Genomic DNA, 72,089 nt, shown 5'->3' on the forward strand with positions numbered 1-72,089 from the left:
GTATTTCTTTCTAAGTATAGTGATATCTAGCTGTTCACAACAGATTGGAAGCTGCAAGCCTGTTCCAGGACTTTATCAATAATGGTTTAGGTTTACCAGATTCATGTAATTGCCACTAGAAGGTTGGAATGACAAAGATGCGTTTTTAAATTCATTTGGGTATCACACAAAGGCAGTCATGTCATATTAAAATAACAGAACAGAGGGAAAAATGGGAATGGGCATTTTTCGGGTGCTATCCTTTTTCTCAGTAGCCAGGACAATATCCAGTTGAACTAACTACCGGTAGGAGATGTGGGCTAACCTCACATCTATCCTTGCCTTTCTATAATTTTGTGGTTATTGGAAATGGTAGCACATTATAGGGTTATTTGGTTCAAGAGGTTAACTGGGATGTTATTTCCACTGAATTTCTGGGAAAAGGTAAAATATCAGGGATGAAAGTTCAGAATCTTTATCCTGAATTATTTTCTGTTTATTTGGCAGCTTTGACATGGATTTCACTCTTATGTTTAAGCCCTACCATAACCTTTTCAGCATAATCAATTTCTATCCTCAAATGGTCTCTTAACTGGCACTACTGTAAAGTATTGAAATAAGCAGATTCCTTCCATATCTATTTATTTCAAAGTTATTTTCTTGTTAAGTTTAGATGTGATTTTTGCATATGATATTTATGATATAGTTCATTATCTTCAAGAATTGGTTGTAAACTATTCATAATCTTAATGCTAATTTTTGATAGTTTTTTGGAAGGTATGTTTGATTAAAGGGAAGTGTAAATAACAATATTTACAATGCAGTATTTATTATTTGCATGAATTAGACTTTAGTAAAATTGTGTTAATAATTATATTGTTTCATAATAGTTTTAAGATTGGTTAACATTTCACTCTTTTCCAGAAAAAAAACCAATTGTATTTTCATACTGCTATGAATTCTGGAACTTTTTTCCTCATTAAAAATTAGGTCCTTTATAGCAGTGCAAAGATGGCCCCATCTTGGTTTGGTTGCTTGATTACAACACAGCAATCAATTTAAACATTAACACCTCTTGCAATGGATGTTACAAAATTATACTGCTGAGGGTTTTTCATTCTCTAAGATGTCTAAATCTTTGTCTTTTTTTTCCTCCTAATGTCTGCACATGAGGCAGAGAATTGAGGTAAATTCTGTATACTATTATAGGAATTCTATGTATTATAGTAGTAAACTTGTGTAGAAAAGAGCAACCTGTTTTAATTTCTACAACTGAACATTTCATATGACTAGGGTCACCTTCGATTTTCTCTTGGGCTCTGCAGATATAATCAAATTACTGTATTGTGTGGATAGATGCCAGCTCTTGCCAACATTACCAATTTTCTCTGGGTACAATCTGCCTGCTGTAATTATTTGAAATTGCTGCTTCAACATTCGTGAAGTCTTCAGTTTTAAAAATCGAAATAAACTTGAGAAGTTACGGTTTTATTGGATGGTTAATATTTTTCTAGCATCTGACAGTTCTATAATTTATTTTACAAAAGGTGTCTTAAGAGTTGCCTGTTTTTCAGAGTACCAAATTTGCTGAAAAAACTGAAATCCCCCACACCTTAAATAACTGGTAATGAATTGGCAGACCAGTCGGAGTGCCTGATAAAAATAAAAAGAAGCTGCCCTCTGGGAGTGCCCGACCTGTTTTTGTAGCATCTAAACAGGGGTTACCACTGCCCTCATATAACTTCCCTTTCCTCTTCTTCCTTCCTCTCCCCTTCCCTCATTGTTTCTGCTAGAAGGAAGAAAGGGGAAGAAGGAAATGTATACATGCTTCCATGCTTTTGTGTGTGAGAAAAGAAAAATTGGTAGATCCTTATGGAGGAACAACTAATGTTATGACTAGAGATCATTAATTTGCAGGCAGTTAATGTCCATTCTGGTCTATCCTTTGGATCGATTGATATAGATTTTTGACTACTCTTCCTTTGGCAGGGAAATGCTTTTATATTCAGAGTCATCTTCTATTCAGGTAAATATGGAACAAATTCATAAAGAATGCCTTCTAAGTAATCTTTTTAAGAGAAATCCTTCTGTTCTTCAATGATGAGCATGTGTTCAAGAATATGTTAGTTTCATAGCAATAAACCTTAGACTTATATACTGCTCCACAATGCTTTACACCACACCCTGAGTGGTTTACAGTGTCAGCATATTATCCCCAAAATTTGAGTTCTCATTTTACCAACCTTGGAAAGAGAGAAGGCTGAATCAACCTTGAGTCGATCAGGATCGAACTCCTGGCTGTTGGGAGAGGTAGCCTGCAATACTGCATTTTAATCACTGTGCCACTATGGCTCCTAGTTCTATGCATTCCTTTTTCAGTAATTGAAGACAGAAATCAATCAGCCAAGGAAATTTCAGATTCCAAAACTTTATGAAACATTCACCAAGTGTATTTCTTACTGGTTCCAATCTATAGTCCTGCTAGGCTTCTACAACAATATTAATGCAATTAATGAGACAATATAAAGTTGAACATCTCTTCCATTTTGTGCCTCTTCACTAATAATGTGCTAATAATTCAGGTTAAGATTCTTGGATATTTTTGTCCCAAAGTAACTTTTCCAACAGTGGGCACCTGAATGATTTGTGCAAGATCAGAAGTTCAAACACTTTAGGATATAAATAAAGTAATTACTAAAAGCTTAATTCTGAATAGAATAGCACATTCCTGATCCCTTCCCTGAAATCTGGTACCTAATGGAACCTCAGAAGTGTGTTTTCCATGGCTGCCCCTACTTTATGGAACCGCCTCCCCTGGGAGGCTAATTGCAGAGGTATACTGTAACAAAATGTAAAATTCTCCCCAAGAATGTGATCTGTTCCTGTTCGATAAGGAAGTGGCAAAGATGAATTATATATGAATTCTTAAGAAAGGGCCATTGAAAACCACTTCTTTTTCAAATGAACTTGATTCTGACAGCACCATATTTAGCAAGAAATTTCTATTTAGCTTCCTGACATAATTTTCTTTCTGAATTCTTTTATGTTGAAATATGGCAATTTACAGGTCTCTTACAACATTCTGGGAGATAAAATTAATATCTCAAATTTCAAATTTGAGTATTTAACTACCTATAATTACTGGAATTGGAAATTCTGGATGAATCTAATCAGTGGTGAAGTTCAAATTTTTTTACTACAGGTTCTGTGGGTGTGGCTTGGTGGGCATGGTGTGGCTTGGTGGACGTGGCAGGGGAAGGATACTGCAAAATCCCCATTCCCACCCCACTCTGGGGCCAGTCGGAGGTGGTATTTGCCAGTTCTCCAAACTACTCAAAATTTCCGCTACCAGTTCTCCAGAACCTGTCAGAACCTGCTGAATTTCACCCCTGAATCTAATTCATCTCCAAAAATGATAATGCCTTTATGTTATATTTTAGTTTTACCATACTTCCTTTTCTTTTCCATGGTGCCTGTTGCAAATAAGGTGCCTATTTGAAAGACAGATTTTATTTGTTATTTATTTGATATATCTAGCCTTTATTTTGAACATCCCAAAGTGACACATACTTGTCATGCACATAACATACATGTACAGACGCAATACAGAGGAAGATCCTATCAACAGTAGTTTCATATGTCAGCACAATGTCAAGTGCATTTCCTTTCTTGAATACAGCATGAGACAAGAGTCTTACTGAAGATACAGATTCTGTATCACAGAATGACCCCTGAAAAGATTGGTTGGTAGGTTCCCAATTTTTTTACAGTTCTATTATGGAAAAATTATTAACTTGGAGGTCTTCATAGCTTATCTTTTTATTGTATCCACAAGATAATGTTTCCTTTATCTTTGTAGCTGAGACATTAGGTTGTTGGACATCCGTAATGAAGAAAGGCAAGATGCACAGAGTACTGAATAAGTGAAATTTTTCTTCAAACAAGGATAGAGAACTAAAGATTGGAAAAAAACTAGATGAAAGAATAAAATCCAAAACTAATAGAAGCTGTGGAAAGTAGAAGTTGTGGAAAACTCTCAGAAAGTAATTTTTCATGAAGCTCATGATTGAAAGAAATGTTTGTATGAATGTGAACTTTAGACTGGGGATCATGATAAAGCAGATGGGTTATATTTACAGTATTGTTATGTGTGCCCAGTTTGTTATTTTGGTGGTTTTTGTCTAAGGTTTCCTAGTTCTCTGTTATAGTAATGAAATGAATGTTCTGCATCACATAAAACATGTACCAGGAGGATTTCTCATGTGACTCACTATGAGAGAATGAATTTGGAGCTGCTGTCTGCACTTCGGAAAACCAGCAGCAGAGCCACACTGTAAGCCCTCCCAAGTAAACCAGTTAGGAAACAAGACTTGATGAGCTAACACTACTTTATGGTAAGGCTACGTTAACAGAATCTTGCAAATCTTGCACATCCACTTACATCTTCTGTCTGCAATTACTGCAAGTTCAAATCTCCCCAGGCTCAAGGTTGACTCAGTTTTCCATCCTTTCTAAAGTAGGTAAAATGAGAACCCAGATTATGGGGGCAATAAGATGACTTTGTATAAATATACAAAAGTATGAAAGCTATTGCTTAACACATTGTAAGCTGCCCTGAGTCTCCGGAGAAGGGCGGCATATAAATCAAATAAATAAAAAAAAAATCTGAAGGTATTCACTTCCTGCCACTGCTTTTAACCGCTTGATCAATTAGGGTGGGTCTTTCCTAAGTTTCTTTCTCTGATGGTTAAAACACTGGGGTTCCTGCCTCTCTTGTCTGATTGTTTCCTAGGCAGCATCTCTTCTCCTTTTGTCCCCCAAGGTCATCCACACATCATACAGGCTGAATCGCATCCCGTCCTCACTTCCTTCATGCATTCATACATTTATTTACAATATTCAGAAGCATCCAAGCTGGTGTTGCAGCTGGCTGTGATAATTGAGCCACACCTTGGCATTTGCAAGGATATGTCCAGAGGCAGCCTAACGCCACCCAGGTCCTTAGCTTGCAAAAGCAAGCACTAAGACGGAGGAGTAGGAGGAAAGGTGACAAACTGGCATATGGACAGGGAAGAGGAGAAGACATCCGGAGATAGGTAGCTATTACAAGCTATTACAAGCAAGCGTAAGGGCTATCAATTACCAGCATCAAGCTATGGTGAGCAGCACATCCTTGTGGAAGTCCTGCTTGGAGCTTTGCTGAGAGTTCGGTAGCAACTAGAAGTGAAACAACCACACTGAAACAGTATCTCATTCCAACTAAGACAAGAATGTTTGCAAAAAAGGCAAAGGGTGTGTGCTACTTTATAGACTTGGAGACTTTTGTTTGAACTAAGTATTAAAAGCCTGAGTATAAAGGCCTGCATATTAAAGACATTTATGTGACAAAGTGATCTTGCAAAACCTATAAGGTGGAGTAGACCAAAAGCAATAGCTTTTTTGGGTGAAAGGTGTGTGCTGCAATAAAGCATTGTGCACAGATTTGCTACACTGTGGTGTGTCCAGTCCTTGGGAAAACAGAATCCTCACACTTGCCTCCCATTTATGTTCCTGCAATATTCTTTACATGGGGCTGCCTCTGAAAAGCATTTAGAACTGGTTTTTGGCAGATTTTGGCATTCCTCATTACACCCATGTAATACCACTGCTCCGCAAGCTGTGCTGGCTCCCAGTAGGCTTGTCAAGGTGCTGGTTGTTACATATAAAGCTCTTCATGGCATAGAGTCAGAATACCTCCTGGGGCCCTCTGTCCCATTGTTTTTGCCTGTCCCATAAGATCTAGTAGAAAGCATGCTTTGGGTCAGTTCTATTAAACCATGTCTTGTTGCAACGTGAAGTCATGCCTTGTCAGTGGCAGCACCTGTGCTATGGAACAACATAACCCCTGGAATTCAGGTGACCCCAGTAAGGCACTGAAGACTTGGTCCCTCCCCCAGGCATTTGGGTCAGTGGATAGAAAAGCTCTGCTGTTGTTGATAGTGAGTTAAGTTCATGATTTTCTTAAGTGCTCGTCTGAGTGGGTTGTTTGTTTTAATCTTGTAAAACACCCAAAATCACTTGTGTGAGATGGATGGCTATGTAAGTTAAATAAATAAACAAGGAAAGCAGTGCCTTGCTAGATCATATCCCTGGGCCATTTAGTCCAGAGGTGGGTTTCAGCAGGTTCTGACCAGTTCTGGAGAACCGGTAGCAGAAATTTTTAGTTCGGAGAACCGGTAGTAAAAATTCAGACTGGCCCCACCCCCATCTATTCTCTGCCTCCCAAGTCCCAGCTGATTGGGAGGAAATGGGGATTTTACAGTATCCTCCTGGAGTGGGGTGGGAATGGAGATTTTACAGTATCCTTCCCCTGCCCTGCCCACCAAGCCATGCCACGCCCACCAAGTCACACCCACAGAACTGGTAGTAAAAAAATTTGAAACCCACAACTGATTTAGTCCATCAGCCTTTTCTCAAATTCCAACGTTCAGTTACACATTGTGTTGATCCTTCTGGCTTTTTTATAAATACTTTATTGTACTGTATTGGTCTTTTTTCAACAATAGAGGCATACTGTGTCACTACCATTATTCCAAGATTCCTTTCCTTATCAGTCAAATGCTAGCTCGGATCCCTAGTTCGTATGAATATTTAGGATTTTTGGTATCAATGCGTATCATTTTACACTTGCTCATATTGAATGACATGTACCATTTTCACACCCACTCCCCTAATGTGCAGAGGTCACTGTAAGAGATTCTTGCAGACTTATTCCTTTAAATATAGTTCATTATATGTATAAGCTAGATGGGTTTTGTTTTTTGTTTTTTTTTGGGGGGGGGAGAGGTTGGGAGAGCAATTGGAGACAGAAGGCTGAACTGATAAATGTAACGTACTTGAGATCAGCGATGGGTACTGGTGGTAGCAGCAGTTTTATTGAATTACTGAAATATATTTAGTACTAACTTTTTTGTAATGTAGAATCCCCTTTATTATGATATGGTATTTGCTTCTAGAAGTGATGTAGATTCAATTGACTAAAGCAACACAGAAACATGACAAAGAAATAAAAAGCAAGGAAAAAAAGAAAAAAAGTAACAGGAATCATTTATTAGAGCTCTTGAATGACTGGTGTTGTAAGTGAATTGGAGAAAATAAAATTCACTAAAAACCTCTTAGACTGCAAGGCAGAGGCATGGAAAATTCAAAATTCTGCATCTGTTATTCTTTAATGCTATTGCATTGCCATCTGCCATGTGCAATTTGAGTACAATGTATCTTACCATGTCAAATACACCCACACACACCCCCACACACAAAAATCAACTATAAAATAAGTAACTAACATTTTATATTCACAACTGAAATGAAATGAATGTAACTGAATGAAAAACCTTAAATATTTATAGAGCAGAATTTTAAGGTTGAATTTGAGGGGCAAATATTTTATAGATGTACTACCTGTACCCGGCCAAGCGTTGCTGTGGCCCAGTCTTGTGGGTATACAAGTGCCAATAATGTCCCTCTGTAGCTCAGGTCACGCCTACTTTGCCTCCGTCCCACCAGTCTTTTCACTCGGTCGATTGGATTCAGATCTGAATTGTCTTTCTCTACATTTCTTTTTGGACTTAACGTCACTTAATCAATTGCTTTCTTGGACTTTTACCTATTTGGTGCTTATATTGGGAGAGCTGCGCGTCGTGGGATTGGCGGAGGCCTCTGCCCGGGCTGCCGTCAGTGAGTTTGCATTCTTGGGGATCCGGAGGTTTGTCTTCGGATGCCTCTGAGGATACTTTGCCGCGGGTGTAAGAGCTGGGTTCCCGGCTTGCTGATATAACCGCCGTCACCTTTGCAGCTCTCCGCACCACAGGCGGCATCAGGGTCCCGGCAAAAGGTACGGCATACTCCATTAGTCGGGAGGACGCTTCACGGCAGTTGACATTTCCCACCATTTTGCTTGTGGATTGGGTGGCAGCAGCTCTGAGGGGAAAAGACCCGGGTCGCGCCTGCCATTGTGGTGCTGCGATGTTAAAGTCCAAAAAGAAACGTAGAGAAAGGCAACTGAAGTCTGAATCCAATCGACTGAGTGAAAAGACTGGTGGGACTGACGCAAAATAGGCGTGACCTGAGCTACAGAGGGATACAGCACAGCTCAATTCCAATGCAATGTCATACGAAATAATTACATCAAAATGAAATTAAAACAAAATCTATGAAAATTCAATTTAACAATGCAATCAGAAGCATTGAAATGGAATCGTAAAATTGGAAATTTGTAAATCGTGAATGGATCGTAAATCAGAAACATTGAAATGGAAGCGTAAAATATTTAGTATAGCATGTGTTGCTTTTATGTCCAGCAGATGCCGTTTTTCAATGTTTTTCATGTTTTTACCTGTCACAGGTGTGACATCTATATAATATAGGTATATAAAAACACGTGCGTATTCGAATGCAATGTTGTGTCAAAATTTCAAAGCAATCGGTGAAGAACTTTCGGAAATTTACGATTTTGAACAAACGAACATTTACATTTTTATTTATATAGATTTATGCAATAGTGTCGAATATTTGCAGCTCAGGTGTTAGAATGAGGGTGAAGATTCGTTCTCTGAGCTTGTGAGTTGATTTCTGAACATTTTGTTACCAGTCTAGGTAGCATCTTCAGTGGAGTTTAGGGGATGTCAGTGTCAGTGTTCTTCTGTTTATAATTTTTAGATGTATTTATATTTTTACTGAGAAAAAAATAGCTGGGCAACATTTTCTTTTGAGTAGAAAATTAGTACAGATAGAACATGACTTCTATAATACTCCAAATGTTAACAAGTTACAACTCCCAGCAAGTGACATCAATAGAATAGAATAGAATATAGAATAGAATAGAATAGAATAGAATAGAATAGAATAGAATAGAATAGAATAGAATAGAATAGAATAGAATAGAATAGAATAGAATAGAATAGAATAGAATTTTTTATTGGCCAAGTGTGATTGGACACACAAGGAATTTGTCTTGGTGCATACGCTCTGGGTGTACATAAAATAAGATACATTCGTCAAGAATCATAAAGTACAACACTTAATGATAGTCATAGGGAAACAGTCAATATAAATCTTAAGGATACCAGCAACAAGGTTACAGTCATATAGTTATAAGTGGGAGGAGATGGGTGATAGGAATGATGAGAAGATTAATAGTAATTCCAAGGGAAACTGTAATTCATCAATATCTGGAACATAATAAGAAATCATCTTTCATTAGTCTGAAATAAGACAACTAATTTAACTGTAAAGTGAGAAGCTTAAAGTCTCGAGAATTTAAAAAAACTTGTTTTCTGGGATGATTGTGTAGCATTAGTTTCAATCTGGTTAAAATAAAATCCTTAATAAATAAATAAATTCCCATTTGTTTTTTATTTTGACTTGGATTTGTTATACTCCTAGATATAGGCCAATGCTGATTACTGGTAATTCTTGCCCTAATATACACATCATGCCTACTGTTTATTTAATATATCTAGTCTGGATGCGCTTTTCGTGAATAAAATTGTAAAGCTTAACATTTTTGACTGTAGATTACAAATTCAATAGTTGTCACACAAAACAGCCAGTTTTCTATGAATATTTTATTATTATAATAATTAATTTAACTGTTGATGACTCTTTCAATTGTAACAACTCCAAGAAAGGTAGCCATGCTAATTGGTTCTAACAATTCCTACTTCCAACAATTTACTTTTATGCAAAGCTTAAATATATGCAATGATACATTTAACAACAATATCATTTAATTAATGATATTAATTAAAATAAATGTAAGCAACAAGAAAAATAAATTATAAAAAAGAAAAATTTAGTGATTTAGTATCAATTTAGAATTTGAATTCTTAACTTAATCACTAAATTTAGATCCAACGGCAGGGGTGTCAAACTCAATTTCATTGAGGGCCACATCAGGGTTGTGTTTGACCTCGGGAGGCTGGGGTGGTGTGGCCAGGATGGGCATGGCCAGCTTGATGTCAATTGTTTTGGGGGTGCCTGGGTGATCCGAGGGCTTTGCCAGCGAAAACACTCTCTCCCAATCTCTGTTTTCAGTTGTGACGGCTTGCTGAGCTCCATTTTTGCTGGCAGAGGTACTGCGGGCTGGTCCTTCGCTGTTTTCAGGACAGCCCCATGGGCCAGATCTAAGCGCCCTGTGAGCCCTGAGTTTGACATCCGTGTCCTATGGGAACATATTGCTTCATCTCATTTTTAGAACATAAAACTTCTTCAAAAATAGGCAAAACATGAATCCATTTTTTAATATCAGGATGGTTAAATTTCTTTATATAAAATTAAAATCCTTTTGATGTGTCCCAGGCTCAGTAGAATCAAAGTGTTTCATGAAGTGATAAATTCCATATTTTAGAAATATGGTTGAGCATCATCTTTATGTCTTTACCCATTATACTTCTTTGCAAACTCCCATTAATATACACTATGATTTGAAAGCAAAACAAAGATAGAGCTAGGCAAGATCAAATCATATTAAATAGAATTCTCAAATTTCTTGCAATTCCCCCCAATAGAAATCTAATACCCAACTTTTTAAATTCCTTTTGGAGAGATTCTATAGATAGGGGAATTTTTAAATTCCTTTTGGAGAGAATACTATAGATAGGGGGTTCAAATTATTAGTCTCTCACAGTTGCTCTAATGAGATTGGGGGATATACATCAAATAAATATATTTTCAAATGAATTTATTTCATTCTTAAAGTTTTAATTCTTAAAATGATAAAACAAATTTACATCTCTAAAAACTTTAATCCATTGATTTTATAAGATTGCATATTCCAATTCTTCATTCCATAATTAGATATCTAAAGTTATGTCAACTTCCATTCTGCTTTTTAGTGCCATATAAAATTGGGAGTCTTGATTCAATTCAAGCACTGCATCATTTAAAGTTCCTAATATTGCAGGTTAGCTTCCAGGCTGTTAAACCATCTCGGGCATACAGCTTATTCAGTGCATATTTCAGTTGCGTGTATTATGAAGTGGAGGTTATAAATAAACCATATTCATAATGCAAGACTTTTACACAACCATTATAAATCAATTGATTTAAGATATTTATCCCTTATTTGGACCAAGCACTCTAGTATAATATAACTCCTGTTACTTTCAAATTAGGGTTACTCCACAATGTCAATTTATCCTGTGATTTGGGATCAAAATGTGGCCACGTATCTATTTATACGCAAATATGTCTACAAGCTTTCAAGACTAAAAATAAATATTCCTATTTAATATACTTGGAGCATAAAACTTCCAAGATTTCAGAGGGATTACACACCTGCTGCCAATAGGCCCAGAGAGAGGAATATTCAGGATGGATGGATGATGGATGGATGGATGGATGGATAGATAGATAGGGAGAGATCTTAAAATGCAGGCTCTATAATAAAGGTGAAAATAGGAATTAACCTTGGAATCCTTAAAATATACAAGAATCTCAATGTAAAGTGCATTTCAATTATATTAATCTCGCCCTAAGATATAACAGAAATTTTAGGCATTGTGTTACATCTACTGAAATTGCATTCTATGCGTTTAAGATGTATTTAATTAAACATATTGTGCTATCGTTTGAGAAAAACCATGAACCCAAGACTTTTAGAATCAGTACACATTGTAATCCTTGCTTCTTGCACAAACTATTGACAATTCAAATCCCAAAATTATAGACTTTTGCCAATTAATAATGTAACTAAAGTCAGGGCTATATTGTTGTATATTCTCAGCAAACTGTGGTGGTGACTATTATTTAGAGAGGTTGCCATCTAAATCTCACTTGCTTTAGAGCTGCTGAACAAACCCACCAACTAAAACGAACACTTTTATTTTATGTTGTTACCCCTTTGTGAAAAGTCCGGCACCATTCAACCTGCACTGTTCCTTTAATAATTAACGAGGGGAAGAAGAAAAAAAAGACAAAGCCACATTTACCTATAAATAGAAGTGACGTCACATCGGGTCATTGATTTCGTTTTCTACACGTCACTGCCGTTCCGCTGCCTGTTCTTTTTCGGAGCGAGCCGCTCGAGCCAATCCAAATGTTCCCATGGTAACCAGGGTAGGTGCCAGGTGCCCCCTTACCAGCAATGTTCAATGGCGAAATGCGGTTTCCTCCGCTCAGAGGCCGGGTGCGTCGAGAAAAACCAATCAGAGGGCAGAGTCGAAGCGAAAGGGGGAGGGATTTGCGAGCGGCAGCCGGTGCCGAAGTATAAAATGGGGAAGGCGAGCGTCGTGTGTGATTCTGCGGTGAGTGCCTGATGTTCCCGAGGGTCGTCTGAGAAGAAAGACCTGAAGGTGAGCAACCTAGGGCTGTACTGCCTTTCTCTATCTTAAAAAGTCGTCGCCTGCTGTTTAGTGCCTCGTTATTTCATCTATACGTGTATTTCTTCATTTTCTCAATCAGAAGATGGTGATGGCTTGAAGTGCCCTTGGCTGTTAAAACCAGTTACTCCAGTAACGTGACATATGTGGAAAGTCGGTTATGGGAGAAGATTAGTTGGAATATTTTCAGAAAGGTCTTTGGCTGACTTTCAAGTTTTTTTTTAAAGCTCTTCCGTCAATTTTGCTGCTCCGCCAATTTTTAATCGATATTTTAATAAATAATCCGAGGTGGCTAATAATCAAAATTGCTGCAAAACTGGTCATAGTCATATTATGAAAAGGATTGATGGGGGTACCTTTTCTTCAATGAAATGCCCATTCTTAAAGCTGTCTTAACCAATAACGGGCAGAGTTGGGGGGCATTTGGAGCACATTTGAGGGGTACCATGTTGTACAAAATTGGCTTAGGGATTTCTTACTTTTGTTTCTTCTCCCGATGTTTCCGGTTTATTATTCCACACACTGTAGATTTTCCATGATTTTTGAAAGATACTTCCATGCAAGTAACTTAAGAGTGAGGTTCCACCCTACAGTAATTTTATTTCTCTTCAGAATGAATGAAACTCATCCAGTGCTTTCTTTTGAAGTATATGCACCTAGCTGTTCTGGAGAGAAAGACAGAGAGAAACCCAAAGGGCTATATGTGCCTTATTTTAGTAGGATTTAGTGAGTGTGCATAATTTGGATTTTTTTTCTGGTGTTTGCTTTCCTACGTGTGGTTGGCAGTTTGCCCACAATTAAGTTCATTCACAAAATTTCAGATTTACATCCCAATCCAAGATTTCATAATTTACTGTCATCTTTTTAAAAATATTTCATTTACTTGACCATTACATTAATTTTTTAAACTCATTTTACTTCTATTTTTGAAGTTTTAGCTTTTGTTTTTTACTTTGTCCTATCTTGCCTTTGGTTCATTACCTGTGAAATTCACTACTAAACAGTGTTAAAATATTGAGTCTAGGGTGTTCAGTATGAGGAGCATGGTCCCTTCTTTGCAGATAGGGTGGGGTTTGAAGAAAGCAAGAGGTATTATTATGAGCTTTTGTTAGAAGTATTAAAAAATCCTTTAAATGCCTACAACTATTTAAAATGTATGTCCTCTTTCATTGCCTTCCCTAATAATACTGCTCGCTTCATGTTCTCCTCTTATGCTTGCTTTATCATATAATTTAAATCCTTTCCTTTTTGCATGCTGTGTGTAAAAGAATATGTCTCTGAAAATAGATCTCTGTGTCTTTGCATTTTATGGATCACATACATACATCTTTAACGGATGTAGGAATATAAAAAGCCTTGTGCCAACTGAAATCATTTGTCAGGTTTATGCAAGCTGACTGACAGAAGCTCTATTGAGCTTTGGAAAAAATCCTTTCCAGTCTAACTTGATGTCTTCTCACGCACCTGTTTTGTCACAATTCTCCATTTAATATTCTTAACCAAACTCTAATATTTTTATTTGTTACTCACTTTTCTTTACCAGCTTTACCAGCTCATTCTAAACTCCTTGACTATACGTTTTCCTTGCCTTGATTTCTTCTGCTTCTGTGTTGCAACATCACCTTCTTTTTCCTTCCTCAAAAAAAAAAAAGCTGATTCTTATCAGTGCATTCCTGAATCAGCTGCTTATTTTCTTCAACATTACTTTGGTTTGGTTAAGCCATAAAAATAAACTCTTCAGCATTCTTCTCTAAGAGTGTTTCTCTGCTAATCTGGACTGGGATGCTTTCCTTATTCTTTCTAATTACTGCATTGACGTTCACCAGCATGACCTGAAGCACCTTATAATATCTCTTGTAAAGTATCTATATACCCTAAAAACAAATGATCCTTACTCTCCACAGTGCTGTTTGGCTCAATTACAAAGGATAGATTTTATTTATAGCTATCAAGTAGTTTGTCACAGGTGTTTTCAGAATATGCTCTGCTTTATATTGAATTTATACTTTTATAAATTAAGTAACAATAGCACTTAGACTTATATACTGCTTCACAGTGCTTTACAGCCCTCTCTAAGCAGTTTACAGAGTCAGCATATTGCCCCCAACAATTTGGACCCTCATTTTACCCACCTTGAAAGGATGGAAGGCTGAGTCAACCTTGAGCTGGTGAGATTTGAACTGCCAAATTGCAGGCAGTTTGCACCCCACTGAGGTTCTTCTTAAGAATGTATACTTAAAGCACTATTAGAATATGGATAAATTACAGGTGAAATGTAGAATGATTTTAAAGAAATTGTATGTATTTTATTTATTTATTTATTTATTTATTTCATTTATTAATTAAATTTATATGGCGGCCCATCTCATGGAAAGTGACTGGGTGGCATACAGCGATGGATAATAAGTGTGAGGATTTTTTGTTTTAAAAAAGTTTTTATGAAGAATTCTAATATAAAAATTCATTGTTATTGTGATATCAGTATTATGAGTGAGATTACTTTTGCATTTAGATGGTGAAATTTTGCAAGTAATCAGTAATTAGAAGTAAAAAAGGTTGCAGCACAATTTTTTATGAAAAATAAGCTGTACAATTAAATGAATTTCCATTATGCTTTGATCCAACTTGGAATCCCTGTAAAGGATCAGGATTCTTCAATTCTTAGAGAGCAGAAATAGGGCCTTCCGATCAGCATGGCCAATTGTAAGAAGCAATGAGAATTGCAGTCCAAAGTATCTAGAGACCATTTGCTTCCCATCCTATTATTGTAGTTTATAGCAGAAAAGTGTTATAAACTCTAAAAATATATAGTAAATATTATTCATTAAATGAATTCTTATGACTAATATTTTTGGTGGAAAGTACCACTTCAGGAATGACATTCTTCCGTTTTAAATATGAAAAAATAAACCTATTTCTCCAGAAAATGGTGTGCTGGGTGTTGGGGTGACTTTTTTTTTTCTCCTGCCAACAAACAACTGACTTTGCTGCCAAAGCTAGTTCTTTGGCAGCACCCTCCCTAAATTTGAATAACCTGCGATGACCCTCAGATGACTGTGTACTTGCAGAAAAGAAAAATCGATAGGATGCAATTCTCAGTAAAAGCGACTGACAGATCAGGTCTCTATCTTTTTCTCTTGTCGTTTGGTTTTTTTTAGGCATGTCTCTTTTAACAACCATACAAATTCTTGTTTTGTTTTGTTGTGTTGTGTAACTGAAAAATGTCTGTCAAATTTAAACCTAGCAGCTTAAATTGTGTAAGGTTGGGATCAGGAATGTATAAAGAATTCTATGGAGTCTTTGGTGCTCTTTTGGTTGTTTGCTTGTAGATGTTTCATTACCCAACTAGATAACACCATCAGTGCAAGTGAGTGTTAGGTTTGCCCACTTATATATAGTAGCTTGCCCTGCCAATGATTGTAGGGATGTGGTTTTCTCCTTGGTAATTGCTTTATTAGGTGGTATTGTTTTCTGCTTGATGAGCAGTGTGGTAACCTAGAGATGGAGCTCTCGCCTCACAATCAGGAGGCTGTGAGTTTGATGCCAGGTAGCGGCAGATATTTCTTTCTCTGGGCGCAGAGAGAAAATATCTGCTTTGAGCTCTATGTAGGCATCAGGAAGGGCATTTAACCAGTAAACACTCAGCTCCATTCAGTTGCCCCGACTCCACCCCCAATGTATTACAGGGCCATTAAAAGAAAAAAAAATGTTTTCTGCTTGATTTGTTTGGCTGATTTAATTGCTGCTTACCTGCATATTAGCTGTTGCAGATGATGTGTTCTGGTCTTTTTGTTTCCTACTTAGCTTGTTTATTGTCTCTTTTGAATGGTGTGTAAATGTAGTTTATTCTCTATGTGTTCACTGATGACTGATTTGTCTGCATGCCAAGCTTCCAGGAATTCCCTAGCATTTTTTAATTGATCTTGGTCTAGGATCCTTACAGTTTCCCAGTTGAAATTATGATGGAGTCTGTCCATGTGTTCTGAAATGAAGATTTTTAGGACTGCTACTTGGTGATCATGAATGCACTCTGCTAGTTGTATCTCCATCTCTCCTACATAAAATTTATATGCCATCCAGGGCTGTTTTCTACAGTGAGATGGGTGGCACATAAATTAATTAAATAAATAAATAGTACTTGTGTTTCCCAACAGAAACGATCCCAACGGAAGTTGGCAAACGGGCTGTTTCCAACCCCTGGAGGGCCTCCCAGGGGGGGAGTCCGTTTTCACCCTCCCCAGACTCCTAGAAAGGCTCTGGAGGCTGGGGAGAGAGAATACCGGGCCTTCCCCAGCCCCCCAAGGTCCTCCAGAGGCAGGAAACAGTCTGTTTCCCTACTTCTGGTGGGTCCAGAAGGCCCGAAAATCAGCTGGCCGGTGCACACATGCACGACGGACCTGAGCTTGCGTGCCCACTGATATGGCTAGGCTTGCCACCTGTGGCACGTATGCCATAGGTTTGCCATCATGGTACTATTTTGTTGGTTGTTTTTTGATTTATGATAGTGTTACCTTTTTATAGCTTGTCTTGGTTGTGCTTTTGTGAGTTGAGTGGTCAAGCACTTTTTGATAAAGTTGCAAGGTGATCCATTTTATTGGACAGTGTTGTATAAGGCAGTTAATAAGGATTGTTTATCAATAGACTTGCATTTCTAATTTACTGTTGTTTTCCTCTATTGAGGGGATATATCCAGGAAGTTGTTTTCTTCTTGCTTTGTGAATGTTATTCTTTTGAAAATGTTGTTTATTATTTCATATGATTTATCTAATTGTTCCTTTTTTATTATGAAGGTGTCATTTTCATACTCAATTCATCCCTTTGTTTGTATGTGTGGGAGTGCTATATTTTCCCGATAATGCATTACAGTCTTTGCTATGAATTCTGAAATGGGGAATTCCATGCATGTCCCTTAGATTTGTTAGTATATTTGTTTGTCAAACTGAATGTACTGGAGAGTTTAATGAGGTGCATGATTTTGTGTATTTCGATCTTAGTGTCTTTGGCTAGGCTGGGTGTGCCCTCTAGTACTGCTACCATGAATTTGTTCACTAGTTCTGGATCTATGGATGTAAAGAGACTATATATAGAATTTTATATGTTCCTATACATGTGTAATGGAATATGTAGATGCTCTATGGAGAGAGATGCTGCCTAAGAAATAATCAGACAAGAAGGGTAGGGCCCAACAAAAGAGTAAAGATTAGAGGAGGAAAGTTAGAAAGGACCCACCCTAATTGTTCAGGCAATTAAAAGTACTGGTAGTGGCAGGAAGTTTGTACCTTCAGACTTGAAAGATTCTGTTAATGTAGCCTTACAACAAAGTAGATTGGTTCACTTAGTCATATTTCCTCTGATTTAGCCAGGAGGGTTGACAATGTGAAAGGCACAGGTTAAGTTAGTTAGTTCTTGACTATTATGTGTTTGGAGGTATAGGCTTTAAATGAAAACATCTTGAAACATAGAATATCTGTATACAAAACTATACTTTGTACAGTTAAACTTGTTAAATTATATTGATCACTCATAAGAGTGATCAATGCATCATGTGGACAGTTTGGCATAAGTTAGTGGGATGTCTGAATAGACATGCTTTAATCATTTACGTAGAAGTATTGATCTAATAGAGACAACAAACCATTTCCGAGAACAATTTAAAGACAACAAATTGGAATAGAAACTGAAGACAATTATTACAAGTAAACATTTGCAGAAATGTAGTCTGCATCCAAACGTTTCCCATCTCTTTCACAATACACACACACACACACACACACACACACACACACACACACACACACACACACACAGATTTCCTTTTTAAAAATGAGTTATCTTATTATTCAGCTAATATTACAAAGACAACAAGCAGTCCTGCTATTTCCTGGTAAAAGCACTTCTTTTTTCTTGTTTTTGTTCCAACTCTTATTTCTCAATCATATTGAAATAAAACATCCTTGTCCTGGAGCAGAGCTGAGGTCCCAGAATCTCATATAATTTCAAATCCCTTTTTAGTGGATCCCTAGTTCTATTTCTGATCTCATTGTTTATATACTAATACAAAATAATATAAAGGAAAAAAGGGGGGGGGGAATCAAAGAAAAAGCTTTTTAAATGCAAGAAAATAAGAAAAAATTATAATAGAAAAGAAAGAAAAAAAGATACAAAAAATGGCTTCCAAACTTCTTTATATCAGTTATAATTACAATGATAAGTTTACCCCTTTCTCTAGTTACATCATGACTCTTCTTGCTGTGATCTATCCTATCTAATCATCAAAACCAGAAATCATAAACTTATTTTTTTCTGTTTTATACAGAGCGTCCATAACTTGTTTCCAGACAGTGATAAAATAGACATTGTTTTTTCTCTAATTACCGGTAAGCAAGTCAATTTGTCCATCTCAGCAAGATGCGTCATCTTCACCAACTTCTTCATTGTAAGGATTGCCAAATCTTTCCATCTTTTTGAGTACAATAATCTCACTGCAATTGTCATATGCAACCACAAAGTTTCATATCTTTTTTCCAACTGTTTGTCCATCAATTCTAAAATAAAAACTTCTGATCTTAATTGTATATTAACTTTTAAAATCCTCAGAAGTAATGTATGTATTTGAATCCAAAATTTTCTAGCTTTTTTCATGTCCACTAAGCATAATGAAATGTACCTTTTTGTTTTCACCATAAATTTAAAGTGTCTTTATATATTCTAGACAACTCCTCTAGTGACATACCAGCAATATACATCATCTTATAAAAATTGTCTTTCAAAATGATAACATAATGTAAAAATAGTATAGAATAACAGAATTGGAAGGGACCTTGGAGGTCTTCCAGTCCAACCCCCTGCCTAGGCAGGAAACCCTACACCACTTTGATTATAATATAATTATAATATAATCACATTTTCAGTCTATTTTATCATACAGACTTGTTTTTCTGTTTAAAATTTTAATAAAATTTTATATATTTTAGCAATTACATGTTTGTCATTGTACACAATTCTGTTTCAATCTCAGTCTTACAGTGTTCATAGCCATAAGCTCTTTTGTGTATTTTAAATCTTTCTAATAACTGGATAAGAACCATTGGCATTTATATCCTTTTGACCCCAGTTCTTTTGATTTTATTTTGTATTCCTCTTGACAAAATTCTTGTATCTCACAATAAGTTAGCAATTTGTGTTTGCCTATTATTTCTCATCTACAAAATCGTTCTTGTATTGAGAGCCACAGAGCACAACCTGGATTTGTATCTAATCCATATTCGCAATATGGCACCTCTAACATAATGATTTTTAAAATCCACATTAAACTTGATTTTAATGTACCACAGCTACCATGCCATCCAAATCTCAGGTCATGCTCTTCTAAATCCAAAGCAGACAGCAATATTTGTTTTCAAATCTGGTAGCCTCAATTCTCCTCTTTCCTTTGCCTCTTGTAACACTTTATAAGTAACTCAGTTTTTTTCCTGCTGCACAAATTTGGATATATACTTTTTGCCATTGTTTAAATGGGGTATCAGTTGTTAAAATAGGAACTGTCTGAAATAAAACATTCTAGGCAAAATATTCATTTTTATCACACAAATTCTCCCCAGCAATGATAATTGTAGTTTCTCCCATCTTCCATGCATTTTTCATTCTATATCTTAACATAGTTATTGTGGAACAACATATAATTCACATTTGTCATAGTGACACCCAGGTATTTTACTTTCTTCTCAGTCTTAAAACCTGTTTTATTTATCAATTCTGTTTGATCTTTTATTTTCATGTTTTTGTTAACATCTTTGTCTATTGATCTTAAAACCTGCTAATGCACCAAATTCTTTTAGTTTTCCCATGTTTCAGTTTCCTTTAAAGGAGCTTGCAAAATCAACACCCATCATCTTAAAAAAACCCCTAATTTATGTTTCTTTTGTAATCTATACTCCTATTATAGTCCCATCCTGTCTTATATCTCTACTCTGTATTTCAAGAGTCAAAATAAGAGATAAGACAGTGGACATTCTGCTTGTTCCTTTCTGTATCTTATAAGGCTTTATTAGATTTCATTAACAATTATTTGTGCTTTCTATGAAGTATAAATCAATCTTAAACTATTTTATAAAGTTCTCTCCAAAGTTCATATTTTCTGAGGTATGAGAATATGATATAAGAAAATTAATGCTTCTTGTTTTTCATTATATTGCTTTAAATATTCCAAAATGTCCAACACACTTCTAATTGTCTTTTAATTATCTTTTAGGTTAAAAAAAAACCCACAATAGTGCTGTAATTTCCTATGTTTTTGAAGAGGGACATGTTCAGCTATAATATAAACCTTAAAATGGCCTAAACCCCTCTTTGAATATCATTGTCCAATCTACTCAGTATCATTCTCCTGCCCATTGAGACCGTCACTTAAGCAAAACAAAAAACCAAATATTATGTGCTGTATTCAGCTTCCAAAGTATGCCCACCCTCTCCTGGTGAGTGGGAGCTCATATGACTGCCCAAAAGAGAGAGAAATGAAATCCTCATCACAGCAGTTTCTCTTTCATTCTGACCATTGTCTGTCTTCTTGCTTAGCAGCCAGAACATAACATGGTTTGTGTGGTATTATTTAATTTGCATAAAAATTAAAGCTTACAGTAAGCTCCAAAACTGGAAGAGTAACAATTATGCAAGCAGCTGTCACAAGAAGAGCTTGCAATCAGCAACCACTACAGTAAGGGTGTGTCTGTGCTTTGCCTTTCCTGTCTGGCTGTCAAGGCAGAACTGAAAGAGGAAAGGAAACCCAGAATCCCATTAATTATGACTATACTTATAGTAATAATTCTGCTACGTCCTGTATTATGTACTTTCACCATTCTCACAACAGTCCCATGAGAAATAAAATCTCCATATACTAGCTAAAAACTCACTTTGGAGTATGGAGCCCATCTAACCAAAGTGGCACACAAAGGAGATACTAGAACAGGGGTGTGAAACTCATGACATCACTGCGTCATCACATGACATATCGTGACCTTTTCCCCTTCGCTAAACCAAGCATGGGCGTGGCCAGCGTGTAACACATCTGGCCTGTGGGCCACGAGTTTGACATCCCTGTACTAGAATATGTGTGTGTGTGTGTGTGTGATAGTAGGGAGACAGAGGTGAGCTGTCTTACAGCTGAGATAAGTAAACAATCTTGAATAGGGCACTACTAACCAAATTATCAATTCTGACTTCTCCATGGTACAATATTTTGTTATATCTGGAGAACCTAACCTAAGATTTGGCAATAATTTGCTTTTCTCCGACAATGGCGCCCACGGCAGTCATACTGGGTATCGACACGTTCGCTATCCAATAGGACCGAGTCTACTGGAACTTTAGTCCCGCCTCTTCCTCCTTCAGTTCCAGTTTTTCGGCTCGGTCTCTATCAGGACAGCCGTGTCTGTAGCCTTTCTAGTTCTAATTAGTTCATATAACGCTATTTCCATCGATTTCTGAGAAGTTGGAGCGTTCCCAGCGAGAAGGTTGGATTCTGACTCCGCTGAAGGCCGCCAAGCGGCGAGAGCTGCCGGCGGGCAGTCTCTCCATCGCGCGCACGGGCCTGCCTTGTCTAGCCCCGCCGCGCTTCGCCCTGCCTTCCCGCGCCTCAGTTCAATAATTCCTTCGGCGCAGTTTGGAGGAAACCGCTCTACAGCTGAGCGGCGCGCACGGGCTTGCCTTGTCTAGCCCCGCCGCGCTTCGTCCTGCCCTCCCGCTCCTCACTTCAGCTAATTTTGGGCTATTTTCGGCGAATTTTTTTCGGCGCCGCTTTGAACAACCGCTCTACAGCTGATCGGCGCGAGGGCGATTCCGCGCCCTTTCTTCCCCTCACTTTCAAGCCGGACGGCTAGCGAGTCTGCGTGGCAAGCTTCCTAATCTCTTTTAGTCCGTTACCCTGTTGGAAGGTATTGTTTGGGCTTCTGAATTACCTGTTTTCCCGTCTGTGGTAGTTTTCACGTTTTGGCGCCTTTCTGCTTCGTTTGAAAATGGCGGACGCCCCTGTTGCTAGGCAGACTGGCTCGAAGGCGAAGAGCAAGAAGCGCCATTGTACTGAGGATCCAGGGGAGGGGCCATCATCCAGCCATAAAGGAAAGGAGCAGTCAACCTCCAAACGTGCCCATTCTTCTAGGACCTCCTCTCTGGCCAGAGATGAGAACCGGCGCCATAAAGCTATGGAGAAAGCTTTCCAGAGAGCTCATTCCAGAGCAGCACAGGAATCTAGGCTTCTCCCAGTGGCCTCCCAATCTCCCTTACCAGAGGATCATTCCTCAGTGGCCCCCCCGCTATCACCTGACGTCTCCATGCAAGGGGATTCCAGTGGTCCGGCTGATGCGGCATCAGTTTTTCCGTCTACCTCCATGGGAACCGGGTCGCGAATTCTTCAAGCTTCCTCGGTTTCTCCCCCAACTCAAATCTCCTCTGGGGCTTCCTCCTCTCAACAGTTCCTCCAGGGAAACCAGGTTCCACCAGATCTGCAGCCTTCTTTGGCTGACCTGATCTCTGAGGCGATCCGCCAGGGCATAGCGCAGGGTCTGCAGCAACACACCGCTTCCGCCCAGACTAGCCACAGGCCTTCTCGGCCTCGAACCTGTCATGCGGAGACCATGGCGGATGACTATGATCAGGATTCTGCAAGCCAGGGCTCTCTATCAGAAGAGGAGATCCTTCCTGAGCAAGATCTTTCGGAAGACGAAGGATTAGAGCCAGATCAACCGGCTTTTGTGGGACTTTTCAAGCCACACATGTTTCGCTCTCTTCTATACAAAGCTAAAGTTGTCACCGGATTGGGTGGAGGGCCCACCGCTTCTGATTCCTCTTCTTCTTCGTCTACTCAAGTTGACCCAAAGTCTGCTTTGTTCCAGGAACCTCCTGTTCATTCCGAGGTGGTCCCGGCTCCGAAGTTATTTTCGGACGTGCTTAAACGACAGTGGTCTTCCCCCAGTTCAGGTCCCATCCCTAACAACCTGGACAGAAGGTTGTTCAATCTAGCCACAGATTTCTCCTCTCTCTTGCAGGTGCCCTCTGTGGATACCCCGGTCGTGGCTCTGTCCTCTTCTACTCCTATCACTGGACCATCCGAGGAGTATCTAAGACCGGAGGAGAAGAAAGTAGAGCGGACTCTTATCAAAGGCCATCAGGCCTCGGCCTGGTCTGTGCAAGCGTCATCCGCGGCATCCTTTTTCAATAGGGCTACTATTCTGTGGTTACGCCAACTGCAGGAACGCATTCCGGCGTCTGAGCAGCGCACACACCAAGATATTGTCAAGATCCTGGCAGCGGTGGAGTTTTCCGCTGATGCCACACTTTCCGCTGCTCGATTTTCGGCCAAGGCCATCGGTTCCTCGGTGACTTCACGACGGCTCCTCTGGCTCCGCAATTGGCAGGCTGACGCCAGGAATAAATGGCGCCTCGCTTCCTCGCCTTATGCTGGCCCTAAGTTATTTGGAGAGCAACTAGAGCCTTTACTCATCGAGACCAAAGATCATCGGAAGATTCTTCCTTCTCTCTCTCGTCGCTCGGAATATCGTCTTCAGGGACCCTATCGCTCATCCTCCTTTCGAGGCTCCGACTCTACAACCTTCCAGCACCGTCATCACCGGCCCTTTTTCTCCAGGGGACCTCTGCAACAGGATAGCCAGGTCAGACAGGGGCCCCGCTTTTCATCAAAACGGCCCTTTCGAGGTGGGAGGGGCCGCCCTTTCCGACGATCCCGCTAGGTCTCTCCCTGACACCCTGATCGGCGGCCGTTTAACCTTTTTCGCCGATCAATGGGACTTGTCGGTGTCTGATTCCTGGGTCAGGAATACTATCAGGTTTGGTTTGTCCCTTGAATTTCGTTCCATCCCCCCTAGCTTCTACCTACCTTGTCCGATTTCCCTGGACCCGGTTAAACGGGCCCGGGTTAAGGAGGCCATCCAACACTTATTAACCATCAAGGCCATTCAACCAGTCCCTCTTTCGCAAAGGGGTAACGGGTTTTACTCCCGTTTGTTTCTGGTCCCCAAGTCCTCGGGAGGCTGGAGAGCCATTCTCGACTTGAAGTCCCTCAACCGACACATCGTCTACCGTCGGTTTAAGATGCAGTCGCTTCAGACCATCTTGCTCTGCATCCGTAGAGGAGACTTTATGTCTTCCATCGATTTAACCGAGGCCTATCTCCATATTCCCATCCTCCCCTCTCACCGTAAATTTCTTCGTTTTTCCTATAACGGGCAGCATTTCCAGTATGCTGCCTTACCATTTGGCCTTTCATCTGCCCCCAGGGTATTCACTAAAATAATGGCGGCCCTAATGGCCCATGTCGCTTCCGTCCCTATACGCGCACTTTTTTATTTGGATGATATCCTTATCCTGTCCCAGTCCCAAATTCAAGCAAACAGAGATCTTTCCTCTGTTATGGCTATTTTACGAAGTCACGGTTTTTCCATTAATGTATCTAAGAGCCATCTGTCACCCTCTACGTGCCTAAAACACCTTGGGGCCATTATCGATTCGTCCACCCTGCGGGTATCTCTGTCATCAGAGCGCCAGTCCAGTCTCTCTGACCTGGCTTCCTCTGTCAGGGGGCGGGCCTCGGCCTCCCTTCTGGTCCTCTCTAGCCTGCTGGGTAAGATGGTCTCCGCTTACGGCATTGTGCCGTGGTCTCGCCTCCACAGCCGGGAGCTCCAGTGGCTATTACTCCCGTTCCAACGGAGTTTCCGCAGCACTTCGACCTCCAGGATTGTCCTGCCGCCGAGAGTACTAGACTCGCTCAGTTGGTGGACGCCATCAGCGGTATCCCGGGGCTCTTTCTTCGGAGAGGCCGACAGGATTGTCATCACAACGGACGCCAGTCTGTCTGGATGGGGCGCTCATCTGGGGAACCTTCTAGCGCAGGGTCTTTGGTCTCCTTCGGAGCAGACCCTCAACATCAACTTACTGGAACTGCGGGCCATCTACCTGGCCCTACTGAACTTCGAACCTCAGGTCCTTGGCAGGGACGTCCTCATCCTGACGGACAATGTCTCTGCCAAGGCACATGTCAACAGGCAAGGCGGCACCAGGTCTCGTTCTCTGCTGAAGGAGTCTCTCCGCCTGGGTCTCTGGGCGGAGATCCACCTGTCGTCTCTCCGAGCGGAGCATATCTCCGGGACGGCGAACGTCTGCGCGGATTCCCTCAGCCGCCACATCATCGACCCTGCCGAGTGGAGCCTATGCCCCCTCCTCTTCAAGGACTTAACCTCCCGCTTCGGCACGCCGTCATTGGACCTGTTTGCTTCGAGCGAGAATCATCAGCTGCCCCGCTTTTTCTCCCGCTATCCCTCTCCGGGGGCGGAGGCAGTGGATGCATTACGCAGCCCTTGGCCAGTCGGACAGCTCCTCTACGCCTTTCCTCCATTGCCTCTCATCTCCAGAGTCGTTCGGAAAATTCTCTCGGAGAGAGCAGAGGTCATTCTGCTTGCCCCACACTGGCCTCGTCACCCGTGGTTTCCCGACCTGAAGTCCCTGTCAGTTGCTCCTCCGTGGCGGATTCCCGACGATCGGATATCCCTACGGCAGGGGCCCATCCTGCACCCGGACCCTCAGTCCTACCAGCTGACAGCCTGGCGACTGAGCGGCTCTTATTGACCAGGGCCTTCGTTTCCACGGGAGCCATCGAAGTCATCCAGGCGGCTCGTAGGCCCTCCACTCAGCGCATCTACGGCTCTACCTGGAGGACTTTTTCTGATTGGTGCCGTCGCCGTTCCATCTCTCCTACCGAGGTCTCGATCCTCCAGCTCTTGGACTTCCTACACGACGGCTTTGTGGCCGGCCTCGCTCCTAATACACTCCGTCGCCAGGTAGCTGCTCTTTCTTCGGTACTATTCTGCGGTTCTAATACCTCACTGGCCAATGATCCACTGATTCGGTCTTTTTTGAGGGGCGCCACCAATCTGCGACCCCCCACAGTACACCGGTTCCCAACCTGGGATTTGAACAAGGTTTTGATAGCCCTCACAGGTCCTCCATTCGAGCCACTGCGAGAGGTTAGCCTCAAGTTTTTATCATTTAAGGTTTCCTTTTTAGTTGCTATCACCTCCGCGCGGAGGATTTCTGAGCTCGCAGCCCTTTCTGTACGACCGGATCTTTGCATTTTTCATACGGACAGGGTAGTCCTCCGCCTTGATCCTGCCTTCATCCCAAAAATTAATACCATCTTCCACAGATCACAGGAGCTCTCCCTCCCGAATTTTTGCCCAACGCCTCGTTGCCGGCAGGAATATGTCTGGCATAAACTGGATGTACGCAGGGCCCTTCGGATTTATGTACACAGGACGGCCCCATTCCGGAGGACCGAGGCCCTATTCCTGTCCTTCCAACCTTCTTCGATGGGATCTCGAGCCTCCTCGGTTACTATAGGACGGTGGCTCAGGGCCACTATATCATCAGCTTACGAGGCTCATTCCCTGGAACCTCCTCGTGGCATCACTGCGCACTCTACACGGAGCGCCTCCACCTCGGCCGCATGGGCCACCCAGGCCTCTTTGGAGGAGGTTTGCCGGGCTGCAACATGGTCATCGGTGACTCCTTTTATACGGCACTACCGCCTGGATTCATATGCGTCGGCTGACGCAGCATTCGGCAGGAGGGTTCTGCAGCAGGTCCGGCCTTTCCCGCCCTAGGAGACACCAAGCTTTGGTATGTCCCAGTATGACTGCCGTGGGCGCCATTGTCGGAGAATGGGCGTTGGTCTTACCTGATACGCCCCTTCTCGAGCAGGCGCCCACGGCAGTCATCCCCACCCCTTCTTTTTCAGGCCGCACCTGGTTCTTGACTGGGGTGGGAGGGATCTTTTCACTTCTCTGTTTCTTTTGCTACAGACACCACAGTCTGCTGGTCAACCTCGCCTCCAAACTGGAACTGAAGGAGGAAGAGGCGGGACTAAAGTTCCAGTAGACTCGGTCCTATTGGATAGCGAACGTGTCGATACCCAGTATGACTGCCGTGGGCGCCTGCTCGAGAAGGGGCGTATCAGGTAAGACCAACGCCCATTTTCTATAAAAGGAATCTAAACTAGTCTTGTTAGTATTTTAAAAATGTTGAAATCCTTGTAAGGGTAATACATTATACAGATTATTATTTTGTGACCTGTGGATTGCCCCAAAAATGGATTTTAGAATCTTTATATGGACAACTGTTATTAGTAGAAATGATACCATCTGACTTTTATTATTTTATTGATCAGGAAATGAAAATTGCATTGAATTCACTCTGGTCACACATTACTTTCATTGATAAAGTTTTGGAACTATAATACCTATAAATGTAATAATTACAATTGCCATTGTTATTGCCATTTTGATTTTGAAAGAAGCCAGTACCTGTAGTCCTCGACTTACAACAGTTCACTTAGTGACCTTTTGAAGTTACTATGGCACTGAAAAAAGTGACCATTTTCACACTTATGACCTTTGCAACATCTTCATGGTCACGTGATTTATATTCAGATGCTTGACAACTGACTCATATTTAAGATAGTTGCAGTGTCCTGTGACACCCCCCCCCTTTTGTGACCTTCTGATAAGCAAAGTCAATGGGGAAGCCGGATTCACTTAACAACCGTGTTACTAACTTAACAACTGCAGTGATTCACTTAACGAATGTGGCAAGAAAAGTCGTAAAATGGGGCAAAAGTCGCTTAACAAATTTCTCACTTAGCAACAGAAAGTTTGGGCTCAATTGTGGACATAAGTTGAGGACTACCTGTATATTCCTAACTGGGCTCTATATTAACCTTCTGTTAAAAATGGTTTTCCCTTACAGCAAACAATATCTTTATAACTTCTGTCTAAGGAGGAGGCAGCTTTTAGGAGGAACTAGATGATGGTCCAGCAACATTATTAAATATTTTTCTTAGAATGTGAGAAAAAGCTAAGTCTGCTTTTGAGTAACTGCTTACAATGCAACAATTCTATCATGTTGAAAGAGTTTATTCGTTTTAGTCTTCATTTTTAAAAATATTATTTAATGTGTTTGAGCAGCCTCATATTTTCTGTTCTGAAACCTCAAAGCTATAAAGATTTTTATCATCTCTTTTTCACATTAACTTTCCACAAATAGTTCTATTGATACTGAAAAGTACTAGGGTCTAATTTATATAGACATGTTTATTGTTCTCCTACAGAACAGGTGTTTCTGGTTATTTTGTCATGCTGGTAATCTGTCACATGGTGGTATGATATTAATTTATTAGCTGCCAGTAACACAGGCTTACATAAGTCTGTTGACTACAGATCTGATATTTGGTGTTCTTTGAGTGTAGTACTAATAGTACTTCAAATAAAAGATCCTCTTCCACTGATATCAGCTACATTAGCACCATTAATTTCTTGACATGGTGATGCTTTATCCAAACAACTACAAAACAGTAGTATCTGAGTTTTTATCATGCTACTGAGTTTAAAAGATATTTACACTAATATCCCAAATGGTTTGAACATATGTCTTGATTATAGCTGGTGATACAAAAAAGTATTTTCTAAAAGGAAAAATATTCTAATGTTTTATTTTCCTCTAGGAAACTTTGTATCTCACATTACCAATGATGCTCAGTTTCTTATGAAAATTAGACCAAGTTTCATAACGAATGAAATTTTGAAATGTTTTTGGATACAAGATGAATTCTTGGATATGAATTTGAAACTGCACTTTGAAATCACATTATCTTCATTATTGTACTGTAATTGCAGTTTTCATAATAATCGTGCAGAGTTAATTTAACTGTCCTGATGAAGGAAAAGGAAAATACAAGTCAGTATTCCTTTCCACCCCTCACAAACTCCCCCCCCCACACACAAAACATCCCTAGCAGCCCTGTGATGTGTTTTCTTTAATTTTTTCTGCCTAGTCTGAGGTCATGTCCTTTGAAATTGAAAAAGAGGAGCATGATGTGTTCACTTTTTGCTGATACCACATGCAGAGAACACACCCTTTTCTATGTAGTGAACAACTCCCAGTACCTCAGGGATTCTGATTGGCTTAGCAGAGAGGCTGTGCCCTATAAATATACCTCTTTTGCTTTTCAAAACCACTTGCAGAAAAGACGGTAAGCTGGTTATCTGGCATCATCTGTTTTTCATAGGGAGTGGGAAAGTTTGTAGCCTTTTTTTTTTTTTTTACTGAATTGAAAGCAGATTTTTTTCTATCTCTAATAATGTGAAGTCAGGCTGAAAGAAAATGTATCTAGTAGAGTTTTGATCATTTTCCTGAAAAAAATTTTTTTTTTACTGATTTGTAAGACACTGTATTAATATTAAAGTTAGCTAAGTGCTTGGTGCATTTTGGGGGATATTCTAAATTTAATGAATTCTGATCAAAATTATAATTTCATGTTTAAAGATGGTTGGGTTTGGGTTTTTTAATTTAGAGGGTTTTTTTCCGTTTTTACTATCAACTGTTAAGTCATATTGTGAACTGCTATAGAGTTAGGAGTCTAAATTAAAAGATTATAGTTATGATTATTAACCTTTCTAATATTTGAAGTGTTATTCCTTGAAGGGTTTTGGTTCATTTGCAAAGAATGAAGAAAATTCTATAATTTCATCAATAGCTGGAGTTTGTAACTTAACTTCTTAACATTTATGTTAGTTTGACAGTACAACAAATGGCTAGGATATTGTTAACTGATTGATTCTAAAGAGATATGATGTGGCAGTTAGTCACTAAAACAGTGAATAATGAAGTATTCTGTTTTTAGACTTCATTCACAGTGAAACCAAAACCAAACTGCTCAAGTTGTAGTTTGGCTGTGAACTGAATAGCAGGATATAATTTTGGTTTGTGGTTTCTGAAAGATTATGTATTTTTGCAGCATCTCTCCATTTCAAGGAGGGTAATTCCTGAACTGGAGATTATATGAATTTAATGGGTTTGTTTTACATTTATATATACTATATGTTTTATATTGAATGCTGCTCTATAGAAATAATTATCATTGCTGATGATTTTAACAAATGATCAGAATACAATTATATATATGGCTGGGAACTGGAAGTATTATCTGCTTTGAATCAGTCATGCCCAGATAATCCACTATATGCTTTGGCCACCAAAGGTACTTTTGCTGAAATTCAGCAGCACGATCTCTGGGATTGATAACCAAGGGGCTCAAGGTCTGTACATTGCTCATTTCTAATCTTCAATAGCCTTTCCTAATCTGTTGTTTTTCAGATGTGTTGTGAGGGCAATTCCCGCCACCCCCAGCCAACTCAACATTGGCTGTCTAATTAAAAATTATGGGAATTATTAGTTCATGTGTTTAAACAGGTTCAAATTGTGGAGAGTTAATCTAATACCAAAAGTAGGCAATCTTTTGTGGCAAGGCACATCTGAAGTTTGGGGAATGTGAAGTTGACACACATAAAATAGCAAGAGTGTCATGGCTACATACAATCTTCCCATTTGTTAGGAAAATAAATATGCTCAAATATTATCCTATTGAGAACTTGGTGAATCCTAAAGACATTGCAGATAATAAATAGGTTTTTAGATACTGGTTTATATTTGGAGTATGCCAGCATCTCATGTATTTTATTGTATATTTAAAAATCAGGAGCTACAGGGCCTTTGGTTAGTATCAAAACAGATTGGTGAAGAACATATTATGTGTTGCAGCTGACAGAGCTGCTGTTTCTATCCCTTTTATTGGTAACTTGCCAGAACTTCAGAAATCAATCTGGTCACTTTGCAGTGACGAAACAACTACTCAATGACTTTCTTCTTTTCTTTTCTAGCACACTTGAAAAATGCCAGCCATCAGAAATTTGAGCTGTGCTGTTAAACATCTGTTGAACAAACCTGGCTGTGGCTGTCAGGTTGCTCTTGTGCCAGCTAGATGTCTTAGCATTTCACCCCGGCAGGTGCCATCAGATGCCAGCTTTCATTCAGTATGTTTTTCAGAAACTGATCATCCACGGGTGTTAATTACAGGTCAGCCAAATTTTAGAATCTACTTTCAAATTGTTTAATATAAAATGTTTTAATTTATTTTTTTACTAATTGTATCTGATCAAGTGAATTGATACTCTTTGATTTCTATTTAAACTAAGGTGACCAGACGTCCCGCTTTTGGCGGGACAGTCCTGCTTTTGAGCAATTTGTCCCGCGTCCCGCGGCGTTTCAAAAAAGTCCCGATTTTTCTTGAACCCCAGCTGATGGCTAGAAGAAAAAAAAACTGTTTAAACTCTTGCCCGGGGCTTCAAAGGGCCGCCCTACAGGCAATCAGTGTAAAGCAGTTTTTTTTTCCCCTAGCTAAGCTTCAGAAACGAAACCGAAACCAGGGTCTTTGGTGCAGCGTGACAAAATGAGGCAGAGAGAGATTTATTTTTATTTTTCCTCCCCAAAAAAGGTAGGTGAAAAACTGCAAACAATGGGAAATTTAGGAGGAGAGTTCAAGATTTTAAAACACAAAGGAAAAAAAGCTGTATTTAACTAGGGAATTGTAATAATTGAGATACTATTAATTGTATATTGTGTTGAAAGCAGAAATGGTTAAGTTGTGGTTCGGAGGAATATATGGGAGAAATTATTTGGTTTATTATTATTGGTAAATATAATTAATTGATTTGTAAGAAATTGGATTGCATGGAAATAATTGGAATATTCATGTTCATATTGATTAATATACAAAAAAGATAGTTTTATAACTAATTGATTTATATTAAAATGTTGCATTTGTATTAAACAACTGTATTACATAATTACATAATTAAACAATGTGAGGATGGATATAAAAATAGATGACAATGGGAAGGGGTATAATATAGAATAGAAGGGAAAAATTGAATTTGATTAAGATTAGAGATGAGGATGAAGGGTAATATTGGTTTTTTTAAAAAATAGATGAGGAATAAATATGGCAAAAAGGAAATATAGAAATTGTAAATTTAATTGAAATGACTAAACGCTGTTTAAATTTGTGAACCAGCCAAATATTCTGTTCAAAGAAAATACATTGTATGTTTGTATGTGTGTTTCTAATTATTGCTATTTATTCATATTTGTTCTCTTTTATTCTTTAAAGTTTAACAATTCATTCTTTATCTTAATATCTTTATATTTGCTTGGGGTTGGCTTTCTTCCCTTTCATCTTTTTTATTGTACAGCAATCTTTCTCCTCAAACTTACCACCTCTCTCTTTTCTTTCCTTCTTACTTTCTCTTCCCCCCACCCTCTTTTTCTCCTCCCTACTTCCTCTTTCTTTCTCCTTCTCCTCCTCTCTTCCTCCCTCTCTTACCCTCACTCCTACTCTAATTTCCATTCCTTCATCCCTCTCTATTGCTGTAATCCTTTAATGCATATGGACTACTCAGAGGGCTGAAAAAGTTATTTTTGACTGGTCCTCACACTTTTGACCAGTCCTCGAACTTATGACTGTCCTCACATTTTACATTTTTGCCCTATCTTGTCATCATGGTGAAGAGAAGCAGTTGTGAAATGAGTGACATGGTTGTTAAGAATGCTGCATGGGCATAAATGTGAGGATGGTCATAAGTGTGAGGACCAGTCAAAAGTGCGAGGACCTGTCAGAAATGACTTTTTTCAGCTCTCTGGTTAGTCCTTTTGTGCATATGGACTACTCAGAGGGCTGAAAAAGTTATTTTTGACTGGTCCTCACACTTTTGACCAGTCCTCGAACTTACGACTGTCCTCACATTTTACATTTTTGCCCTATCTTGTCACCATGTTGAAGAGAAGCAGTTGTGAAATGAGTGACATGGTTGTTAAGAATGCTGCACGGGCATAAATGTGAGGATGGTCATAAGTGTGAGGACCAGTCAAAAGTGCGAGGACCTGTCAGAAATGACTTTTTTCAGCCCTCTGGTTAGTCCTTTTGTGCATATGGACTACTCAGAGGGCTGAAAAAGTTATTTTTGACTGGTCCTCACACTTTTGACCAGTCCTCGAACTTACGACTGTCCTCACATTTTACATTTTTGCCCTATCTTGTCACCTTGTTGAAGAGAAGCAGTTGTGAAATGAGTGACATGGTTGTTAAGAATGCTGCACGGGCATAAATGTGAGGATGGTCATAAGTGTGAGGACCAGTCAAAAGTGTGAGGACCTGTCAGAAATGACTTTTCAGCCCTCTGAGTAGTCCCTATACACATAGCCATGGCCACCCGGTCACATGACCAGGTAGCCACGCCCACCCAGTCACATGGCCTCCAAGCCACACCCACACAATAAGCCACGCCCACAATGGTGTCCTTCTTACCAATGTTAAAATCTGTTCACCTTACCCTATAGACATAGCCATGGCCACCCGGTCACATGACCAGCTAGCCACGCCCACCCAGTCACATGACCAGCTAGCCACGCCCACAAAATAAGCCACGCCCACAATGTCCCTCTTTACCAATGTTAAAATCTGGTCACCTTAATTTAAACACAAGTTTTGTGTGGCACTTAAATAAGTTGGAGCCCAAACTTTGTTAGAAAATGATTTAATTCTTCTTAATCCAGGCTATAGCAATTCCATCATCAAAGAATAATAGATTTGCTCTCCAGAAGCAATTCTAGATAACAGTAGGGCTTTAGGAAAAAAAGAATCTAGTTCCCATCTGCATGGCAGATCATTTTCCCCAAGAGCCAGAGACCTAGAAGATAAAGGTGCTTGTTTTTTATCAGGTGGTTACTACTCTTATCACTCACAATTTACAGCCCTGTAGCAAGGCTTTCATACAGGTTCAAAATAATCTCCTTCAAGATGCCTTTCCATAACTATTTCAGTACACTTGACGTATTCTGGGTTCTATTTACTGGAATCATACATCTTATTTCCCCATTCTGATGTCCTTCAAATATTTTGAACTTCAGTTTCCATCAGCCAAGCTAATATATGATGGGTATATATCTATAGAACTAAAGAACATAGTATAGACAGATGACCTTGAGAGGCATCTTATGCATAAAAAGGTAATTCAATTCAGCCATTTTCAATAATTTACATCGGTAAAAGTACCACGGTTTAACCAGTCAATTAAACTTTTCTGTGAACTTTTCTAGGAACATCAACATCTCCTGCGCTTGGATAGTCCTTATAAATGATTTTTTTAAAAAAAAAATATTTCCAACTATAATTTACATATATTATACTCTTGCATTTCAGGAGGACTAGGCCAGCTTGGAGTAGGACTTGCTAAACTGCTACGGTAAGATAATAACCTTTGTTGCTTCTGTTAACAATGTTATCTTTTTTTAAGGTTATATACCTTCCTGTATTTTAATTTTTTCTTGCATCCATGATATGCAGCTATAGATTAGCCATTGCTTTTCTAATATATTATCTTGACCCTATTTTGGGGGGCGGGGGGAGATGTGGTGGAAAAAGAAAATAATACAATAGGTTAGTATAAAAAATAGTAAGTGAATCTGTTTCTAGTTGGTTATGCTTATTTTGGAGAGAGATAGTGTGGTGGTTGGAAACATCAGTATTATGGAGTGCAGAAAATATGGATTAAAAAGTGCATCTCAAATGCCAGAGTAAGTTTTGCTCTAAAAGCTGTGTTTAAAATGAGAATGAAACATTAATTATTGTGTCTTTCCAGAAAACGCTTTGGAAAGAACAACGTGATTTTGTCAGATATTAGAAAGCCCCCCAATAGTGTCTTCTATAGTGGTAAGTACCATATTAAACGGAGAGAAATATTTAGTGATTATTTTCTAGGACTTAAAAGTTTTTTCTACAAGGACATTTTCTTTTAGTTAAACCTTGGGTTTTTGGATATTAATCCTTACAATTACCCTTGAAGTGTAAGACTCAAGCTTATAAATTTCTCTCCAGTTCTTCTCCCTCTTTCAGGCTGTGAGGTTGCCCACAATGAAAGATATGTTTGTGATAATCCAGCCATAAGAAATGAGAACAGCAAATAAAATGTTATGTGCATTGTTTAATTGGCTTTGTGCAGAAGAGAATCAATATGATAGAGTACTCTTATAGCTTAGAGGCATTAGAGCCTGAAGAGACACAATTGAATCATTGTAATATTGCTTTTGTCACTGGGTTCTTTCAGTTCTTCAGAAACCTTGCAGAAATTTATGGGAGATTAGTGTGTATGTCAAAGAAAATTATTTAATTTGACCTAAGTTAATTTGTTTATTGCCACTCATTGCCTGAGTTTTAAATATGACAGAGAATATGTAAAAGAAAATGTTGTGACAGTCCATGCAGGAAATACATATTTAAAGCAGTGTTTCAATTGCTGTGTCAACCTCAATTTTGGGCAACCAACATGGTTTCTGCCCAGGTCATGATGCCTCCTTTGCTATACTCATTGAAATGAGTTCTCTGCCCCAAGGGCTATATGCTCTACAAAATGATGTGCTGTGCAGCTTTTTAAAATATATGTCTGAAATTCTGTTTAAAGACAGTATAAGTGGTCTGTCATAGTATTACCCTCCAAGAAGCAAAGAATTAAACTAAAAACTGTTTTTGGAAACAAGCATATTTTTTTTTATTAGGTAAAATCTGTGTTCTAAACTCATTCTCACACTGTCTCAATGCATAGCTTTTTCAAAGAGTCTTGTTCTTATTGTATATGCTAACTGCCTTGTTATGATCTTGGGTAAGACAGAAATTCATAGGTCTTCAAACAACATTTGTCCTAGATAAAATGAAATTCATTCCAAATATATCAAAGTCCTCCTACAACTCAAATGTGTTCATTTTTAGTGACTTTGTATGGGTGACCCATAGTATATGGACACACACATCATGCACTTACATATCTTTCAGTACATATCTATAGATGCTACTGCATTGCAAATGCAGTATTCATAAAAAACATGGGATTAGAAATTCTTGAAATTGTAATGTATTCATCAAATTCCTTCTTTAACTGAAAATGTCATTGACTATATTTACAAGCTATTGACATCTTCGGCACAGCATGGATTATTTTAAACCTCCTTTTTACACTTAGGTCCTTTCATCTACTCTGATATTTTGGATTACAAGAATCTTCGTGAGATAGTGGTGAACAACAGGATTACTTGGCTATTTCATTACAGTGCTTTGCTCAGTGCAGTTGGAGAAGCTAATGTCCCTTTGGCAAGATCTGTGAATATTACTGGTATGTCTTAACATATTTACAGTTGTTTGTTTAGGAATACCTACCACACTATAGAAGTCTTTGTATTTCTTTTTTTTCCTTTCTGGTTTGGGCTTTAAAACCCTTATTTGCTATTCCTAGGGCTGCACAACATTCTTGATATAGCTGCCGAGCATGGTTTGCGACTCTTTGTTCCTAGCACAATTGGAGCCTTTGGACCAACTTCCCCTAGAAATCCAACCCCTGATCTCTGCATCCAAAGGCCAAGGACAATCTATGGCGTTTCCAAGGTTCATGCTGAACTTATGGGAGAGGTAAGGATAAGCATTTTGTTATAAGAATGCCTTGTTCTTTCACATAAAGGTATATAAATAGGAAATGTTATAAAAGCCTATAGCTGAATTTTCCTTTCCTTTTTATTCTTATAACTGGTTTTTGGGTTTTCCTATACAGTTGAAATATTAGCCGAGTACTATGAATTAAACACATATTAAATATTTATTATAGCTTGTTATATTGCTTTTGCACTGACACTCTCCTAATTGTAGCCTTTGCAGTTATGTTTCAGTTACAAGAGAAATCAAATAGCAACACACGCTTGAAAATTAGTAGGCTTTCTAAGCAGTATGCTTTTAGTAACTACAATGTCAAAACCATACGTAATCTGTTGAGCAAAGCTGATAAATACTGAAGAACAATTTGTTTTTCCAAGATTCTTGACCATTGGATTGTGTCCAGATTCAAGTGACTAAGAAGCCAGCATACTATATAAGATAGGTTTCTTACATCTGGATATAATCCATAAATGTTTGGCAAATATATGTCAATGATAGCCTACTGAAGTTTCAAACTATGAGTCTTCTGTTACAGTAGACCAAAGACAGGTTGGTAGCTAAATCCATTTCAGGTACTTGAAATTTTTTTGCCATCTTAAATAACTGAATTAAATTTTCAGCACACATAAACACAGGTATAATATGCTTCAGCATTACTGTAGGAAAATACGTAAAACGGGCCTGTTTTTGGCTTCCCAAACCCCCCATGCATCACGTTTTTGCCCTCCACAGCAGCACTCTGCAGGCCTCCCAAACTCTCTGCGTGCCCCATTTTTGCAAAGAACAGGCCTGTATTTGGCAAAAATGGGGTACGTGGGGCAGGGTTTCGGGAGGCCAAAAATGGCTGTATTCAATGTATAAGATGCACCAACATTTCTACCCTCTTTTGGGGGGGGGAAGTGCATCTTATACTCCAAAAAATATGGTATATGACCACAAATGCCTCCAAAGAAATTAATATCAGTGCAGAAAAAGTTATTCTGGTGATTTTGGGTACTAGAGAGTCACGTCATGTCAGATTTTAATACAAGCTGCGTTATTATTTACAGTGAATGTTGTCTCTAGAAACATACTATTTTATAATAACAATCATTCTTACCAATATAGAACATAAAGCTTCGATTTGCTACAAGTAACTAGATCTGTCTTGGCATGAATCACAATTAATGGTGCATCTCATTTCTTTTTCTTTTCCCCTTTTAATTTTGTGTGTGCGTGTGTGTGTTAGTACTATCATTACAGATATGGGCTTGATTTCCGGTGTCTAAGGTATCCTGGCATTATCTCAGCAGATTCTCAGCCTGGTGGAGGAACAACTGGTAAGGAAGCTGATGCAGTCCAATCTCTTAGTTTTATATTGCTGGCAAGTAATTTAGCCAATAAAATATGAAGGCAAAACCACAAGAAAAGAGGTTCTGCTTATGCTCGCGACTTGTGTATTTTTCATGCAAGAGCCATTCTCTTGCTAAGAGCTCCGTAGCTCTCTGAGGCAGTCAGAGAAACTAGAGGGGGATGGAAGCAAAAAACATAGACTGAGGAAAAGCTACTGGGTGCTTCCCAATTATCTTTTTTAGTTTGCCCTGCCCTTTTTCTCTCTCTACCTGATGGCTACCTTTTATTCTTCATTTCTGAACTCCTGGAAATGAAAACTTGTTAGTAGAATTTACCAGGTTGCTCAGATTTTGGTAAGGAATCTATTCTAGACCAGAGTCTAAATGACAGTTCTTCTTTAACATACATTTATGCATTTTTCTTTTAAATCTACATGAATAATCCCAAAGGTGCTTTTTCAAGAGGCAGCTGGACTTTCTTGTTTTTCTTTGAAGATGTTTCACTTCTCATCCAAGAAGCTTCTTCAGCTCTGACTGAAGAGGTGGGGAATGGAAGGATTTCAGTGAAGGGACACAGGGCAGAAAACATCCTGCAGAAAGCACAGCTCCACAACGCCGTCCTTTCTGCAGTTACAAGAAGGCTCCACAACCATTTGCCCTTTTTGGGTAATGGATGTGGGCCTTCTTGGAACTGCAGAAAGGACTGAGTTGTGGAGCTGTGCTTTCTGCATGATGTTTTCTGTGCCCTGTGTCTCTTCACTGAAATCCTTCCATTCCCCACCTCTTCAGTCAGAGCTGAAGAAGCTTCTTGGATGAGAAATGAAATGTCTTCAAAAAAAACCTGAGGAAGTCCAATTTCCTCTTGAAAAAGCACCTTTGGGACAACCATGACTTGGATGACTGAGAATCTCTATAGACTTTTAGCTACATGAATAATGTAAATAAATAAATGTAGTTTGGCCCTGGGCTATAAAAGGTACACTGAAACATTCACCTCTATTTTAATTATTACAGTTCCTGTTAAACTTTCTGTGAGTTTCATATTAATTTACTCTTCTAAGCATCCTTTCATTTTACCTTTTGTTGCCACATATTGATAATCTGCTTTTTTATATGTAACTGGAGTTTCAACTGTATTGGGTTATATCACCTGAACCAGGCATGCTGCCATCTTTTCTTTTTTTACCAGATTACGCAGTCCAAATTTTCCATGATGCTCTCAAGACTGGAAAATTCCAATGTAATCTTAAACCAGACACCCGCTTGCCAATGATGTATATCGATGACTGTCTTAGAGCTTCTTTGGAGATCATGGAAGCACCTGCTGAGCAGTTGAGCATGAGGACTTACAACATCAATGCCATGAGTTTTTCACCTGAGGAGCTGATTCAAGAGGTCCAGAAGCATATTCCAGAACTTGAAGTTGCCTACAATGTAGATCCTGTTAGACAAGCCATTGGTTAGTACCTGGCTTTAGCCTTTCACAATGCTGTATGAAGCTATATATGACAATGGGCTGGGACAATTTTGTTCTTTCAAACTGGTTGACAGATTTATTTTTTATTTTTTGATGAAGTGTACAAGATTGGAATTTCATTGTTAGGCCTAGCAAAGGCTTTAAGCTGCTTAATTGCACCAGCTATATACTGTAGATGGACCTCACATTTATTTAAAAAAATGAGTCCCAAGCTCCAACAATTCAGCTTTTATCTTTTGTTTTAAGGATTGTCCTTTTATACATTTTCAGGAATCCATATAAAATATAAACTCAATATCTGTGACAAAGTGTGCATTGAAACCTTAAACTGAATTTTAAACTGATAAGGCGATGACTTTCAAATGGGATTGTAATGAATAAAAGCTCTTAAATGTGCATGTAGTACCTTAAAGAATATATTTTATCTCTAGTGAGAAAGAAATCTGTGAAGTATCATATGAGCTGCTTTTTCTGCACTGTGTATTAGAAGAGAGTTTTGGCATCCCCATTCTTCCAACTCTTTTCTCTGGTTTGAAAATTGCTGCTTTCTAAACTTCCTAAGTGGGAAAAGTGGGAAATTCTTGGGATGGACTTTCAAAGCCCTTTGCCTTTGATTTAATATATATGTTTTTCTTTATTTTTGTTGAAGCTGACAGTTGGCCAATGGTTTTTGATGACAACAATGCCCGCCAAGATTGGGGATGGAAACATGATTATGATCTTCCAGACCTGGTGACCACCATGTTCAACTTCCTTAGCTCTGTCCGTTCCGTTTCCAGAGTTGCTCAAGTCAGCTAAGTCTTTATATGATGCAGCCACCAGATGTCTCAGAGAACTTCATCTACTAAAATTTGAAGAGCCTGCTATTTGAACATGATTATTGATTTCTCAGTTTGCTTTTCTTTTTGCTAAAGAAATATACATGCATATACAGTATATTTGCTAACGATATACACACATACATATATACACATACATGCATATACTGAGAAAAAGTTTGTATACACTTCTGAAAGCTGTCTATCTATAGGGACCTTCAGGAAATACTTGTTCATTAGCTGCAATTACTCTCCCAATTCTAAATATTTATTTAGAATATACTCTTTTTGTTGTTTTGTTCTTTTATGGGGCTATACATGCTTCAGTAAGGATTTGGAAGAAGTACTTTGGAACTCACATGAACGTATCATCCTTTTGCTATTCATTAAAGCTTCTTTTTTTTAGGATTCTATTCAAGCCTGACCAAAAATGCTTCTGTAGAAGGCTAAAAAAATGGGCTAGTATAATGAGTGAGCAGAGAGGTGCTGAGCCTTTTTAAGGATCAAATCATCTTTTCCAATTCAATTTGAAGTGTGCACAGCCTTAAAAACTACATCTAAAACTAAATTATGTCTCACCTTGAATTTCCTGGGCTATAAAATGTGGATGACATGGGAAGGAGAGGAGCATTAAGGAGGACTTCACAAAAGGGAAACATATTCTCAACTCTGTTGATTTTCTAACAGTTTGTTCCACCTTTAAGTGCAAATTCTCCTGAACTTCCTGTTCCCACATTCATAGAAAACTGAACACAACTATACAGTTCCCTGGAAGGATTAAATATTAGATCTTATATTTTTATTATTTGCAAGCTCTCTTTGTCCACTAGAGCCCCCCTATAGTTTCACGGAGTGAAATTAGTATCAGGGTGCTATAGTTTCTAAGAGAATAGACTTCTGAATTGTTGCAAATATCCCCAAGTCTGCAGCACTAGGAAGCAAATGACAGGAAAAACCTGAGGGATACTTGCAGTAACGACAGCTGCAAGCTGGGCAGATGGAAAATTGTGCTTTGATCATTTCAGATCTATGATCTGAATAATGTTATGGAAATTCAAACTAGATTATATTAAAAAATCAGATTAAATATGTGAATCTGTCGTTTGTTTCCTATTTATAAATTATGGTATTTTGGGATACGCGTCTGTGTTTTTAGGTATTTTGGCATCACTGAAAATATAAGATTTAAAAATACAGTGTAATTCTTTCCCCAACCTACTATAAATGTGTTCAGTTGCCTATGAAAGTGATTTTTCCCCCTTCTCTGTTTGCCTTTGTTTTATATTGATATCTTCAACATTCCATAGCCCAGACTAATTTATAGACAAATGCTGTTTGGTCAACCTTGGGTATTTTTTATTCTGTACTGTATGTAAAAGTAGGACCAGTCCATAGAAACCTTGGCCCTGAATTAGGCAAGAATATAAACTCCTTTTAGAGCACAGGGGAATTAAATGTGAATCCAGATATTTCCTCTTCAGGTACTCCTTTGTTCTAAACATTCCTAAGGCTTTGGAATTTTTCTGAAATACTTGTGGGGTCCCTCAAGTTAGTGGTCATTTTTTAGTAACCCTGAATCAGTTTCCAATTGAACAGCCCTAGACCAGCAATGTTTCCTTTGACAAGATATAAGCATATTTAATTTATTTATATATTGTGAATTACATGCCCCACAATTTCAAAAAGCTCTGAAAACCTTACAGATAATACAAAAATAGCCATAATTAAAAGGAAATAACAAAACCTAATAACAATCACCACTGACACCAAGGAAAGTAGTACTGGTAATAATGTTCACAATTGCAGGAAGGGGACTGCCACATTGTCAGTCCTCAAAGACTTTCCAAAAAGAGTCTTAGTTTGGCAGCTTTCCTGAACAGAAAAAGTTGGTACTGTTCCAAATATCCAGATTCAGGGTCACTCTGATAAGAATAGGGGATTGTTTTTGTACCACTGTTGTGGGCTTTCTGAAGGCATGCTTTGGACAAAATGGAGTGGAATACACGAACATTTTAGTCTACTCAGTGGCCTACTCCTGGTCTACATCTTCATGTGAAGGGTACTGCATGACACATGGTTGTCTTTTATAGGTTCTTCAGATTTTAGATCTGTTTTTTATCCCACTTTTATTATTTTTATAAGTTACTCAAAATGGTGGACCTACCTAATACTCCTTCCTCCTCCTGTTTTCCTCACAACAACAACCAATGTGAGGTGAGTTAAACTAAGCTGAGACAGAGTGACTGGCCCAAAGCTACCCAGTCAACTTTCATGCCTTATTACCCCTTGAATTCTCAGAAGATGTATTTCATTGTTTGTTACATTTCTGTGCACGCCTCAAGCGCTTACTCTGCAGTAGACATATTGCCTACATTTAGAATTTCGCTTGTAATTCTAACTCTGAAAGAGGATTTGGACTTTTGGTCATAGTTGTTCAGATTACACTTTTGGCCCAATGGGTCTGCTAAGCAAAACCTAATCAAATAAGTTTACAATGTTAAGAATTTAAAAATAATTTTCAAACAGAGATCACTTTGATATTGAAAAACAGTCTCAAGTATTTTCTTTATTTAATACAAATGTGCTGAGTTAATTATATAACTGTCTTTTTTTTCTGTAATAAATAATTCATAAGCAAGTTTTTTTTTTTTTTTTGTTCAGTTTGATTTATTATAAAATGCTGGAAGACGACTGTGGCTATTCTGGTGAGATCGGGATATTAAAATCAAAATTCCCATATTTGGGCAAAGATTTGGTCTGTGAGTTTTAGTTACTATTTTATCAAGATATTTAAAGATTGTGTTTCCCTTATGGAATACATTATAACCAAACCTTTGTATTATTACTCTGTATGTCCAATGACTTTAATGTGATTTAGTGTTCACAAATGAAAGGTTATTCATTAATTTATTCATTTATTTAGCATTCATACATTTTATCAGTTCTGAATTGCAGAGTTTCTTTTAACAAGAAGGAATATTTGTATCCAGATTAAGAATAAAATAAAAAATAGTTTTCTCTCTTTCTCTGCCACTCCATTGAAAGTTATTCGTACTATTTGAATAAAATTCTAAATACATAGTTCTGTGTTGTTTTTATCTATTTGTGAGTATCAATTGCAGTTGCTTGACAAAGTGCTGCTCTTTTATAGAAAAAGAAATATCTGGTGCAGGTAGTCTTGATTGATTGATTGATTGATTGATTGATTGGTTGGTTCGATTTATATGCCGCCCTTCTCCGGAGACTTAGGGCAGCTTACAATGCGTTAAGCAATAGCCTTCATACTTTTGTGTATATATATATATATTTAATTTGATTGATATGCCGCCCTTCTCCGGAGACTCAGGGCAGTTTACAATATGTTAAGCAATAGCCTTCATACTTTTGTATATTTATACAAAGTCATCTTATTGCCCCCATAATCTGGGTCCTCATTTTACCTACCTTAGAAAGGATGGAAGGCTGAGTCAACCTTGAGCCTGGTGAGTTTTACCTGCTTAGGGCTTTCGGGGGCCCCTAAGCAGTGTTCTTTTTTATACAAAGTCAGCTTATTGCCCCCACAATCCGGGTTTTTTACCTACCTCGAAAGGATGGAAGGCTGAGTCAACCTTGAGCCTGGTGAGATTTGAACTTGCAGTAATTGCAGGCAGCTGGTGCTATTTAACAGCACTTTAGTCTGCTGCTCCACCAAGGCTCTTGTTGACTTGCAATCATTCACTTGGTGATCATTTGAAGTTACAACACTGAAAAAAGTGACTTTTTCACACAACCATTGCAACATCCCCATGGTCATGTGATCAACATTTGGATGTTTTGCAACTAGCATGTGTTTATGATGTTGCAGTATCCCAGGGTCACCTTTTGTGACGACATATAAGCAAAGTCAATGGGAAAGCCAGATTCACTTAACAACGATACTAACAACGGTAGGGATTGACTTAACTTTAGCAAGAAAGGTCATAAGGGCAAAACAACAATGTCTTGCTTAGCAATGGAGATGTGCTTAATTGTGGGCACAAGATGAGAACTACCTGTATCTATGCCTTTAAAAAAGGCATAAATCTGACATAAAAAATAGCAACATTCAGAGGCACTTAAGAAAATAATAACAGAACAACATGAAAGGAACCTTGAAGGTCTTCTTGTCCAACCTCCTGCTCAGGCAGGAAACCCTGTACCATTTCAGATAAATGGTTGTTCAGTCTCTTAAAAACGTCCAGTTTTGGAGCATTTACAACTTCTGGAGGCAAGTTGTTCCACTGATTTAATTGCTCTGTCAGGAAATTTCTCCTTAGTTCTAGATTGCTTCTCTGTCATTAGTTTCCATCCATTGCTTCTTATCATGTCCTCAGATGCTTTGGAGAATAGCTTGACTTCCTCTTCTTTGTGGCACCCCCTGATATATTTGAACACTGCTATTATATCACCCCTAATCCTACTTTTTTATTAAACTAGACATACCCAATTCCAGCAACTATTCTTTAAGTTTTAGCCTCCAGTCCCCTAATCACCTTTGTTGCTCTTTTCTGCACTTTTTCTAGATTCTCAACATATTTTTTATATCATGGCGACCAAAACTGGATGCAATATTTTAAATGTAATCTTACCAAGGCATTATAAAATGATATTAACACTTCACATGAATCTTGATTCTATCTGACTAGGACTGCATTAGCTTTTTTGGCAGCTGCAGCATGCTAGTGGCTCATATTTGAGTGACTGTCCACTAGCATTCCAAGATCCCTCTCGCAATTACTAATAATTACTAAATCATTACTAATAATTACTAAATTATTAGTAACAGAGGAAACTTGGTATAATTACATGGATTAAAAAGTTATGCAGCTACTAATAATTTACTTGTTTTAGGAAGTTCTGCTTGTGATGTAAATACAGGTACATTTAATCATCAAAGGGATACAAAAAATGTGAATGGCTAAATGACTGTGGGTTAACTCTAATTACATTGGATTATTCCATAAACCTGAAGGTTTATAGAAAGACAATGGGGATAATGAGGGAGCTTGGAATTTTAAAAATCCTGTAAAGAGATTGAAGGAGCTGACTATACTGAGCCTTGAGAAGATTGTAGATCAGAATAATATTCTTCAAGTATTTAAAAGGCTGTCGCTCAGTTGGTTAATATTCTGTACTGTTCCTAACAGTAGGGTACAAAATAATGGATTTTAGTTATTTCAAGGCAGGCTCTAATAGACTGGAAAAACTTCCCAGCAGTAAGAAGAGTTTGCTGTGAAATCAGTTACCCAGTGAAATGGTGGAATCTCCTTCACTGGATGAGTTCAGATAGAGACTAAACAATTCTCTGCTTCTGGAAATGCTTTAGTTTGTGTTTCTACATTGATCAGGGGTTGGATTTAATGACTCAAATGGCTCTTTCCAATTCTTAAACGTAAATTTGAAGAACTATTTGCTCAGATAAAATCTTACAAATACTTCGCAAACAAAATAACACTATAGCAGGATTCAAGTGTGCATATAAGTAATCCTTAGCTTATGACCGTAACTGGGACCAGAATTCTATTGGTAAATGAGGTTGTTAAATGAATTGTGCATGATTTGTCATGGTTGTTAAGCAAATCATGCAGTCGTTAAGCAAATCCATCTTCCCTCATTGATTTCGTTTGTCAGAAGCCGGCTGGGAAGATTGCAAATGGAAATTACATATATCCTGGGATGTTGCAGCCATGGTAAATCAATGCTAGTTGCCAAGCACCCAAATTTTGATCACATACCTATGGGAACGATGCAAAGGACGTAAGTGCAAGCACCCTGAAATTCGGGGAATCTGCTTTAGGTTGAAAGGGGATTCGGGTTAATGTCAGGGTTCCAAGTAATACCCCCAGCGAAATCAAACTCCGAGGCTTGAAATTCCTCAAAGCTCACTTTTATTAGAGATGTCATATTGGCACATCTGGGAAAACCCAAATCTGAGAGCTTCTGGGTTTTCCTCACTCAAAAGAAAGTTCAAGTCCTTGCCCCTCACCCCCTCACCCACATGTCCACTACACATCCAATCACGTACAGTCCAGAACAGAAGATATCTTCCCATTCTTCTCAGCACAGCTGCAGGGTACCTTGGCCTTGATTCTCTATAAAGAATTTTGTTTTGACTACATGTCTTCTTCACTCTATACTATCCCCTCTCCCAACTTCCCACGGTAGGACTTGTGGCAGGCCTGAAGCCTGAAGGTACAAAGGTAGAAAGATGGATTCCAGGTCTGACAGCCATGTAACTTTGAATGGTCACTAACTGGTTATAAATCAAGGACTACCTGTGGTGTTTTGTGTACAATAGCTTAATCATATCACATTACATGGAAGGATAATGTTTTCCTTCTTGGTAATTTTGGCAGGATCTCCAATGCACAAACAGGATCCAGAAAATTCTGCCTAGGGCTCAGATTCAACCAGGCCAGTCAGTTTGTTTTCAACTTAACATTAAATGTAGTTTGCATATATATATAAGAAGGCTGATTTAGAGTTGCCTGAAATTCCCGTAGTTTAGCTGCATACCTACACTGCGAAGGAATTGATGGATAAGCATAGGTTGCAGATGGCCACAAACAGGCTGATGCAAACACTTCCCAAATCCCAATTGCATCTTGTGCGGAGGTGCATGTCCTGTGTGCTGATAGGTTGATCCAGCTTCCTGTCCTGTATTTTGCTGTTTGAGTGCCCCCTAGCTAGAATGTTAAAATTTGCAAATGTATGGATGCAACACCTATGCAACCATCTAGAACAAAGATGCATATATTTCCTCATATGTAATGCCAGAGAAGTCTACTCGACCCTTAAGGGCCAGTACTGAAGCCATCCAACATGGATTCCCTTGAAATGGAAGCTACTGTTACAATGCTGTTGTTGCCAGCAGCTGCTTGGCAACGGGGTGGGAGGAGTTATTTGCTCAGAAATCTAATCTTGCTATTGCATCGTTACTTTCAGAGAAGGGCTGGAGATATATAACAGGTCACCATATGTAGAGGTTGGGGAGAACAGACAATTTTCCTGTAAGTTACAGCATCTTCTGGACTGAAAACTGTTGTGGGGAAAGGTAACTATTGACCCAATTGTGTGGGTTCTTTTTTTAAAAAAATTAAAAAAAATGAAGGAAATAACAAAAGCATGCTATCTCTGGAAAAAGAACAGTCAAGCAATATATACATAAACTTCTCACATAGCCCAACTCTTATCTATATACGATCCAGAAATCATCATCTTTTCAAATCAAATTCAAATCCAAGTTCAGCAAAAAGTCCATTAGGAGTTACCAGATACAGCAAACAGTTTATCTCTGGTGAAGTAAATCAACTTTATATTCCTTCGCTTTGCCCTGAACAATCTCGACCTTTAAACCCTATGACATTACAAGATTTGATCCTTCATCACTCTTTGGCATTTAAAAAGAGTCTTCAAATCTGCTAAAGAGGCATCATCCAGAATTTCTTGTCACAACTGGTTCAAATCTACACCATTTTCTTGATTTATCTTTTTGGTTTCCATTTCAGTAGTGTCAATTTAATTGTCTTTCATGCCTTCAAACTCAATAATGTCTATGTCAAATGAAAGTTTTTAATTTTTTTCCCTCATCATTAAAATGTGTATTTAAATCTATATGTAAAAAAAAAAACCTCTTTAAGATACAAAAGTTAGCTAACTTAGCCTCTTTAACTCTTTTCTGCCCGATCCTATATTTTCCCCTTTTGTCTATTTGCAACTTGCACGTGACATTCATCAAGCCTTATTTCCATTTCAGTAATTTCCCATAGAAATATTTAATTAGATTATAAATATTACATACTTGCTTTTCAAGCCTTACAGCAAAAATAAATATTCTAAACCTCTCTGGTGTCCCAATCTATTTAAAACTTTCTTAAATAAAAATCCTTTTGCCAATTTTACATTATTTTAAATTCTTAAGTATCAGTTTAAAAATTTTTAAATCCAAAGAAAGTAAAACTTGCCATGTGTCAAATTAAGGTTACCTTAGGTCTTTAATATCCATAAAATTGTTAAATTGAACATTTCCAATTCTGATTAGAAAGTCACTTCAACTAGCTTAGTGTCCTTATGAAAAGCTCTACTCAGTCGTGAAATCCTCCGCAGATTGCCACTGGTTCGCTGCCTGCGCAGTGCGCGCCAAACACACACTGTGCATGTGCAAGCGCAGTGCATACCAAAAGCACGCTGCATGTGCATACACGGTACATACCAAATGCGTGCTTCGCGTGGAAAAAGGAGGCTTAACAAGGTAAGTAGAACAGCGAGGGGCAGAACAGCTGTGCCGTGTGAATTAGATTCACTAAAAAGCAGGATTTCCAATATACCAGTTCGGACGAACCAGTAGCTTTTTTTGACTACCGGTTTGCCCGAACTGGTAGCTTTTATCACTACCGGTTTGCCCGAACCAGTATGAACTGGTAGCATTTCACCCCTGGCTCTACTGCTGCAGAGGGCAAAGATGGTTCCTGGCACTAAAATGCATGGGAGACTACAGTTTTACAGTCTCCTTTTGAGAAAGTGTCATTCAGAGCATTTGTGGGTGCAATCTCTCCTGAGTGATTTGAAGGACCATTCAACTCACTGGTCTGTTTTTTTCTCCACAGTGACCATTGTCTTTGCTTGTTTGAGGAGACATCTTTACTTAGCCATGATTCACACCAGAAGCTCAGCTCTCATATATTTTTGACTTCTGATCATTAAAACTCTACAGGCCTTGGTGGAGATCCATTTTGACTGCAAATTGATTTCTGTACATTCTTTCTTAAAAGACATAAACTCGGGTTAATTATGGATTTCAAATAATATAATGGTTAAAATTTGAAACTAAGTCAACTGAAATTATTTTTGTAAACCAACCCAATTTCTAAATTTCTTTGTTGTATCTGAAGGGAGAGAAAACAAACCCACTTCTTTCTTTTTAGTGAATGTTGACCAAACTCTCTGGATTGAGCCCAGTTTACTGTAAAATGTCTTGTTTCTTGTAAATACAGGGGGGAAATGCAAGGTTTTGTTTGCTCAAGAAGGGCAAGGCAAAAGGTTACGTAATGATCCTGTTTGCATGAGTCAAAGCAGCCCCACAGTAACATAATACCCCTATTTAGTAACCTGAATTTCCCTTTTGTGTAATAGCCCTAATCCATCAAACATTGAGTGATTCAGGGGTCAACTGCTCTGTTCTCATAGGTGTTGCTTAAGGTTTCACTTTTGGTTTATGGAGCTACTGAAGCTATTCCTAGAATTATACTTCTTTGCACTAGATCAATGGTTTTTAACATGCTGAAGCCATTTTACTAGGCCAAGCTCCTTGTCAGGTTTTCTCCTTCATATGTCAGTTAGGCAAACCATTAACTATCAGGCTCTGCAGGTAATATTTTTTACCACTCTATAATATTTTTGTCACTTCTAACCATTTCTCAAAGATACACTTAAATTAGAATTAATTAAATGGGTCAGCAAGTGTAAGAAGATAATTTGAAAGGGGAATATATTTATGTAGGCAACTATTTTCATCTTAGCTTGGTAGAATAGCAGGATTTCAGTTGCCATGATTATTTAAATTGCTGTTTCAGACATGTCAGACATGCTCTCCTCCCATTAAATCAGTGGCACGGAAGGGACTTGTAGGAGGAGTGGCAGAACCTGAAGGCAAAGTCAAAAGTGGAATCAGCCTAGAGTCTCTACATAGCCACAAAGGGTTCAGCTGTTGAATTAATTGACCTTTAACTAATGCCAAGATAGTTCTAACCATTAGTTGAGTAAACTCTTGTGCATAGGCATAATTAATAATAAATCAGTTTAATTGGAACTTCACATATGGTTCTGATCTTTTGCTCCTGACAGGACTTCAGTTAAGACAAGCTGTATGACAGCCCCTATTTTACTATGGAAATGGGTATTATAGAGCATGGGTGTCAAACTTGATCGCGTCATGTGACGTATTGCGATGTATTGTGATGTTTTTTGCCTTTGCAGGAGGCAAAGTTTGAGGGTTGAAAAGGCAGAAAGCCGTACTGCCAATATTCAGGGATTTTGCTACTGGTTTTATTATTTGCTATTATTTAGCAAATAATAAGAGGGAATTCATGAAAAAGAATCTTGAAGGCTGCCTTCTTCCTCATTAGAACTTGTTAATTTAAAACTGGTACTGAAAGAAAGACAAAGACATCACAGAAACTCAGTGACTACCTTTTTAATTTTTGTTGTTATTGTTGTTAAGACAATGGAAAACAGCTTTTTATCTGAGACTATTTCCCAGTTGCAGAAGGAATGGGATTGGTAAGTAGTCTTGCTCACTGTTTAGCAATGGCTTCATCTTATTTAGTAGCATAGTATTAGAAGGCTTTAGGTCCTCCAGGTACCTTTACTAGTGGAGAGAAGATGGGTCTTAACAAAGAAAATTGAATTTACTGCAGCAGCATCCCATTTATAGAATATCCTCCCTAATGAATGCCCACATTAACATTATTTCAGGGCCAGGAGAAGACTTCTCCTAGGCCTTTCCATCATATTTTAGACATTTTCTAATCATAATTGAATTAATGTTGCTTTAGATGACTGCCTTTTCTTTGCCTGGTATGTAGTGTCATTCCCCCCCTCCCTCCCTCTCTCCCTCCCTCCCTCTCTCCCTCCCTCCCGTTTTGTCCCATTCGAGGAGATATCTTCAGTGCACTTTGGATTGTGCTTGTCTGGGGGAGCACTGGCCTTTAAATACCTTTCTGAGTCCTGGTCTGATTTTGGATTGTGTGATTGGCTGGCTGTAGTTGCTAAGTCATAGTCCTTGGTTTTAAAACTACAGCCAGCCAATCACACAACCCGAAATCAGACCAGGACTCAGAAAGTTATTTAAAGGCCAGTGCTCCCCCCAGACAAGCACAATCTCAAGAGCACTGAAGATGTCTCCTCGAATGGGGACAAAACGTTTGCAAACAAATTTCAAGCTCAGAGCCCAAACCAACAATGTAACTACCAATCCAAGCTACTAATATTCAAAGACATTTCTTTCTATCTATCTATCTATCTATCTATCTATCTATCTATCTATCTATCTATCTATCTATCTATCGTTGCGGTGGCTCAGTGGCTAAGGCGCTGAACTTGTTGATCAAAAATTCGGCAGTTCAGCAGTTCGAATCCCTAGTGCTGCGTAACGGGGTGAGCTCCCATTACTTGTCCCAGCTTCTGCCAACCTAGCAGTTCGAAAGCACGTAAAAAAATGCAAGTAGAGAAATAGGGACCACCTGTGGTAGGATGGTAACAGCGTTCTGTGCGCCTTTGGCATTTAGTCATGCCGGCCACATGACCACGGAGACGTCTTCTGATAGCGCTGGCTCTTTGGCTTTGAAACGGAAATGAGCACCGCCCCCTAGAGTTGGGAACGACTAGCACATATGTGCGAAGCGAACCTTTTATCTATCTATTATCTGTCTGTCTGTGTGTCTGTCTGTCTATCTATCTATCTATCTATCTATCATCTATATTAGATTACTACCCATCTGACAACAATGATTCAGGGCAACATGTAAACATTAAAACCCAAACCATTAAAAGAATAATCCCAGGTAAGTGACATTTTCCAGTCATAAAAAACCCACATCAACTACAGGGCTAGCCTTACTCCCAGGCTGGGAAAACAACAGGTCTTCACATCCTTATGAAAAGCAGTAGCACCAGGGCCACCCATATCTGTAGAGGCATGCTATTGGATACAATTGATGCTCCCACAGAAAAGGTAGGCTGCCAGCAATATTAAACAATGTCATTGTTTAATAGATGGGAGCCAGAACATGCATATGATCTGATGGGTTGAGCAAAAATAATGGGATAAAGTATTTTATTTTTATTGGATGTGTTAACTCATTTTTTAAAAAAACATTTTTCCTTGTCCCTTTCCCCATTCGTATATATTTTGTATATGTATATGTACATTTATTGTAAACTGAAGGCTTCAGCTATTTGGCAGTTATGAATAACTAACTAAATAGCACTTACTGTAAGCAAATGAGAATGTTGCACTCTTAAGAGTTGGCTTAAAATTTTTTAATTGGTTAATTTTATGGGTAAGGGGTTTTAAATTGGGGGAAGCCAGTATAGATTTAATTATGTTTTAAAGTATTTTAATGTTTATATTGTATGTTTTTTAATCCTGGCTGTTCACTGGCCCAAGTCCTTCGGGAGAGGGGCGGTATAAAAATTTAATAAATGAATGAATGAATGAATGAATGAATGAATGAATGAATGAATGAAGAGTTAAACAAGTCAGACTTAATTAGTACTTGGGTGGTAAGCCACAAAGAAATTCCACAACTATGTCCAGGACTGGGAAATTAAACTAAATCCTAGAAAATGATAGTGAAACTACTTTCATATTGTTGCTAAGAAAACTATATAAATGTTTCCAGGAAATCACCAGCTTTACTTGAAGGAGAGTTTATTTCAGTCAGTTATTTGCATTCATTTGAGAAAACCTGGAGTTATTTATTCATAGCCATTTCTATTGGATATTTAGCTACATCCCACTTCCCAGAAATATCAATGTTTGTCTTAGGTTGATATTGCTAGGAGAACATAAGAGAAAGTTTAGATATTGTTCTTTTATGAAATAAATGCTTTTGTTGGAAAATGATTCCTTTACTCTTGTTCTCTAACCAATTGCTGTTCTTTCTTGATTAGTTTGCTGTTTGAGAAGATAGAACATGTGGTGAGTGGTACAAAATTCTCTTAGGGTATAGTTTCAGGAGTGCCTAATACATTGTGCATTGTTTATTATCAAACATTGGAAGGGGAAAGGGAGAAAACAGAGAGACAACTTTATTAAAAACTAAGTAATGATCCAAAATAAATAGCCAGGATTTAAAATGTGTGAGCTGTGCAAGTCAAGTGGAAAACCAACCCAAATGAACCTTCTTATTTTTAGGTTTCTCCTATATGTTGGTTAGTTTGTCTCTATTGATCTTAAAGTAATGGTCATTATATTGTATTTCTCCCCAAAGCTTTCAAATTTTACCTTCAGCTTTTCACCTATTGACAAAGTTTGTTCAAAAATTGGAGATGCAAAACTATTGTTGACCCTAAAATGTTGTTCTCCCTCTACAAAATCCAGTTGTTGGATGCATGCAACCATGCAACAATGGAAAAAACTGGACTACCTTGTCAGGTGAGTGTGTGTGTCTCACTTTGTAAGAGTTTCTTCATCAGAAGCAAAAGTCAGACTTTTTCCACATAGAATGGGAACGGGAAAAATCTTACCCTCCACCAATCAGTGAAAAGGTGGTGGGTTCAGTACTCTCTTTGACCAATGCATTGAAACTCTGGTTTAGATCGGCCATTAACTACTTCACATAGTCCCTGAAAGTACAACTAACAAGGAATTATTAAAAAAATGAGGCATTGAGTGAAGGGTGAAAGAACAAGAATGGTCAGTTAAGATGAAGAAAGACTTAAAATTCAATATTTTCTTTGGTATAAAGAAGCCTTGTGATGAATTTTTCAGAGCATACAAGATCCTGGATGTAAAGGAGAAGCTACTGAACACACCAAGAATAAAGAAAGTCAACTGCTAAGTGGACATGCAAAAGATTGAAAAAAAATGTAATTATGATGAATCTGTATTCAACTATACTGCAGATTGTAACTGAAAATAAGTTGCTGTCCTCTAAGTTCAACCATGAAGCCTTTTCCTTAGGAATCTTCTGTTACTCAGAAAATCAAAGAGTCACAATCATGGGACATGTTGTCCTCTTAAAACAGAGGTCTTCAAACTTGGTAGCATTAAGACATGTGGACTTCAACTTCCAGAATTCTGGGAGTTGAAGTCCACAAGTCTTAAAGCGGCCAAGTTTGAAGACCTCTGTCTTAAAATGTAAGAAGCAGGAACTGAAGCTCTCCTTAAACTGACCCATAACTTTTACTGGTTTCCCTGCTGAAAAAAAGAGACAGAAGTGTTTACACAGGAAATAAATAAAAGCCAAGATGGCACCTGCACTCACACAATCAAATCTCTGCGCCCCTCTCCCCTTAATACTTACTGTATCCCACGTGCAATTCATATTTAAAAAGGGATGAAGCTTCAGTTGTGCAAATGCAGCTAACATCATGACTTTTAAGAAACCTTTTTAAATGAACAAATTAGAAAAAAAAAAACATAGGCCAAATCCAAGGGCTTAGGAAGATTGTTGTGTCCTGTCACATTATGCCAACACATTCCCCACTTCTTTAATTCCCTAATTTTGTTATATACTTCCCTTTCTAGTGGACCTTTGAAGCAGATGCCGCTCAAGTGCCAAGCCCTCTTGTGTTGTCCACCCATTTGCTCCCTTTGACCATGTTCTTGACTATGACAGATGCAATTTCCACATCTCTGGGGCAGGAGGCAGCCCTGAAATAGTTGGTAAACCCTAAAGTGTTTTCTTTTTTTCTTAAAAAACAAAACAATATTTCACCCTTTTTCGTTCCGTTAGAGAGAAGTTCCCTGAGAATGGGCTCCAGCACAAGTCCAAAAGCTCAGAAAACTCTTGTCCCAGTGACTGACCCAGATTGGATCCTAAAACATATCACCCTTCCCTGATAATATTCTGGATTGATATATATGTGATACAGCCAGTACCAATCAGAATAGAGCTAGAAGGGACATTGGAAGTCTTCGAATCGAACCCCCTGCTCAAGCAGGAGACCCTATACCAGAGCTGCGTTTCAGCAGGTTCTGACCAGTTCTGGAGAACCGGTAGCAGAAATTTTTGAGTAGTTCGGAGAACCGGTAGTAATAATTCTGACTGGCCGTGCCCCCATCTATTCTCTGCCTCCCAGCTGATCGGGAGGAAATGGGGATTTTGCAGTAACCTTCCCCTGCCACGCCCACCAAGCCACATCCACTAAGCCATGCCACTCCCACTAAGACACACCACAGAACCAGTAGTAAAAAATTTTTGAAACCCACCACTGCCCTACACCATTTCAGACAAGTGGCTGTCCAGTCTTTTCTTGAAAATTTCCAGTGATGAAGCACCTACAACTTCAGAAAAAACAAACTACCTCTTGCTTTACAGAGGTTATATTTCACTACAGAAATGATGGAGAGATTTTTTTTTCATTCTTTTTTTCCCTTTTTACCCTTTATATCCTTGCAGCCATTCCTTTTGCCTGTGAATATGGCCTTGTCCGGCCTTCTAAGTCTCTGTTTTAACGTGTGCATCCTCTCCCTTTTGATTTAGAGGCACAAGAGTGGAGTCCTCTCTTTCAGCTGATCTTGTGGTAATTCTGTTCGTACACAACTGGTTTCGGCTTCAGTTTTTTTTGCCCGGCTGTGGGGAAGGAGTGTTACTTTCCACCAATGATTATGCAGAAATGCCTCACACCCCCAGACAGCTGGATTTACTGGCAGGACTGACTGACTCTCAGATTACATCATTCCTGGCAGAACAGGGATGTGATAACTGTCAGCCAGATGGAAACCAGGGGAACAGCTGCAAGTTCAGTACAGAACATTAGCTCCCTCTTTGTAAGAAGGACTTTCACTTTTAGCTGATCTTAATCAATGTCCTTTCATAAGAAAGATAAGTCATTGGAAAGTCCTTCTTTCAGCAATGTCTGGCCCTCCCCTCTGCTCTGGATACACATTATTCAGCAATTATTGTTTTTTTCCTGCCTAGAGAAGAAATGGAATACAGTGTCCCTGTGTGAAAAGTCCAGTGCATCATCATAATGCCCCAAATCACTCTTTTATAAATACACTAGCCTGTATATACCAGAAAAAGCCTGGCATTTGCATTGGTTAAGAGGTCTTTAATGCATCACAGAATATTATGGTGATTGTGCCATGAAGATAATGTTGTAAATGTGATTTCATGCACATACCATTGCTGAAGGCCCATTGTTTTGATATGCAACGAACCTTGGGAGTTGGAGGAAGACTTGCAGAGTGTTTTGTTCAATTCCCTGCTCAGTGCATTAATGAAACTTTTTGGAATTGATATCGGGGCCACTTTTGAACTTCACCTTCAAATGTGAATGTTTCTCCTATAAAATATGGCATACATTGGTAGGAAGGAAGGAATCTTTTAACTATGGTTTCTGACTGATGCTTTCCTGGGGTATTCCCAACATGAGATGAGTGGCAACAGACTATATTTTGAGGCATGGTGTTCTGTCAATGTACTGTATTTTTCAGAGTATAAGATGCACCGGAGTATAAGACGCAGCTTAGTTTTTGGGGAGGAAAATAGGAAAAAGAAAATCTGCCTACCAGGCTAGCGTCCTTAGTCTGGTCAGCTTCAGCACATTAGTTTGCTGGTTTTTATCCCCTGCTTGGGGATAAAAAACAGTTTCTAAAGCACAACTGATCTTTGGAGAGAGAAGCAATGAGAAAAGCAGGCAAACCACGGAGATCGCTTCACTCGCTAGCGCCTCGTTAGGGCTGAAAAAAGCTTCACAGCTGAGAGTCGGAGGGAGCAGGCAAAGCATGGAAGATGCTTCACTGAAAAAAAGCTTCTAAAGCACAGCTGAGAGTCGAAGGGAGCAGATACTTCACTCGCTAGGGCCTCATTAGGGCTGACAAAAAAGCTTCAAAAAAGCTACATTCGGAGTATAAGACGCACCCAAATTTTCAGCCTCTTTTAGGAGGGAAAAAAGTGTGTCTTATTCTCTGAAAAGTACAGTAACTCCTTCATAGGGAGCATTACCTATCTGTTGAGAGATAGGCAAAAGCCTATCTATAACAATTTTGGAAATTTACTCTGTGACCTTTTCAATTAGTTAGTTTTAATTCATCTCTTTTAATTTGCCTCTAAAAGTTAAAGGTAGCATGAATAACACTCTCATCTTCATTTTTTTTTATTCCCAATAACCTTATGAGTAGATTAGATTGAAAAATAGTAATAGGCTCAAAGTTGTCCAATAGGTTTCCATATCTGAAAACAGATATAAACATGCTGGCTGGCTAGGGAATTCTGGGAGTTGAAATCCACACAGCCTCAAACTGCCAAGGTTGAGAAACATCTCTCCCTCTGAACTTGAACTACTTCAGAGTTTCCTCCTTGGGAAACAACACTGGTCTGGGATTTCTAGTGCCAATCCCTCCCTAGGTGACTAGAATGATTCTGTTGTGCTAGATGAACTCTGGAGTCTTTGAAAGGGAAAGTATAAAAATCTACTTGTAGGATGATTTGAAAATCCATTTCTCGTCCATGATTTCAGCACTTCATTTTTTTTGTTCATTACCCATATTGCATAATAATACATAACATTGAATTTCACCACTTTAGTCACTTTTTGACCAGTGATTGAGAAGTGACCTTGATTTGCTGTTTAGCAATATTGTCTTTTGGAAGGCATTGCAACTCCTCTCATCAAGACCAGAATGAACTTGTAGTGGGTACAAAGATGAGAAGTTGGGTGCCAAATATTTCAGATATGGTGGCCAGAATCTGGGTGCGTTGGGGGGTGAGAAGAACATACATGACACTGCTTCCTCTCTAACACTATTGATACCTTTAACTGGACAGGGTAGGAGACTCTTCCTGTTTTTGTTATTGCTCCACCAGAAAAAGAGGGGAGGGGGAAAGTAAAAGAAAAAATAACCCCAAGGAACACAGATACAAGATACTAACCAACAGAAAGCTGGTTGCTCCAGAGAGATATTTTATAGACGTTCTGGGTAGGTGTTCAGCTAAAAAAACAGGGATGGATGGTGCTGGGAAAAGTCCAAAAAGTAGGTGGCATTCAAGCCAGAATAAACAGGTTCACCCAGACACCATCATTATACAATACCCATCATTGACTTTAGCTGCGATAGATAAAAAGAAGCAATGTCTTCATAATCGCTATAATTCTTCAAATTCTCTGACACACAAATACTAGGTGAATGGGGATACATATGTAGGAATGCAGAAAAGCAGGGTCACATGCCTACTTAACAATAATGTGTCCAACCTGAGTTTCTGCATTAAGCAGAGATTGTTGTGGTTTGCCGGCAGCCTGCAGAATTGCAGCAGAGTCGGACAGTGAGGAGGCTGGGAAGGAACATGGGCCAGTCCTGGAGTCTGGGGAAGGCTCGGACAAGGGCTCTGCATCAGAGGCAGAGATGAGGCCAGGGCCATTTGGGAGTTATGTGCTGACTCCGCAGTCTCCAGAGTCTGACGTCAGCGAGGCAGAGGAACAGGGGGAGCCTGTTTCCAGTGTGCGCATGCACAAAGCTGCCAGAAGGCAAGAACAGTTAAGACAAAAGGAGCGACTCAGGAGTAAGGCTTGGAGATGATTGGCCCCTCCCATAAGACATAAAGGAGGAGCAAAGGAAAGTGAGCTTTTGCAGGAAGCAACTTTGTTCATGCTAGTTGGTTTAAATTCTGAAGCTCTGTTTTGACTCTGTGCTCCATGTGGCCTTGCAAAGCTAATTACCAATTAAGTCTTTGGCAGCGTGTCAAGGGAGATAAAGGTGGGTGCTTATCAGCCTTATCCCGAAGGACTGTGGCAGACTTCTGTTGGACTCTTTACAAACTATTTGTTACTCATCACAAGCTGTGAATGAACAAAATTCACAGCCGTTGAAATAAAAAGAGGGTTTTTGGGACTAACTGTGTGCTTTTTACTGTCTCAGGAAGCCTAGGTCAGAACAGAGATTTGGATTTGACAGCCTTCTATATCTAAAATTATAAATTATTTTATAATTTATAATTTTATAAATTATAAGATATAAATAATCTGTCTCCCTTTCATAGCCTCACCTCTCAAGTTATGATGTTAAAATATATTTTCAATGGCAAATTGCCATTGGCTTTTTTGAAAGCAGAGCCTCCATGGACAATAACAATATACTCTTGCATGCATTCTTAATTCTTTTTCTTATCCATCTTAATCACTCAGCAACTGTATCCTTGAAAAATGATCATGTAGACCAGCATTCCCCAACCTTTCTGGGTTGGCAGCCCAGTGCAAGGGGGAGAGGGGATGGTTTTCTGTGAGAGGCAGGCATGTACACACGAACATCTTAATTGGCATGAGTGGAGGACACACATGCCCACCATTCATGCAAGTGGGGCTGCATGTGCTAGCGCCCCCCAATCACATGAGCAGGTCTGCAAGCCTCAGTGCTTGCCACTTGTGTAAGTAGGGCTGCACCTGCATGCCCACTCACCCTCTGCTTATGCGGCCTAGTTCTTAAAGGCCACGGCCAGGTAGTGGGCTGTGGCCAGGGGTTGGGGACCCCTGATATAGACAATATTGCACAAGAAGAAGTAAGCAAAATAACAGGTATTCCTCCTTGCTCGTACTGGAGAAATAGGGATAACCAGAATATATGTAAATAAATAGGAAAATGCTGTCAGATAAAGTTAGAAGACAGTATTTAGCTCTATATCATTGTGGAAAGAAAGGCCTGCAGTAGTCAGCATAAGTTCTTCAGTTCCTTTGTTTTTTCCCCTTAGGACTTTAATGCAGTCTGAAAAGCATGAGACCACACCTTATAAAAGGAAAACACTGATGACACCTAAGTGTGGGTTGTAGGAGGAAGATTTGGGTTGTGTGGGTGAGCAGAGAGGAGGACTTCGCAGCAAAGGGAATGGAGCAACTGTTATCTTAATGGGACTGATGAAGAAGGAGGCGCAGGCTTGGACTTCAATAAAGCAACAGGAGACAAACTGAAAGGGGAAGCAGAGTTCATCAGCCTCACCACCCCAGCACTGATGCTGAGAGTGTCTAGCCAGCCAGCAGCTGATAAAGCAGCTTCCTTCCCATTCCCATTTCCAAACCAGCACAGGCTGAAAAGCTACAAAGCCAAAGCTGGGGCAGCAGTTCAGAACAGTAGCTGACAGCGACAGAGGTTAACTTGAAAATGGCTAAAGAGTGGCTAAAGATTTTGATATAAGATCTATTAATAAAGGCAACACTAAGTCTTGGTTGGACTGAGCTGGGGACAGTTCCTTCCCATCCGAACCACACAGCATGTAGGCACTGGGACAGAATGTCAACAGCCCTGCTTGGCTAGTCTGGGGTTGAAGGATATAACTGGATATCAGCAGGGGTGGGCTTCACAAATTTTAACAAGGAGTTCTCTGCCCGGTTGCTGGGTGGGCGTGGCCATTGTGGGCATGGCCTAGTCAGCCTCCTGCACCATGGCGGGGGGTGGGTGGGTGTTTTTGCCCTCCCCAGGCTCCGGAGGCTTTTCTCGAGCCTCTGGGAGGGCAAATATGGCCTCCCCAGGCTTCGGAGGCCCTCTGGAGGCCAGAAACAGGCCCGTTTCTGGCCTTCCCGAACTTCCAGTAGACTCATTTTTCACCCTCCCCAAGCCTCCATGTGTGCCCTGCACTTACCTGCATCCAAAACGGGCCGCGTGGGGACTCCTGGAAGGGGTGGGCCACGGTGGGTGGGGCCAGCCAGCAGTGGGATTTGGGGGTTCTCCAAACTGCACAGAATCTTAGCTAGAGGTTCTCCTGAACCCCTCCGGACCCCCAGCAGCCCACCCCTGGATATCAGGTTTCTGATGATACCATACCTCAAATAAGTGATTAACTTCACCCAGTGGATTCATATAGATTGTGAAAAGGAGGCAAGAGGGGGCACAAATTTGTGGCACCCCAAAGAGTAAAGAGCCTGGGGAGCAGTGATCTCTTCTCCCCAACCAACCCTGACTGGAACTGGCCCCAAATAAAGGAAGAGAACCAGTATAAAACAGTGCTCCCACTGTTCAAAAAGATACCATGGTTGATAGGTTTAAAACTTGCTCAAAGAGAATGCTTTGAAAAATAGTCACAATACTTGGTTGATTAAATGGTACAATAATGTCATTCAAATTGCCACTGTAGCCCTCCAGATAATTTCAGGATGTTAACCTACAAATGTAGTGTCAGATGTAAATGCCTTATTCTCCAATGTGTAAATAGTATATGAACGGGGTATCAGGGGTTAATTTATTCTTCACTTCTTAATGTATTCATAATTCACCACTCCCACATCTAGCTCCTCCCATTGTATATATAAGGAGCTGTCTGCATCCTTTTCCTTGCTTCTATCTGTGAATATTCAGTGAATATAGAATGCCTGTTGTAAATAAAAGAAAATATATTCAAACCTCTAACTCTCACTAATCTTATTGAGTCTGATCCTGAAAATATTGCAACAAGCTGGTAGCAGAGGATGGTTAATTGACTCAATAAAAACTTAAAAATGTCTAAGAAAGATAGGCCCAACACCAGGGCATACAGCAAAGAAATGGAAACAGAACAAGAAATAACCAACGAATCCACAAACGCAATTTCGAGAGAATCCGAAGAATACACCACTGAAGACGAAGAAATTATAGATGAAAATGATGACCAGGAGGAAATCGAAATAGAGAATAACGAACTCAGGTCAGAAATATTAAAACTATTAAAGAGCCAGAAGAACGATGAAAGCCTCATCGCGAACCTCCAAGATATGCTGAAGAACAGCGGAGCAGCGAGAGAGAAAAACATCACTAATGAAAAGTCTAAAGACCCAAAAATAGTGAGTGATATGACTGCAGAAAAAAATATTGTGAAGAAGAAAAACGGTGATCCAGCGCGAAATTTTGAATGGCAGCCATCTTGGTTTCAACAGGCCTCCAAGGTGAGCGAAGCAGAGCCAATCAAAAAGCTCAATTCAAAATTTCTGGCGCGAAAAACGTTATCAGACAACGAAAATGAAAAAGAAGATTCAAACTCCTCAGAAGAATCAGAATCAGAAAGTGAAGGTGATTCAACAAACTACCAAATAAAATCAGCAATGAAAACGCTTTTTGCTGCATTTGGGCCAAAACTAAAAATTACTAAAAAGCTAACGAAGAAGCGAGCGAGCAAGCCAATGCCTCAAGACCTGCCCGCTCCCATCCTGACTACGAGAGCGCCGACGCCCGAACCCAGAGAGCCCTGCCGATACCGCCCCACGCCACAGACCGAAGCAAGCACCAACGTCCTCAGAAGAAAAGGAAGAGCAGCCGCCGTCGTCAGGACTCCCAAAATCGAACCAGAGACCGATTCATCTGAGGAGGAGCGGAGCGAGCGAGCCGCAGTGAGGAGAACCTTTCACGACGACTCCAAGGAAGAAATGGACAACGCGCATGCGCAAGACTACGCAGACGGCCCGGGAAGACATGAACTGGCGAGGAGACCGTGCAGGCTCGTTGCGAGCATCCCCATGCCGTTTTGTAACTTTCTGCATTTACGAGACCACGGACTACCTCAGGTTGTAAGTAATGGACCTAATAATGTCGGAAATTTACCCAGTGACTTCCCAAAGCTAAGGGTAGATGGCATTAATTTGCAAGAATGGTATCAACAGCTCCAGGTTGTCTTTATGAAGGAAAACTTACTATTTTTTATCACTAGTCCCCCAAAAAGACCTTGGACTCTAAAAATAGATTGTTTACACCATAGAGCATTTTTCTTATTAATATCTAGTGTGTCTCCTGCAATGTATCACAGCATTAAGCCAAATCTGACTGTTTCAGAAATTATTCAATGCATGTTTAATTTGTTTCACAGTGACAGTGTAGCTACCACCACAAGGATGTCTAAAGATTTCTTTTCATCTAGGATAAAACCAGGGGTTTCCATAAGTGAGCACTTAATATCTTTAAACAAAATAAGAGCTGAGCTGCATTTGAGGGGGGAGGTGATTTCAGACCAAACAATGAAAAGTGTTATTATCAACTCACTTGATCCATCATGGGACAATTATATAACACATTTAGACACAATCAATCTAGGATACTTATCCATAGAAAGTCTATCCAATAAATTAATAGCAGAAGACAATTCAAGAAGGAATCGTTCTAACAATCACATAGAACACAAACCATATAGGAAAGTAGCTTTCCAAGAAAAATATAATGAAACATTTAAATGTCATAACTGTGGATCCAGGGAACACAATAGGAGAGATTGCCCCAAGATTTCAAAAGAAAGACATAGGTCAGAATATAGAAACAAATACAATTATAGACAGTCTTCCATAGATAGACATAGATATAGAAGCCCACCAAATTACAAAGAGAATAGAGGGGGCAGAGATAATTCAAAAGATAGAAAATCTGGTTCACTAAATGGATTAAATAAACAAGACAACACTAACATACAGCAAAATGAGAACAATAATTGGCTTATTGATTCTGGAGCAACTAATCACACCACTAATAACAAAAATATATTGTCTTCATTTATAGAAGATAAATTTGTAATAAAGGTAGCTAACCAAGAAAAGGTTCAAGTATTAGGTAGAGGGAATATAACCCTGCCTGGTCTAGGAAAAATAGAGGGGGTATTGTTAATACCTGAAATACCTCATAACATACTAAGTGCCATAAAACTAAGTAGAGATTCTGACATTAACATTGTTTTTTCTAAAGGAAAAGCGACTTTGGAGAAGAATAAAATAAATATAGGCACTGTGATGATTAAAGGAGGCCTACCTTATCTGATAACAAAGGAAAAATGGTTGCATAACATTGATTCAAATATGGAAGATTGTATTGAAGTAGATAATGAAAATATTAGCAACAGTGACAATGATGAATGTAAAATATCTCATGATCACATAGATACACACAATGAAAAAAAACCAAAAATAGGTAAGCCAATTCATGATGAGTGTGCTCACATCTTACATAGGAAGTTAGGACATGCCAGTTTTCCTGTAGTACAAAAAATGACTGAACACGCAGAAGGTGTTAAAATAAAAAATTGTGAAAACTATTTGGAATGCTCAGTATGTAAATCTACAAAACTAAAAACTAGTCCCAGACCAAGAAAATCTACTAGATCAACCAACAAAATTTTTGATTTAGTACACATGGACTTAGTTGGTCCATTAACTCCATCAATCACTTATAGAAAACGTTACTTCTTGACAATAGTAGACGATTATAGCCGCTATGGATTTGTTTATACATTAAAACACAAAGATGAAACCTTTCAAAAATTTAAGGAATTTTACAAACGCATAGAAACACAACACAATATCAAAATAAAACAAATCATGACAGATAGGGGATGTGAATTCATGTCTAAAGAATTCTCCCAATGGTTAAAAGACAAAGGAATGTTACATTACACATCTAGCCCATTTTCTGCGTTCCAGAACGGGATTGCGGAGAGGAAGAACTCAACATTACAAACCATGATTAGATGCACATTGGAAGATGCTGGCTTAAGCAAACAATTCTGGTCAGAAGCCTTACATTATTCAAATTACACACAGAATAGAACCTGGTCCAGCATTGTAAATAAGACACCATATGAAGTGATGTATAATAGGAAACCAAAATTAGCACACATGCACATATTTGGAGTCACTGCAGACGTACACATACCTAAGCAATTAAGAAGAAAGGGAGAAAACGTATCCAGAAGACTCAGATTTATGGGTTACGAGACAGGCACTAAAGGATACAGATTCATTGATAATAATAACAAATTTATAGTCTCCAGAACAGCTGTGTTCCATGAACAGGCCAACTGGTCTAAAATACATCTTAATGAAATATTTCCAAATAACAACAAAGATACAAAATCTCATGAGGAAGAGACTATAGAAAAGCAAGATATCAACAAATATAAAAACAAAACCAAAACATGGACAAATAGCCAACACAAAATAAAAACAGATACACTAACAAAAAAGGAAGCAAGATATTTGCATGATAACGATAGTAAACCTAAAAAAACTATTAGAAACACCAGAAATCAAATACCAAATAAATACAAGGATTATATAATGCATATGGATGGTGAGCCTACAACACCTAATACATATGAGGAAGTGTTAAAACTCCCTAGTAGAGAAAAAGAAAAATGGGAATTAGCGATGAAAAAAGAGATGGAAAGTTTACAAGGACTAAATGTATTTACACCTGCAGTTGCACCTAAAGATAAAACAATTATTGGTACCAGGTGGATATATAAAATTAAGAACTTAGAGGGAGGCAATACCCTATACAAAGCTAGACTAGTTGCACAAGGTTATGCACAGAAATATCCGGAGGACTATACTGACACGTATTCCCCCACAGTAAGAACAGAGAGTGTCAAAACAGCTCTAGTGGTAGCATCAGCACTCAATCTTGATGTATTCCAATATGACATACAGACTGCGTATCTACACGCAAAACTAGATAAGGAAATATATGTAAGAGCACCTCACAGTCAATACACAAACAAAAATGAGATTTGGTTGTTAAACAAGAGTTTATACGGGTTAAAACAATCTGGTAAACAATGGTATGATTGTTTAGTAAAAGTACTTAAAACCATGGACTTCAATGCTACCACTGCTGATAACTGTTTCTTTGTCAAAAAGGGTGATGATTACATAGAATTTGTATTGATTTATGTGGATGACATTTTATACATAGGAAAACATAAAGAGAGAAGAGAAACTTTTGTAACTAAGCTAAATGAACATTTCTCGTTAAAATCTCTAGGCAAAGTAAACAAATATCTTGGTGTTCAAATTAATAAGACTAAAAGAGGATTCAAACTTACTCAGAGAGATAAGATCATAGAACTTTTAAATAAATGCAATCTAAATAATGCCAAACCTTGTGATACTCCTATGCAAACTGACTTTCTAAGAAATACTGATGAATCTTCTCCCGAATTCAAAGATAACACATTTTATAGATCAATCATAGGTTCACTTCTTTATATATCTAATTGGACAAGACCAGATATCGCTTTACCACTCAATTTATTATCCAGACATGTCAGCAAGCCAACAATGTATCACTGGGAAGCTGTTAAAAGAATTTTAAGATATCTGAAAAGTACACTAGACTTTTGTTTAATGTTAGAACCTAACGATAATAAAGAACCAAAGCTTACATGTTACGCAGATGCGGACTGGGCTGGAGACACCTCATGTAGAAAAAGCACATCTGGCTATATATTCCTCTTAAATGACTGTCCTGTTTACTGGTACACTGGTAAACAAGAACTAGTGGCCACTTCAACGACAGAAGCAGAATATGTTTGTTTATCCAAAGCTGCAAATAACCTTGTATGGTTTAATGATTTAATTTCAGATGTTTGGAAAAAACCTGCTTTGCCTTTTGTTATGCATGAAGACAATAAAGCAGCCATTGAAATATCTAGATCTGACGCCATTGGACAAAGGTCCAGACACATAGATATAAAATTTAAACGTGAGACAATTATCTCAGGATGGATTTATTAAAGCAGTGCATTGTGATACTTCAGAACAATTAGCTGACATATTGACAAAGCCTTTACCTTCTAAGCAGCACAAATATTTAACTTCTAAATTGTATGTTTTGTATTGTCCTGAATCTGAATGTAATTGGTGTTGTATAACGAATCGGCATTTAGAGGGGGATTTGTCAGATGTAAATGCCTTATTCTCCAATGTGTAAATAGTATATGAACGGGGTATCAGGGGTTAATTTATTCTTCACTTCTTAATGTATTCATAATTCACCACTCCCACATCTAGCTCCTCCCATTGTATATATAAGGAGCTGTCTGCATCCTTTTCCTTGCTTCTATCTGTGAATATTCAGTGAATATAGAATGCCTGTTGTAAATAAAAGAAAATATATTCAAACCTCTAACTCTCACTAATCTTATTGAGTCTGATCCTGAAAATATTGCAACATGTAGTCCTCACAGTGCCAGGGAAAACTAATGTTTATGCATCTTCTGGAGAAAATGGACAACTAGTAGGTCTCATGTAAAGAGAGCGTTGTTCTTTCTATTCCCAGTTTTATTTCAGAAAAGAAAGTCAAACAGCTTTTGTTGATACTTTCATTTTTGTTTGATTCTTTAAAGAATCTCTTGGTTACGAAATTCTTTCCATATTGCCCTTTATTTAAACTGCTCTTTTTGTTGGGAACTATTTCCTAATATACAACTTTGTTTTGTTTTCCTGTAACTGAAATTCATTGCTTTGAAATAAGAAAAAACAAGGCTTGATTGTGTGTGTGTGTGTGTGTGTGTGTGTGTGTGTGTGTGTGTGTGTGTGTATCACTTGGTCAGTTTCCTGAAAAGACATCACCCTTCTCTCTCCCTCCCTCTCTCTCTCTTTCTCTTCCACCCCCTCTCCTTCTCCCTCCCTCCCTCCCTCCTTTTCTCCCCTTCTAAAAGCTAAACCTGCCCAGGTCCTTCAATAACTCTTCATGCAACTTAGTTGATCATCCTAATGGCCCTTCCAGGAACCGGTTCTATTCTGTTGCCTCCAGGGCTGTGCTTATAAATACATAAAACCAACAACCTTTACTTTTGAATGCCAGAAGTAGCAAGAATGGTTTATTTATTTTGGTTTCAAATGCAAGAACTCATACTGGTAGAAACCATTGCAAAGAAGGCAACATTTAACTTCAGGCCAAGACACTTCGGAGACAGGGCAGTATTCTCTGGTGGCAGGGAAAAAGGCAGGATGAAGTGTCTCTCAAACAAAAAGACATCTTCCATTTTTCAAAAGAGAGATGGTGAGCTGGCTACAGTATGGTTTCCTTTCTGAAATTGTTACCTAAGGGATGCAAACAAATTAAAACAATAAACAGAAAGTCAAACAAGAGACACTTTATGTTCTCAGCATGACTTAACTTTAAAGAGTTGCTTCATATCCTTTAATGTAAAGGTCCAAGCATTCTTTTCTACTTTGATGAGGGCGGTACTTTAAAAATGAGTTGAGCAGAAAAATTACACCAAGTGAAAATATTTTATTCTTTTTATCCTTAATTACACACATGCTGTCCTTGGTCAATTTATCCTGGAGTCCAATTTCCAGAAGCATAACCATTGTCCACCCAGGCTGGGAATGTGGGGAATGCTTAGAAATGCCTATCTGGGGAAGGCTAGGCTAGAGATTAAGACTGAACTATGAGCAGAAAGTCTGGATTGATTCCTCCTCCACACAGCCTGTCAAATATGAGAATAAACCAGCTTTTCTCTTTCCAAAGCAGCTATCCTGGTTTACCTTAGAACAGGGGTGTCAAACTCAAGCTCCATGGGCTGGGTCCGGCCAGTGGGGTGCTTAGATCTGGCCCACAGGTCCGCCCCGGAAACAGCGAAGGACTGGCCCATAGTGTCTCTGCCAGCAAAAGTGGAGCTGTTTTCCCTGGCAGAGGGTTGCAGGAGGCCATCGCAGCTGAAAATGGAACTCATGAGGGCCACGCACAGCCCTCCTGAGTTCCATTTTCACTGGCAGAGGGTTGCAGGAGGCTGTTGAACATGGAGCTTGGGAGCCCATTTTTGCTGACAAAGCACTTGGGCCACCACAGGCGTCCCTGACACGAATGATGTCAAGCTGGTTACGCCACCCTGGCCACACCCACCCCAGACCCCAAGGTCAAACACAAACTTGCTGTGGCCCTCAATGAAATTGAGTTTGACACCCCTCTCTTAGAAGAATCCCATATGAATTCCAAAACTCCTGAAAATTTGGAAAACTATGCCTTGCCTGAGAATCAGGAGCCAAAGAAGGCAAGTTGGGTTCTATGGTAGACCTTTTTCTATTACAGATAGTCCTCGACTTACAACAGTTCATTAGTGACCATTCAAAGTTACAAAGCCAGTGGAAAAGATGACTTATGACTGTTTTTCATACCTGCAACCATTGAAACATCTCCATGGTCACGTGATCAGATTTCGGCCACTTGGCAACTGACTCATATTTACGTGATCCCCTCTGGCAAGCCAATGGGGAAGTTCGAATTAATTAACAACCCTGTTACTGATTTAACAACTGCAGTGATTCATTTAACAGCTGTGGCAAGAAAGGTCGTAAAATGGGGCAAAATTCACTTCACAAATGTTTCGCTTAACAGAAATTTTGGGCTCCATTATGGTTGCAAGTCAAGGACTACCTGTACTCCCATTGATGTCCTGCACAGATGTTTTGTATTTCTTTATTCTATGGACATTTGTACATACCATGCATTTTTTGTGAGATCGTTCCTAAAACATCGAATGGATGCAAACTCTTTTCTCTAACAATAATATATATTTGAATGTTGGCTTCCCTGACAGATGCATATTTTGTATATTTCCCCAGTGTATCATGCATATATCTGCATGAAAGCCTCATAAAAATCTGACAAAGAGAAAATTTCATACAATGTACCTTCACTTTGGGTAAAAAAGCATATAACTGATAAATATTTTTAAATATTTAAATTTTGTTTTAAATTTTGGGCCAAAGTCATGAAATTCTTTTAAAAAATTTAAATTTTGTATTGGTATGTGTTTTAGTTCTGGCTGTGCACCGCCTTGAGTCCACTAGGAGAAGGGCGGTATACAAATTGAATAAAATAAATAAATAAATAAATAAATAAATAAATAAATAAATAAATAAATAAATAAATAAATATGCATTAACATTAAGAGATTATTAAATCCTCCTGTAATGGATGTTTGGATGGCGACCATATACAGTACATGCCTACTTGAAGGACATGAAGATACATTGGTGACAAGGATATTAGGAAGAAACATTCATTCCCCAGCAACTGATAGGATCTGGCAATTGATTTGACAAAATTACCTGATGCAACAAGCTTGCAGAAAATGACATTTTCCATACTGTCTGAAGGGTGACATACATCTGAGCCTGCAAATACCATTAAGAAAATGCCATTGCTTCTTAGTTCCTGGTTTCTTGGGGGCAAATCCTTCACAGAAATGGAGAGATGTATTTAAAAAGATGACTTTGTTGCTTAATTGATGGAAGGTCAGGGAAAAGTAAGAAGCAAGGAGGATATTTATTATCATACTTAAGGATGAGAAGAATCATTAATAAGACTTGCACTACTTAGACTCAATGAACCCTGCCCTCCACCAAAATGATTCATGTTATTCCTTTTTCTCCATTATTTTCTCCTCCCACCAAAACGACATAATGTTTTTCGTATATTATGCCTTGATACTCTTCTTGAGATGAATTGGGGCTAGGAGTTCCCCCTTGGAATCTTGTTCCTAAATGGATTGGTTTTGTTTTTTTTAATCAAATGTTAATATTGCCAAAATCCATTGGCAATCTCCCTTTCCTGTAAAGATGGCATTGTTTCTGCTACATTAAAAAAAAAAAAAACTCTTCTTTTATGGCATAAAATTGGAGAGATCTGGAGAACTATTTACTTAGTTCAACTTCTGCTTAATTTTATTTGTTATTTATTTATTTATTTAATTTGTTGAACATGTACAAGATAACAGGTATAAGTATAAACATGGACATGAACTAGGAATGAATACAAGTAAATAGGGATAGTAGGACAGGGACAGTAGGCACGATGGTGTACTTATGCACACACCCCTTTACGGACCTCTTAGGAATGTACTGTGAGGGCCACGGTAGACAGTTTAAGGTTGAAGCTGTGAGGGTTTGAGGACGTAGCAACGGAGTCAGGTAGAGCATTCCAGGCGTTGACCACTCTGTTGCTGAAGTCATATTTTTTGCAATTGAGTTTGGAGCAGTTTACTTTGCGTTTGTATCTATTGTTTGCCCATATACTTGCAGGACTACCTCCTACCGGCCTCCCACTGCCCAGTGCGCTCACATAGGACTGCCCTCCTCCGGGTCCCATCAGCCAGACAGTGTCAGCTGGCGGCCCTCAGGATGAGGGCGTTCTCTGTGGTCTCGCCGACCCTCTGGAATGGTTTACCCACTGGGCTCCGGACGGCCCCCGACCTCCGCACCTTCCGCGCCGACCTAAAGACATGGCTCTTTCAGCAAATTCCCTGATCTGCCGTGCATTTTAATTTGGGGGATTTGGGGTTTTTAAATTGGATTTTAACATTTTAATTCTATTTATTGTTGGGTTGTTTTATTCTGTGAGCCGCCCCAAGTCCCTTGGGAGAAGGGTGGCATATAAATATGACAATAAATAAATAAATAACTATATTATTGCAGTTGAAGCTGAAGTAGATATTGACAGGTAAGACGTTGTAGCAGACAATTTTGTGTACTACACTTAGGTCAGATTGTAGGCAGCGTAGTTCTAGGTTTTCCAATCCCAAAATTTTGAGCCTGGTGGCATAAGGTATTTTGTTGTAAGCAGGGTAGTGAAGTACTCTTCTCGTGAAGTAGCTCTGGACTTGCTCAATTGTGTTAATATGCGATATACAGTGTGGATTCCAGGCAAACAAGCTGTATTCGAGAATTGGTCTGGCAAAGGTTTTATTTGCTCTAAATGCAAGAAATCCAGAGCTAGTGTCCCCAAGAGGTGGCTAATGTCTCTGTTGTTAAACTGTTCTCATGCAGGAACTCCAGTGTTGTCCAGAAAATACATTTAATTGTTGATGTACTCATTAGCCCCCCTCCTAGCCAATACACTCAAAATTAATTGAACTACAACACCCAGAGTTCCTGGCCAGTCTGTCCTTGGTTGGATCCAACCTCCATATGATTTTGAGGACACCAAGTTGGGACATTCCCTTTTTGCCTCCCTCTCAGTGGTTACAGGCCATAGGCAACTTCTCACATGCTACTGCCAGTCTCCCTCATCCATAGTGGGAGTGGATGATTTTTTTTGTTATTTGCCTTATAAGTTTGAAAGAGGAGACTGTTATACCTGGGAAACTGATTTTAAAAAATGAAATTTTGCAATATTAAGACAATAATGTTCTGTGTTGAAATGACACACAACCCATCTTCATAAAGTTTTTTGGTCCAGAAGGAATGCAGCAAAGGAGAAGGAGAATTCTCAGGGAATTGGAG

The 72,089-nt window shown here is 39.0% G+C and overlaps 1 protein-coding gene and 1 long non-coding RNA gene across 2 annotated transcripts; one reads left to right on the forward strand and one right to left on the reverse strand.

The window, feature by feature from the left end:
• Nucleotides 1-8,943: 8,943 nt before the first annotated feature.
• Nucleotides 8,944-12,087, reverse strand: LOC139319451 (uncharacterized). Its single transcript, XR_011600624.1, has 3 exons — nucleotides 11,949-12,087; nucleotides 11,296-11,397; nucleotides 8,944-9,188 (listed from the first exon to the last, which is right to left on the reverse strand). It is a non-coding gene; the product is annotated as an uncharacterized lncRNA (long non-coding RNA).
• A 182-nt stretch (nucleotides 12,088-12,269) lies between these two features.
• LOC139308593 (L-threonine 3-dehydrogenase, mitochondrial-like) lies at nucleotides 12,270-43,418 on the forward strand. The gene is made up of 9 exons (XM_070932214.1): nucleotides 12,270-12,311; nucleotides 31,115-31,310; nucleotides 34,492-34,534; nucleotides 34,931-35,001; nucleotides 36,305-36,454; nucleotides 36,575-36,747; nucleotides 37,997-38,087; nucleotides 39,289-39,558; nucleotides 40,226-43,418. The coding sequence occupies exons 2-9, from the start codon at nucleotides 31,127-31,129 to the stop codon at nucleotides 40,372-40,374; spliced, it is 1,131 nt and encodes a 376-aa protein (XP_070788315.1). The 5' UTR covers nucleotides 12,270-12,311; nucleotides 31,115-31,126; the 3' UTR covers nucleotides 40,375-43,418.
• Nucleotides 43,419-72,089: the final 28,671 nt, after the last annotated feature.

This window comes from Pituophis catenifer, unplaced genomic scaffold, assembly GCF_029215685.1.
Source record: "Pituophis catenifer annectens isolate HBS135680 unplaced genomic scaffold, rPitCat1.0.hap2 SCAF_1, whole genome shotgun sequence".
Lineage (NCBI taxonomy): Eukaryota > Metazoa > Chordata > Lepidosauria > Squamata > Colubridae > Pituophis > Pituophis catenifer.

Excerpts from the sequence above, each read along its gene's own strand:
- LOC139308593 (XM_070932214.1), top strand. The coding sequence starts at position 31,127 with ATGCCAGCCATCAGAAATTTGAGCTGTGCTGTTAAACATCTGTTGAAC. Across the intron at positions 31,311-34,491 it reads TCCACGGGTGTTAATTACAG|GAGGACTAGGCCAGCTTGGA; the intron begins GTCAGCCAAATT and ends CTTGCATTTCAG. Across the intron at positions 39,559-40,225 it reads TCCTGTTAGACAAGCCATTG|CTGACAGTTGGCCAATGGTT; the intron begins GTTAGTACCTGG and ends TTTTTGTTGAAG.